The sequence below is a fragment of the Xyrauchen texanus genome, chromosome 35, assembly GCF_025860055.1.
Source record: "Xyrauchen texanus isolate HMW12.3.18 chromosome 35, RBS_HiC_50CHRs, whole genome shotgun sequence".
Lineage (NCBI taxonomy): Eukaryota > Metazoa > Chordata > Actinopteri > Cypriniformes > Catostomidae > Xyrauchen > Xyrauchen texanus.
Window position 1 is genome coordinate 5,460,779 of NC_068310.1, and position 60,948 is coordinate 5,521,726.

At 41.7% G+C, this 60,948-nt stretch overlaps 1 protein-coding gene across 1 annotated transcript; it reads left to right on the forward strand.

The window, feature by feature from the left end:
- Positions 1-29,253: 29,253 nt before the first annotated feature.
- Positions 29,254-60,072, forward strand: slc34a2b (solute carrier family 34 member 2b). Its single transcript, XM_052105430.1, is given in 14 exon segments — positions 29,254-29,326; positions 45,318-45,375; positions 45,491-45,619; positions 45,711-45,719; positions 45,722-45,838; positions 50,296-50,439; positions 50,770-50,881; positions 53,009-53,204; positions 53,818-53,913; positions 54,733-54,853; positions 56,022-56,189; positions 58,367-58,483; positions 58,813-58,937; positions 59,142-60,072. Coding segments are annotated over 13 exon segments (1,929 nt in total). The 5' UTR covers positions 29,254-29,326; positions 45,318-45,320; the 3' UTR covers positions 59,682-60,072.
- Positions 60,073-60,948: the final 876 nt, after the last annotated feature.

A 60,948-nucleotide genomic window follows, 5' to 3' on the forward strand; every position in this document is an offset into this window, starting at 1 on the left:
GTGATTAATTTAATCGTGGTAGCCATCCGTTTATTTATTAAAGTTGCTTTTACACACCATGCAAAATAATAGACATAATAGGCATTCATGAAACAATGAATAGGCACTCATGGAATTAGTCCACAATAAAAAAACTGATAATTTATGTGCACAAAGATGTTTTAAATTAAAAATAAATACACAATACTAGGAGAAAGCATCTGTGTGCTTTTTTGGAACACTAACACATTACACAATTTCAATAAAATTATTGTTTAGCTTACATTTTAAAAATGCAGACAAAATTCCCTGTATTAAATTAAATAAATTACCAAAGGAATAAAGCATTCTATACTTTTTTCAAGACTATAAACTATCAGAACTATTTGTCCAATGTTTAGTTCAGTTCACTAGCTTTTGAACATGTTAAAACATTTAAATATTTAAAATCTAAACCTCTTACCTCGGATCGCAATTGCTTCTTCAGAAAATGTAAAATCCACTATGACATTAAATTAATTTTAGATGAAAATGAAGTTCAGTTGGTCATTAAAAGGTGCTGGACAAATATGCAGGACATAATGCGGTTGTGATGATGATGCTTTAGTTTAGATGATTGTTCAAAATGGCCTATTGAATATCAGAAATGTATCATATGTAAACCCTGATATCAGTTTTTCTTTTATAGTTGTGCACACAGTATTTACACATACACATTTCCCCCACAACTTGGTGCAGGTTGCCAGTTTGAACAGGGCCACAAGGATTTGCTTTTGGGTCGGAACCGGTCGGTGACAACCTGCGATATGCGCAACATCAGGACCAATATAACGGTCCTATCAGAAGGGCAACAGCTCCCTTTTAATTGCAATTCCTCGTCTTCTGATTGCTTTTATTTGTGAAATTAAAATGACAGTAAGCTGGCAAATTTCAATGAATTGTCTCATTACTCTCCCCATTTTATCAAAACTTAGGAAAAAAATTAGGGACACCTGGGAGACGAAAGGTACTTTTAGCACATTTCTGTTTTGAAACAGAAAGGGCAGGTTTCTTTTGCGATAAACCAAAACTTATGCGACAAAGGGTTTTTTTAGCCATGACATCATCACGCACACCATTTTTTATCAATAAAAGGTAATTTGAATGGAAACAGGCAGAAGATGACAAATTTTTGCAAACATTGTTTTACGCATTTTCACCTTATTGATAAGAAAATAGCACAAAAAGTGGATGGAAACTAGGCTAATGTCTTAGTCAAGTCAAGTCTTTTGTTTGTTCACTTTTGTATCTTTTTAGTCATTAAACTGCACTTGGGATCTCACAACATCATCATCTTCGCCCTCTCTTGTCTCCTACTCTGCCTATAGCAGAATTACAGTTTTGGTTGCCATTACATTCCTCAGTAATATCTGTAATTTGAAATACATACATACCTACAGAACAAACTTCATCAGTGCTAGCAACATGATTACACAGGAATGGTGCGTTCAGACCAGAGGCATCGAGAACTTCAAATCGACCGGAAGTAATTAATTTTATTTGGAAGCCAGTGTCTCTCGACAGCGAGAAGCTCCGCGTCTTTGGCCGTTGTGGGCATCAGAGGAATTTTGAAGTGCGGGCAACATTATGATAATCAGCTTTGATGCGGTTTGGCGGCAACCTATTGGAATATAGAAGTGCTCCGCTCTAGCGAAGTCTAGAGAATACAACAGTGTAAACTTTGGTTCCCACCAAACATTAGTTCCGAAGACAAAATGGAGGAGAAACAAATTATTGCCGTAGCGGGTTTTCCCGTAATATACGATTTTTATATTTTTTTGCTTACAGGGATATAAATAAAATAAAAAAACTATGTGTGGACGGATGTGAGTTGATGAAGTGGATATTATGATTTATATAGTAGTATATATATATAATATATTGCATGCTAATTTTAGTGTGCTCAAAACACTGATTTGACCCATTGCACTAAACAACCAGGACCACAGTTACTCTTACAAATTTATTTTATTTTATTTATTTTGGTAACAAACAACCAGATTTTTAATTACTTTCTGCCATCGATTGATTTCTTACTTTCACATTTAAAAGATTTCATGAGGATATATATGCTACTTGTGATAGGTCCGCAAAAAGATACCAGTCGACATGTCTGGAAGTTTTGCGGCCCCTTTAAATATAGTTCACAAAACCAAGCTTTTTCTGCTCTTGGGTTCAACAATCGGGGAGTTAGCTCATTGGTAGTACACCTTACACTTGAGCACTACATACCCGGGTTCAATCCCCAACTACAGCAGCCCCGTTACAGCAAAACTGAACCATGGAAGCGAGCCCAGCGGAAGAGTCTTCAAATACACCTTGAACTGATCCTGTCAGCTCTCTCAGACCAAGCCGCTACCGTTCAGAGGCATGACCAGGCTTTGGCAGAGATCCTTCACCTTTTGAGTCGCCAGTCCCAAGCCACTTCACCCCGAGACCCTCCTCCTGATGTTTCACCAAGACCTATGCCTTCTTTACCATCAGAGCCCAGACTACCAGCACCTGAACAATTCGATTGCAGCCCCGAGAGGTTTAGATGTTTCATCACTCAGTGTACCCTGGCCTTCCAGCTCCAGCCCAGCAGCTTTCCCGCCGAGAGTAGTACGGTGGCCTACATCATAACCCTTCTCACAGGCAAGGCTTTGGACTGGGCCTCAGCATTATGGGACCAGAGATCTCCACTTACTACCAATAGTCAAGACTTCATTTCTGAGATGAGGAGAGTTTTCCTTCACCCAGCTAGTGAGGGAGATGTGGATTGTTGCCTGCTTCACCTCTCTCAAGGCACCCGTAGTGTTGCTGAGTTTACCATCGAGTTCCGCACCCTTGCCACGGAAAGTGGCTGGAACCATCGAGCCCTGAGAGCCACCTTTCACCTTTCCTTGTCTCCTGAGCTCAAGGACGAGCTGGTTATCCGAGATCCCGCACCTGATCTTGAATCCTTCATTGACTTGGCCATTCGGGTTGACCATCGAGAATGCCAACAGGAGCGACAGCAGGAGGTCAGATTGCTGGAGTCTGCGAACCCTATTAAACTGCCTTCTTCCCCTAGCAACCCCGAGGAACCCATGCAGCTGGGTAGAACCAGGATTTCCCTAGCAGAGCGCAACCGATGGAAAAATGCTGACTCTATTGTGGCAGGTCAGGACATTTTCGCTCTGCATGTCCCGAGTTGTCGGGAAAAGCCAACTCTCATCCAGGAGGAGGGGAGCCAGGATGAGAATAGGAACTATCCCCTGCTCTGCGACCACTGGTTTGACTTCCACACCACCCTTACACGGCAGTCAGCATCACCAGGTCTGTGCCTTTGTAGACTCAGGGGCCGCCAGGAGCTTTATGGATCTTGAGTTGGCCAGGAGCCTCTCTATTCAGTCTGTCACCCTACCTAGACCTCTTAAGATTAAGGCAGTGGATGGCAGCCCTCTGGGTTCTGGACAGGTTAGTCAATGCACCCTCCCTCTCCAGCTAAAGGTGGGGCAACACCAAGAACAGATACAGTTCCTATTGATCCACTCTCCTAAGCTTCCTCTAATTCTCAGCTTCCCATGGCTGACCGCCCATAACCCTCACATTGACTGGTCCTGAGGGGTTGTTAGAACATGTGGAACAAACTGCCGTGTCTCTGATTCCGCCTTCTGCTGTGTCCCAGATCCACTAGGAGCATTCCCAGAACCCTCGCCAGATATCTCCAGGCAGAATTGTACCTCTGCTCCCGAGTCCCTGTCCACAGATTTCTTGGCTCCACTCAAGATAGAGCCGGAGAAACCCAAGTCTGTAATCCATCTTCCCGAGTTATCCCGAGTACCCCCGGAGTATGCAGACCTCCAAGAAGTCTTCAGTAAAGACAGAGCTGCCTCGCTGCCCCCTCATAGACCTAATGACTGCTCTATTGAGCTGCTTCCCAGTACCTGCCCACCTCGTGGAAGACTCTATTCCCTCTCTGGTCCAGAAAGATTAGCCATGGAGAAGTACCTCAAGAAATCTCTGGACAGTGGGTTCATCCACCCTTCCACCTCACCTGCAGGAGCCGTTTTTTTCTTTGTTGAGAAGAAGGATGGCAGCCTCTGACCCTGCATAGACTACCGAGGTCTTAACCGCATCACCATCAAGAACCGGTACCCCCTCCCCCTCATGTCCACGGCTTTCAAGATCCTTCAGGGGGCCACCATCTTTACTAAACTGGACTTATACTGGTGAGTATCCATGAAGGAAATGAGTGGAAGACAGCTTTCAACACCCCGACAGGCCACTATGAATCCCAGGTGATGCCATTTGGCCTGGTGAATGCCCCAACCGTCTTCCGAGTATGGTTATCTACCCGAGATCTTCCTCTGCGGGTGGAGTCCCGAAAGCTAGCGCCACGTTACATTGGCCCATTCAAGGTCCTCAAGAAGATCAACCCAGTCTCCTATCGTCTCAGTCTGCCAAGGTCCATGAAGGTTCACCCTACTTTTCATGTTTCTTGATTAAAACTTGTTGTTTGCTCCACTCTGTCTCCAATTAGGAAGCCTGCTCCAGTACCTCATATTATTGATGGCCAACCAGTGTACACCGTCTGTAGACTGCTGGATTCTCGCCGGGTTCGGGGGAGGACCCAATATTTGGTGGACTGGGAGGGCTATGGCCTGGAGGAGTGGACCTGGGTTCCCGCTCGAGACATCCTCGATCCGTCGCTCATCGCAGAGTTTCACCAATCCCACAGGAATTGACTGGAGAATGTCAGGAGCCGTTCCTAGGGGATTGACTCCTGTAAGGGTTCTCCTCTTTGGGGTGCTTTTACCCTCCAGACCTGCAGAGGGCAACAACGCCCCTAACCTGGTTTAACCATCTGTTCATTAACCCTCATTCCCTGCACCTGTACATTGTCCTATATAAACCTGCTTGTTTCTCAACCATGTGTTCAGTTTTGAGCCTTTGTACCATGTTCCTCCTGTGACCAGTTCTCAAGTTAAGTCTCATCCTTGATGTACCTTTTGACCCTTGTCTCCCTTTTGTTTCTCAGTTTTGTGGAAGCTCGGCTCTCCCAGTTTATTTGTACTTTTGACCCTTGTGTCTCTTTTGTTTCTCAGTTTTGTGGAAGCTCGGCTTTCCTGTTTATTTTGTACTTTACCTTTTCTACAAGATTAATATTTTTAGAAGAAACGGGAGTTAGCTCAGTGGTAGAAAAACTTACACTTGAGCACTACAGACCCTGGTTTGATCCACGACTATGGCAGCCCCGTTACAATATATGCATCAAACAATCATGTCTTAAGCATGCGCTCTTTATATGTACAGTAATGTTTAACCATGGATTTAACAAATATAAAATATTTGTCCTGCATAAAGTGAGATATTGTCCAATATATATATATATATATTAGATGAAATCATGTTTAATGATCCAAACACAAATACAAATGATTTAATTCACAAATGACACTGCTTTTTTTCTAATGTACAATCATTTATAGATTTTTTTTCTCTGCCCTTGAAAGCAGCAAGCCATGTCAAAGATGTTATCTGCAACCACTAATCTAGAGTATTTTTTTTTGTTTCACTTATCGTAAAGGTGTGGATTTGGCTTTGGGAAACTGACCAGCAGTTCCCCTTCTGTCACTCACTCAATGTTGTGTCGAATGTAGTGACACAAGGGGTCTTTCTTGAGAGCCTTGCATACCTCTGAACTTGAGAAAAGGCCAAAGAGTAATTAGCAGACAGAATTTGGATGTTCCGCCCCCGGACATAAGTGGGCGTGTGTCTGTCAGTCAGACTTTTTCTTCAGAGCCGAGTGGTTGTGCAGCAGCAAGCGGAAGTTCACTACTGTTCCACTCACCTCTGTTGGCAAAGCACTGCTGTTGGATCTACGGCGCATTACCAGTGGATTTCTCCCTCTCTGCAGGCTGTGCAGTCCACGCCCCTGGGCGCTTCGACAGCACTTCTGTCTGAAAGAGTGTTCTCTCCTAAAAGAGTATTTTCCCTCTAAAAGAGTTTTATTTTCACTCACAAAAGAGCAATACACAGGAGGCATTGAATGTCCTTTTCAGGACACGTCTTTTTAAAGATGCCGTTCCGCCTCTGTGTAGTTAATGACGGTCATAGACGCTGCCTCATATGCCTGGGTAGTGATCACACTGAGGCAGCGTTTGTGGATGGTTCATGTACTCACAGCGAGAACATGACAATGGCAGCGTTGCGGTTGCGGCTTTCATTTCTCAACGTGAATGCCACTTCAGCCCCCCCACCCCCACCCCCGCATCTCTACTTCTTCCCACGGGATTGCCGATGACCCGGCTGGTGATGGAGGCGATTTGATGTTGGCAGCTTGCTCGGTTTCGCCAGATTAATCGAATAACCCGCCCCCGGCACGCTCACTTGCTTCCGCGTTCTCCCTTGAGCCCCTGCATTGGAGAGCATTCAGGCGTCTGACGCAGAGGACTCGACTGGGCTGCCTCATTCTAGCTCACGCGCGAGAGTTACTATGGGCTCACAGGGACCAGATGCTCAGGCACCTCAGCCATCTAGGGCCTCAGGTCAACTGGGAAAAGAGCAAGCTTGCCCCAGTTCAGAGCATCTCTTTTCTCAGCATGGAGTTAGACTCAGTCTTAATGACAGCACGCCTCACGAACGAGTGCGTGCAGTTGGTGCTCAAGTATCTCGCAAAACAGTTCCAGAGGCTCCTGGGACATATGGCATGCTCGGCCGTGGTCGTGCTGCTTGGGTTGATGCCCAAGCGGCACGGACTCGATTCCCAAGATGGGCATGGCACCACGGCTCATACCGTGTGTTCTCTCACGGCTCATACTCTTGCAGTTTGTTGAGGTGAGGTGTGCTATTCCTTTTTAAATGAACTTTTTAAAGTGCCCGAATCGTGTCACCTGGCAGATGATAAAATCCCATCGCACAACATTTTCTTGGAAAATGTCCATGCTCGAACAATCGTATAGATGTAGGTAAATTTGCACAAGCTCGCTAATAACTCAACAAGTCTGTGTTTTCATGTTGTCTCATCTTAACTGACTTAAAGTCTAGGGTACTAATGATACCTCCATTCCCTGATGGAGGGAACGAGGCGTTGTGTCGAAGAAGCGACACTAGGGGTCTTTCTTGAGAGCCTTGTGCATCTCTGAACTTGAGAAAAGGCCAATGAGAAATTGGCAGACAGAATTTGCATGTCCCGCCTCCGGACATATGGGTGTAAAGGGTGGAAAATGCATCTGTCCATCCAGGTTTTTGCCCTGAGGAGCTGGGAATGAGGTTCGGCCTTAACAGTGGCTCGGTTCATCAGGGAACGGAGGTTACAATATTTACCTAGATGTTCCCTGTCTGTCACTCACTTCGACGTTGTGTCAAAGAAGCGACACTAGGGTTCCATATTTAATCACACCATGTACGTGTATTATTCTTTTGATTTGATTTGATTTGATTTATTTTTAAAAAGGGGAAAGGCCTACAGTTTATTAAAATAAGTGTTTAATACTTACCTTTTTTGCCTCCTGTCATCCCTCAGCAATTACCCTCTACCTCCATAGCTGAGCTTAGTGGTCTTCTGAATTGCTATTGGTCCAAAGTGAGAAACTAAATTATAAGTAACACAACCCATTACATTAACCTGATTCTATCAGACCAGGTTGGGAGAAACATACTTTTGCTCCTAGATTGGTGTAGTTACCGCAACTACCAGCAGGGGCTAACTGTTGAAGCTAACCAGCCAAACCACAACCCCTTGGAACATACCGCTGACCTTAAGTATTATACTTTCTACCTGAAATATTGCAGTTTTACCTCAAATCTTGCAGTTTGTTGAGGTGAGGTGTGCTATTGCTTTTTAAATTAACTTTTTAAAGTGCCCGAACCGTGTCACCTGGCAGATGATAAAATCCCATAGTTATTGAAGGAGGAACCTGAGCAATATCAAGAGACCAGAATATCATAGAGACTTGTCCTCTTTTGAAAGCAAGCATCCAACAGCATAGCAACACATAAAACAATAGACAAATAAAAATAAAATAAAAAATTATAACCACTCTGAACACCTTAACAACAATTTTTAATGTGCATTCTCAGCACATTACTATCAACACTTTTTCTTCAGAAACTTTAAAAAATCCAGTTATCTTTATTATCACTTAACCAAGGCCAGTGGAAATTGTTTCCACAACATACAGTACATAGCCAAGTACATTGCATGTACAACATCACCACTGACTAAAGGTTCTATCTCTTTGGAGTAACCTGAGGTTAAGTGTCATATTTGAATGAATCAGCCCTTGCTAGATTGAAACCTACACATTTTTAGTTTCAAGCATAGATCTTTAATCACTATGCTAGCTACGCCACCCCAACAAATTATCTGGTGATATTTTAAGCCAAGTGAAATCTTACCCAAAGTGAGGAGCATTTAAATATGAGAACACTCAAGACTACATGTAAAACATCAACTAATATGACATTAAAATGTGTTTGACTTGGCTTCATTCTATGAGTAGAATACACACAAGATCAGTAAAAGCTGTATGAACTACTCAATGATGAGTAAATGTAATTGATATGCAATAGATAATGTGTAATTTGTAATGTTTACCTTGTGCATTCCTTGCACTAATGCGTTAACATAATATACATGGCCATAATGTGCGCATATATTTACAGTACTGCTGCCTCCTTAAGATGAATCACATATGTTGTATTCTTCTTTTTGTACGTTGCTTTGGATAAAAGTGTCAAATAAATGTTAATGTGCCAATTACACTCTGTGATTGTAATTTATGATGACACTATTGTTACTATTGCAAAGATGGGTGTATAAAAGTGTGTTGATTGGTAGAATACAGACAAAACAATTATGAGGCATATCTTACTTGGGGCAGATGTGAGTATGGCTTTTGCTGAAGTTGGCACATGTGTGAAGCAGCATACAGTATAATGCAACAGTGAATGGGCACTTGAGATTATTTGAGTAAATTTTAATCATTTTGTAGACTAATTAAACAATCGCACAACATGTTCTTGGAAAATGTCCATGCTCGAACAATCGTATAGATGTAGGTAAATTTGCACAAGCTCTCTAATAACTCAACAAGTCAGTGTTTTCATGTTGACTCATCTTAACTGACTTAACGTCTAGGTTACTAATGAAACCTCCATTCCCTGATGGAGGGAACGAGGCGTTGTGTCGAAGAAGCGACACTAGGGGTCTTTCTTGAGAGCCTTGCGCATCTCTGAACTTGAGAAAAGGCCAATGAGAAATTGGCAGACAGAATTTGCATGTCCCGCCTCCGGACATATGGGTGTAAAGGGTGGGAAATGCATCTGTCCATCCAGGTTTTTGCCCTGAGGAGCTGGGAATGAGGTTCAGCCTTAACAGTGGCTCGGTTCAGCATCGTGGCCGGGAGTTCACAACGTCTCGTTCCCTTCATTAGGGAACGGAGGTTACAATATTTACCTAGATGTTCCCTGTCTGTCACTCACTTCGACGTTGTGGGTTCCATATTTAATCACACCATGTACGTGTACATGCGCTGCTTAAGCAGGTGCGGGCAGGCAGTTGCGTGCCAATGCGACAGGCTGCATCAGACTGCACGTACCCTTCCCCAACGCCCCATAAAATCATCATAACCTTCTCGATTGCGGCACCCAAAGGGGGAACAAGGCGATGTGCCAAGCATGGGAGCAAGTCGCACCAGCCGCACATTTCCTCTGTCTATGTTTCTCGCATAGAGTTAAAGTGGCTTGGGCCATCTTAACGCTATCACACGCATCGGGGAAAGCATCCTTTTTTTTTAGGGGGAAAAGACCCCGCAGAGATCACACATGCCCAGGCTAGGGGAGGTAAAGAGTGGCAAAATACATCACATGGGTTTTCAGGCCACATGTGGAAAATGGCGCGGTGCTAGATCCTACCTGCAGAGAGGAAGGAGTTGCTACAACATGGCGAACGGGGGGCAGCGGGGATTTCCCAAGAGAGATGCGGGTCCACTCGTAAGGGGAACATACCACGGAAAATACACACAGGGGGATTAATCCACACAGAGACCGACCTGTGGTGCACCTATTCCAGTTCAGAGCAGTTTCAGTACCCGTACTGGGTCTGGTCGGGGAATTCCTCCGCTGAATTCACGGACCAAAGGGCTAGGGAGGAGTCATCGAGGGAGCCGAACTAGTGGGGTCTCCTGGGATAAGAGCGCACGTGATCACCTCAGTGGAGGGGAAAGGTGCTAGATGCAAGTGGTACACCCGGTCAGTTGTTTTCGCATTACAAAGTTCTACTGGCTCAGACCTGAGAGAATACGGGATGAAACCAACTCAACCCTGAGATTGTAAAATCTCGTAAAGGTATTGGGTGTTGCCAAACATGCTGCTCTGCATATGTCTGCTAGGGACGTGCCATTGGCCAGTGCCCATGAGGATGCCACACTTCTCGTAAGTGTGCTCGAACTGGCAAGGGGGCGGGCATTGCCTGGGTGTGATAGGCCAATGCTATGGCGTCAACAACCCTGTCTACCAAAGCAGACAAAGAGCTGCTCAGAACATCTAAAGCTCTGCGTGTGGTCCAAATATGTACGCAGGGCACGTAATGGACACTGCAACGAAAGGGCTGGGTCTGCCTCCTCCCGGGGCAGCGCTTGCAGGTTGACTACTTGGTCCCTGAAGGGGGTCATAGGAACCTTGGGCACGTAGCTCTGTTGCGGTCTTAGGACGACGTTAGTGTCTGCCGGACTGAACTCCAGGCAGGTGTTTCTGACAGAGAACGCTTGCAGGTCCCCAACCCTCTTGATGGAAGAGAGCGCGTTCAGGAGGGCCATCTTCAGGGAGAGGGCCTTGAGCTCGACTGATTCTAGAGAGGGCCACTGAGAGATCCCAGGAGGGGAACAGGCTTGGCCGGGGAGGGTTCAACCTCTGGGTGCCTCTAAGGTACCTGAATTTGCACTGAATTTTAATTGAGGAAGCAAAAAGGATGAAGCAAAATTTTATATTAAAGGAAGTAGAATTAAAATGGAATACAATTCTAATAAATTGATATGACTGCATTGTTTATTTTTTAATAATACATCTGATTTTTATTTAGTATAACATAAAACATGTTATCATATTATAATATACATAATAACAATTGGGGTATTTCCAGAAACATCTCACTGTAAAAAAAACAATTCTTAGATCAAGTAAACAATACTGAAAAAAAAAAAACGTTATTATTGTAGTTTTTTTTGGTGCAACTAATACATCTCAATGCAGCTTTTGTATTACAACATTTAAGTCGAACCAACAAGCACAGCAGCGAGGTGGATTAATGGATTTTATTTTAGTTCAAATTGGCCTACTGTAACAGATATACAGACTCGAAGGTAGTGTTAAACCCGGAGGTGTAGTTTATTGAGGGATTAAGGGGAGTAGCTGACCGCAGTGCAATGGAGAGGAGATCACGGGAACTTGATGATGGAGCGATGGAGTGCGGAGCTTGAACATGCCAGAGCATTGGAGAGGAGAACTACATAGAACATTGCTGGAACAAAGGAGCTCTGGACGAAGACTATGAAACGTCTAGGAGTGGAAGCAGGTAAGTGAGTCTGTGATCAAGGTGGGAGATCAGACAAAGAGTGACGGGAGAGTGGAGCTTATATGTTGTGAAGCTGATTGATGTGGGAACAGGTTTCAGGTGCGGGTGATTAGTATTCGTGAGAGAGAGAACGTGGAGTGTAAGTGCTGGGAGTGTCAGGAGGAACTGTGACACCTACACAATATGTTTATGCGGTTCAGTCCCATTTACACTCTTCCCAGTTGGTACTGGGGCTTAAATAATATGGTTGCATGTTTTGGCCATTTGTGTATTTTTATTTACATAGTTGTTGATGATTTTGTTGTCACGGTATGTAACTTTGTTTTGCAAGATCAGGATGAGTTTGTCTCTCTGTTGTGGAAGTCATGCCATTTTAAAATGAATATACAGTGCATCATGAAGTGTTCATGTGATGAGTATATGTGATATTACTGGTTAAAGACAGCAAGCACATTGCTCTCCATGAAATGTATGTTTATAGAAAAGTACATGAGATGCGCAGAATGTTAAACAGTTTAATAATCCTGTAAATAAAGTAAGCAATTGTCACAGGACTTAGTTGACAGCGTTTAAGAAATATTTTAAAAGTTACTTCATTCAAATATGCAATTTCTAAATATGTAAAAGAAAATTTTTATATGTACAGATATTAGATAAGAGTCATGACAAGTTGACATTTAAGTAGATTCATTCAATATGAATTTTATATGTACAGATATTAGATAAGAGTCATGACAAGTTGACATTTAAGTAGATTCATTCAACTTAAAAAGCAATGCAACATTTCATTATGTTCTACAAACACATAACTTTTTATAGTATTTAAAATCATTTATAAATACTATTTAAAATGCTACCTATAGAAATGTATATTTAATTTATTTCACTATATTTAAAACATTTTCATTTCATGTTCCATGTTGGAAGAACACTTCATTTCCATGAATGCCTAAATTTGCATAAATACATTAAACTATTTTTATGAAGTTATGTGGTGGACCATTTCTGCAACAGTATGGCAAAAAGATTACATTTTGTAGTGTGACTGAATTACTTTTAATTGCATTTCAGTAAATTCCACTTCCTAGCATTTTTATATAAATTCCAATACAACTTCCTGTGGTGTGTGGCCAATTCAATTCAAACTCCAAAATATTTTCAAAGGGAGTTCATTCTGAAATTCAGGATTTTGCACAACCCTGGCATGTACAATTGATTTTTACTGAATTTCTCACTGCGTGCCTAAACCTTGTAGATCTCTGTGCCAAAGAAAGAAATGGTTTCAACCCAATCTGAACAACAGGATGAGCTTGTTTCCAAGAATTTGTAAAAAAAAAAAAAAAGACCTGATTATGAGACTGTAGTGAGCAACAGACATATTGCACACATAGTCATTAAAGGATTACTGTGTGAAGCGGTTTATGTGTTTTGTTTTACAGGTCAAGGGCTTGTTATAGGAGCCCTTTATTTTACACAATTTTCCATTTGATATCAGTTTAGTGTCACTGGGAGTAAAGGCTATCTGCAACGTCATGGATACATTGTCCTCTAAATAGAGAAAAGATGCTTGTTTACATATTTTATTTTATTATTACACAAGTGAAAAGGAGGTTGTGTGTGCACATCCAAAACAATTAAGGGCAAGTGCACAATCAACAAAGGTAACAGTTCATAGTGAAAAAGGAGACTGCACACCGCTACATGCTCCCATAGAATATATTACAGTTAAACAGACACCATTTCGACCACTAAGGTCTTCATTCATAAGAACATCAAGTGTTGAAGGATTGTATCTGAACAATAAATACTCACAGCTGACAATGGGCATTGGCACACAACAAGCCAACAATTATCCAATGAATGGTCAACAGATTAGCAAATAATTGTCCAATTGTAGACACCCTAAAATCTGTCAATTAATCCATCATTAAAATCACAAGAGACCTACAGTGTACATGATACAAAAACAAAAAAGAGTTTACTATTGCAACAATGGATATTACCCCATTTTCTGGCACTTTGCCGGCAATTGCTGGAACGACAAATTCCATTTCACCGTTCGCCTTACTTTTGGATGCTAAAGTATCCCCAAAATATTTGACATGTTAGCCGAAGGGATCTGCAGGATTCTGTCAAACAATTACTCCGTGTCAAACCTCATCCACCATCCACCATGTAATTGTCTTCCGGTAGGATTATTACAATAACCTCCAACATCCTATCCTATGCACCAAGTGCAAACTCCTGTCCTTATGTGGCCATTTAAGTGCAAACTCCTGTCCTTCCTTGGCCATTTAAATATTGCCATGCAAATAATCCCATAAGGCTGCCTTTTTATTTGACATCTCCTCTTATTAGCCTCATCCATCAATTCATTAAACAACTCCTTAACTATAGACCAATCATGACGAGCAGACTTACAGTTATGGTTACGTTTTCTCAGTCACTGGAACGGTCTTTTATGACGATTGCATTTCCTCCCCCGACGACATACAACTGTGCACTAATGCAGCCCTGTCCGTCGGATTCAGAGGATTCTACCAGGGCTGCTGGTTCACGTCAACCTGGCCCCTCGAGCTTGTTAATTTACCACCTCACTTAACACCATCCGGCCTGTTCCAAATTTATTACATTGTGGTATTGGCCTACCTATTGTGGTCGGAATAGACCACTAAATGTATTTTAGGCTACATCTATATTAATCCAGATACATTTGGAAACTGTGTTTTCGCAAATGCTCTTTGTCCATTCTGACTAATTTTAAATGTTTTCCAAAAGTTATCACCTTTTTTAAGGTGCATAATCCTAATCTCAATTTGCAATCAATTCATAGTCAAAGTTCCCCAAACATGTTCCAGGCTCAAAAAATCTGATTTCTGACTCTTTCTTTTTGCTTCCTCTTCTAGAGATTCAGAACCTTGGCTGAAACCTTGGAGGTGAACCTAACATCAACCCCAGTTCCTTCCTGTTCAGAACTGAAATTCCTTTAATACACCCTCTCAAACATCTCCATCACTCATCACTGGACTTCATTCTCAAACCTTCCAAACATACTGGAGAGCTTGGAAATGTTTTTTTTTTTTAATTTCCAGGAAACTTATAAGCTGCCTTTCCCAAATGTCTCTCTACTCTCACATCTCAATCACTTTAAAGGTTTTTACTCCAGGACAATTAAAGGGTACCTGAGCGCATCTATTTTTTCTCCAAATTAATTTTTTGGCTACAATTATCCACCCTCAGAGCTCACGCCTAGTCAAGGGTATCCAAAAAACCCAACCTGTTGATAACAGACAGCCTCTAACTATCAATCTGTTGCTTAATGACCCTCCGTCTGGGCTATATCTCAGAAAACACAACCAAAACTCTTGATGTTCATACTAGAGGTCTTCAAGGGTCCAAATAATTGGACCCGTTCCGAAAGTCTTTTTCACCCGACCTGATTTGCATAAATAAAAAACCTCAAAATTGAGATCCTTTCCAAACGGACCCAACAACAAACAGACCCGTGCCTGAAAAGTACCGTGAATTTGTTTTTAAAAACGGACCCGTGCCCGTTCGGGTCAAAAGACCTGTTCAGTGCCAAAAGAATAAACGGAACCTTAAAATTGTGCCGCAAGAGGCAACGGCAACAATAGCCTATGACAAGGAATAGCGCAGCAAAGTAGTCTAGTTACTGTGTGTAAAGGGGTTCAATGGGAAGGAGGAGGCGAGAACCGGCTTGGCAATATAATATAATTTTAATGAATAACTTAAACAAACACACACATGACGGACATGTCCATAAACTCTCTCTCTCTCTCGTCGCACCACAGTCTGCCATCGGCCTTTATCCCTCTCGGAGGCATAATTAGCCTGATAAGTGACCGTGTGTCCCTGCCACACTGTGTTAAATGTTCTTTCAAATAACATAGCCTATAAAACTGTTTTCGATGTGTAGTATATTTATTCAATTGCAAAACAATGTGTCCAATTTAGCCTATTGCTAAGCGATATTTGGCGTTAATTACATCAGAATGCTTCCATTGCATACTTCTAAACAAATATAACTCTCCTGGTCACAAAAGCAACATTTTTGGGGAATAATAGCCATTTTCTATGCTTTTGAGGCAATTAGGAAATAACACTTACTACCCAGAAAAACAAATTATGTGTTATTTATAATATTTATTTAGTACTCAGAAAAGTGTATGACAATAACAGAGACATCAATAGATGTAGATAGAGAGAGATGCGTGTGTGAATATAACGACAGGTAGCCTATTTTGTATTTAGTTTTGTTATTCTTGTTGGAAGAAGTTATATTTCCTTCATTTTATTAAAGATAAATATCATACTCTTAGATTACAGGACTAAGACATCCTATATATTCTTCTTTACCTCAAGTTCAACTGTCCAAGTCGAGACGATACAAAGAGGAATACACCACACCAAACTTTCACAATATTTCTAAACTTTATTAAGGTGACATAATGAGTAATAATCAGAATCAAATTGCATATTGAGGTAAAAAAAAAGTATAAAACAAAAGGATATTGCAAGAAAGATTGACAATTGTACATCAACTGTGTAAACAGTTGGCTTGGCTTAAATAGCCCCCAGAAAATATGAATAATTGTGCTTAAAATATGTAAGCTACTGTAACAATATAATGAAACAATATGAAAATAAAATACAGTTTGAAATTTGCACTGCAGGTTTTACAAGAACAGTGAAAACAGTTTGCCTTTAGAATATGCCATGATAAAACAAAGTACAAATCGAAAATATACTTCACATTTAATGAGAACCGTGTAAACACTTGCCCTGTGTAAACTTAAATAGCCCTACACATATTGTGTAGGTTAAGAATAATGAAAAAATGTAATTAAATTGTTTGAAAAACTGCAATGCAAGTTTGACAAAAACAGTTCAATTGTTTACCCTATAAATAATGTTAGGCCTGTGCAATCATACATTTTGAACAAAAAATGATTTCCCTTAAAACAGTCAGAGAGGAGTACGGATGAGGTGTACCCATCCTTGTGAGGTCGAAGTGTTGTTCATTCTCATCTAATGAGAGGTGACACAATATAAAATCCCCGTTAGTCAACGTTAAAAAAACATTACAAATTATGATCAAACAAGAGAACGTATATTTTAATAGATAATACAATTATTTAGGCCTAAACTTGAATTACATACCTTATCTTATTCGAGGTTGCTGTTTAGGCAAAGCAACGTGTTGACAGTCGCTGTCCCAAGAGAGGTACGCATGTTTTCCAGCGCTCGTCCAGAGATGCTAAAAGCCGACTCACAGCTTACACTTGAAGCTGAAATACACAGAATGTTCTGTGCCAACCTGGCCATCGTTGGGAAGTTTTTTTCATTGTGCTTCCAGAATGATAAAATGTCTCTGTCCTCTGGCATTATCAGCAGTCCTCTCCCACTGGCTAAAAGAAGGCTCTGGGTCTCCTCCTGTTTCTTCTGTGCCTTGAGCTGTGCCTTCAGCTCCTGGGATGACAGGCTGTCTGGGAAAGCTGGCCACCTCATCTCAAGCTAATTGATAGATCTCCATTCTCTCCTCTCTGGTGAACATTCTGAGCTGTTTAAACTTTGGTGACAGTATCACTCCCAGTTTTATTAACTGGGAGTGATGCTGAAGGCGTTTGCACCTGTACTTGAGGATTTCCAGTGGTCTATGGTCAGTGGGGGTGATCTCACAGTGTGTAATGAGCGTGGATTTCCACAGTGCCAAAATATTCATGGTAGGATAATTTGAACCACTCAGCTCGTCACTGGCTTGTTTAAAAGGTAACAAACACTTTACCAAAAAATGATCTTCAGTGATGCTGCTAATCTTTTGAATTTCTCCCTAGCTAAAATAATTAGTTGGACATCCTAGAAAGAGTGCAATACTGACTCCACCATGGCAAGTTTAGTGTTCCACCTTGTTTCACACTCCTGTTTCAGGGATCACGGGAGCTGCAGCTGCAACCATTCAACCTTGGGTCAAGTCTTGAGCCTTGAGCCCTCTGCCAGGATCATAGAGCCAAACAGGTTTACACTATCCTCACGTCAGTATTACATTAATATGCAAATTACTGAAATACTCTATATTAGCACTTTATTTTGAAAATTGTACTTACATTTCTTTCAACCAAGCGGCAATATGCTTCCAATGATGGGTTTCGTTTTTAAATTTTTTTTGTGGAATGAATGTAGAATTAACTTAAACAAAATATTTAGACTCTGAGGTGTAGAAGAAGGACAAAAAGGTGAAGAGCCCCCAATATCTGATGAAGACGAGGGGATATTAAGATGTTCATATCCGGGTGAAGGTATGGACTCCACATTACTAGAAACAAATTTCTTAAGATGTAGTGTTTTAAAAAACGTTTGAATGTCCACATAAGCATTAAAGTCATTTCAGTAAGTTGTAGTGACAAAAGATAAACCTTTTTCAAGAGCTTAAGCAGAAAAAAATAGATTTGCAACGTTAGAAATGTTTACAACATTTGGAGACTTCAACTGTGATGAACATTGTGACGCTGATGATTTCTTCTTAGCCCATCTGCATTTCTTCACCATTCTCATAACCTGGGCCTGAGAGTGAAGCGAGTACTGCTCCGAGCTCGAGCCTCTTCTAAAAAGATGAAGTAGACCCTCTGCTGTAATGTTCAGAGTCAAATCATTGTAAGATTTCGAAGGGCCTGATTGGTTCACTTTTGATGGATTTTTCAGCCACCATGAGTTGTTTTAAGCATCTCTAAGTACAAACTCTGTGTAAACGATAATCATCCCATATACATAATCTCCCATACAATTTAATACATTTAAACTGACAAAGTTTCGACCACTTAGGGATCAAACAGGTTAAGATACCCAGGAGAGGAAGTGGTATTAACAAACTCCTCTTACAGAGAGAAGCGTTTTCATATACATGTATAGGATAGGTAAAAACAGGACAAACATCCAACAGAAGCTCTACACACAGAATAAATGAATCTTGAAAACACAAAGGAAAACACTCACTAAAGCATGTAGGGCAGAATTAGGACAATTTTCTTTTGTTTATTAACATTTTAAAAAGAATTTGGATGCATTTAAAATCAAGTCCCACAGAATTACTACATTTTAAAGCACTACAAACCGGGAACTGAACATTGAAAAGTGCCCTCAGACAGCTGGTTCTGAAACACACTAACCCAGTTAAAACTACTAACCCAAACCAAGTACAGGCTTAGTGAGCACAGTCTAGCCATCGAGAAAGGCAGACACAGAAAAACATGGTTATGCAGAGAAGAAAGATTCTGTGCTCACTGTTGTAACCCGCACACACACACACAAGATGAGACAGTCACAATGTCGGAGGAAAAACTGCTTTAATAAAAATAAAGCAGGCAAAAGTACATAACAGGGTAAATCCAGAGGGAGAATCGTCGAGGGAAGCGTAGGGTCAAAAGCCGGGAATCAAAGTATAAACAAGGGGCAAATCCAATGAGAATGGTCGAGGAAGCGAGGGTCAAAGCCGGGGTAATCAGAATAGAGTAGCGGGAAGGACTAAACAGGGGAGCTAGGGGAACAAGAGAGCTGGCAAGCTATGGGGTAACGAATCAAAGGGGGGTCAAAACTAGAGGAGACTAGCGGGGGGCAAAGAGACGGGAATCTAAATACAATAACCAACACCCGTGCAGCTAAAGGGTGGTGATATATATAGGGGCGAGTGCAGGTGTAAACCATGACAGGTGATGAGACGAGTGCAGGTGAAACTAATGTGCAGGAGGATTGGAAGCGCGTGAGAAACTAGAGGAAGGGAGATAACCTACGAGCATGTGAGCGAGTAGGAGCAAAGTGGGCGTGAGGGCTCGAGCGAGCAAAAAGAGCGTGAAAAGCTCGAGGGGCGGAGTGAGGGAGTGTGCGTGTGTGTGCTAGACGATGCGGGGAGAAGCAGAGGAGCGGGGTTCAGTGACAACTGTATGACAGGTGATGTCGAGAGAGAGGTGCACTTTCTCCTTCACTGCCCAGAATGTAAAGAAACAAGGGACATTTATATGGATACATTTACAAACAGCATAAACAACTTTACAACCATGACAGAACAAGAAAAATCTAAACAATTCTTGGATAGGGATGCACAGCAGTACTGGGTGCAAGATACGTTTTAATGTGCCACAGCCTGAGAGAGAGTGGGTGAATGTTTTATGTGTATTACCCCAGTATGTCAACCAGTTATTCACCACAGAGATCCTCTGTACATGTATGTGTGTGGATATACTGTATGTGTATACAATACGTAGACGTGTTATTGATCATCAGTTTTATGTCAACACTGTGGTCTTCTGCCATTCAGGAATGTAACATTATGTTATGTTGTTTAACTTCTGTTAAAGTATTGATAAATATGTTTTATTTATTTATTTATTTTTACACAACCTCTGCTTTGGCAGTATTGTGTTATTTACAGTCATGCCAATAAAGCCATTTTGAATTGTATTGATACACTTGACACCCGCTCACCACTTATGGCTCAATCTAGATTTTTGACTTGAAAACATTTTGTGAAATGTGTTTTTTTTTTTTTATCTAATTTTGATCTGTCTCATAAATGACATTTATATTGGGGCTAGCTGTCACATGTGTTCATTTTGCATGTTGGCTTTTACATTTTTGTTGTTTCAAGAATTGTTTCGAGACTTATAATTGTTTAACTGTTTAAATTTAGCTGAAAAGCCTCTAATAGGCAGGCAGATTTGATTGTGACAACTTACCATGAATATTGTGTCAACATGCCAAGGTCTACGTTTGTTCAATGAACTTTATCTTTTTTCCTTGGCAATAATGGTGGAAATATGCCCACCTATTCAGGTGTGCCTATTCGGATGTTGACTTTAGAAAATAAACCTATCCTGAGAAATATTCACAGAGCAAAAAGTGAAACAACTAGCCCTGTTCTCTCCAGTAAGAAGTGTACTATACATTAGAAACATTCATAAGGACTTACAGGACGAGCTTATAAGTGATTTATAAACAGTATAGCTAATAATTAAACTTTTTGGTTGGATTTCAATTCGACATCATTATAAAACGGAGTAGTTATAGCTACTGGTCATGTTTCATTTAGAGTTGCAAAAAGATCTTAGATGGGTGGGGAACAATTAAAGTTGTTATAATGTTTCAGCCCTTTGCATTGTTGTAGATCTTGACTGTAAATACTATAGATGACTAACCGCACAAACTCAGTGAACCCTGTAGGTATGCCAAATAAACTTTAATCTGAATAATTTTATGGAGGTGAAAACAACAAACAATCATGATTACGTTTAAACTTTAAATAGTCAGAATAGTGTAATGTAAGACTTTTATATCACGCTCTTATCTGATCTCATAAAGATAAAATGTGTGTGTGTGTGTGTGTGTGTGTGTGAGAGAGAGAGAGAGAGAGAGAGAGAGAGAGTCTGTGTGCACACTTTATAATAAACATACAAATGTCACAACAAAAACAATGTTGTTTGAGTGTTTTTGTAATAATTAGTTATAAACTCTTCGTGACATTCTCTTATTGAAGGGATTGAATGCCCCATCAGTTTGCTTGACAAATCTTTGATATATTTTGTTACAAATAAACATGCATTCTGTCTTTAGGTTAAACCAGTTAAAATAGGTATAATATATTAGCATGTTTAAGGTTGTGTCATTGTTTAGGCATGATAATCATGCCTAAAGACCATTGTAATGTCTATTGTTTTTTACTAACCACATTTTAAATATATGACAGAGTCATATTTTTTATTGCCTGTTTATGATGACCAACTGATTATCTTATATTGAAAAGTAATCATTGCAGATAATAAAGAGAAAATAAATACATTTATTTAATTTGAATTTAAGTTATTTTTTACCTATATTGTCTGATAATTGTATTACATTAAATTCCATAAAAATCAGTGCACCTAATTGTACATATATTGATTGTTTTTGAGAACATTGGTTTTACTTAGTTTTTCTTTTTCAAATGAATGCTTACCCTATAAATGATGTAAACTAACAAATAACCACACTTATTACATCCTGGTTTTCTCCTTTTTTTTGTTTTATTTTTTTATATTAATAAAGAGAATTTCCCCAAATGGAAGTCTGTTTTCTGTACATTAAGGAAAACGTGAAAGACACTTACTTACTCAAAAAGCCTATTTTTAAGATCTACATATTTTAATTTCATAACAAATTTCCATCAAATAGATTTTTGCAATCTTTAATCAAATTAAATTAATAAAACATAAAACTTATTAGAATGGTAATAACTAAAATATCTATGTGGGTTTTTTTTATTTTTATTTAATTTAGTTAAAGATTACTTGACAAAAAGTGATGAAAATTTGCTATGAAATTAAAAAGCATAATTCTTGAAAATAGTTTGAGTAGTTAAAATAGTTTTTTTTTCAAAGTCTAATAAACTTATATACACACTTACTAAAATATGAAATAAAATATTCTTCCAAATTTTTTACTTTTTTATTTTACTATATGCACATTTTTGTTAATTTGTTTGTTTGTTTGTCATCTCTTGTTTGTTTATTTGAGCATTGTTTTGTGCTGCATAATTTTGAATCCACATTAAGATGTGTTTACTGGAAACTCAGTACTCTAGACAATAAATAATAAAAAGCCCCCACTGTTGGTTGATTAATTTCTGGATCAGAATAAACAAATCCCTTTGATGCAATGCACAGGTGTTGGTTTAAACAAAGATCACAAAGTGATATTGAAAAGGGCATGGGTAAAAGTGCATGAAAATACCAGATCCTCATCTTTGATGACATATTACTGCATATTCATACAGTACAGGATGGAAGGGAACTTCAGGTCAGTTCATATGGTAAAACGTATCGGTTACCTAACGTAACCTCGGTTCTCTCTAGATGAGGGAACGAGTATTGCGTAAGCTAGCTTACGCTACGGGAAAGATTCATCTTTTCTGAGACATTGAAGCCAAAAAATTATCCTTAATTTTTGTATCCATTGTCAACGCAGTGCGGCAGCTGCAGACCTTGAGCGGGCTATCTAGCGAGCTCATAGGTTGCTCTGCGGCAACTGCTGCAGCCTATAGACGAGCTTGGGCTGAACTCGCGATCCAATGAGAGGCGTCCCGCGCTCACTGCATCAAAGCCCGCCAAAATGGGCGTGACTAGAGTGCATATAAGCGTAGTTCGTAGGCTGGAACCCTGGTTTTCATTGACTGAAGCTGAAAAGTCGCCGGGGCGCGTTCACGGCCGGCTACGCAATACTGCTCCCTCATCTAGAGAGAACCGAGGTTACGTTAGGTAACCGATACGCTCTCTTACGAGAGGTTCTCTCAGATTATGTAAGCTAGCTTACGCTCACGGAACCCATTGTCAACGCCGCGCGCCAAGCATCCACTGTATGAGCCCCAGGGAATTAAGGGGGACCCGGGGAGCCCTTATGAGTGGGGAAATAATATTTGGCCGGCAAGAATGCGGGTCATTGATTGTGTAATAGATAAGCACATAGTGGGAAGGGAACGACAGAGCGGCGGTGCCGGTCTGTGTGGAATGTGACCCATCAGTGCAGCTCACCAGGGAGCTGTAGCGTATTAAACCGCTAGTAGTTTTGCCTGCAGAGCGGGCACTTTCATATTGTAAAATCTGACAAAGGTGGAGGGGAAGTCCATCCCGCTGCCACACATATGTCGTGAATGGAAATCCCGCTGGACCATGCCCACGAGGATGCCATGCCTCTAGTGGAGTGAGCCCTAATGCCCAACGGGCATGGCAGGTCTTTTGACGCCGTATGTAGCAGCAATAGCGCCCACTATCCATCTAGATAGTGTCTGTTTCGAGGCGGCGAGACCTTTGGTGCGCCCTCGAACGAAACAAAAAGCTGCTCAGAGCATCTGAAAGCGGCGGAGCGCGCAGTATACAATCTCAGTGCTCTGACCGGCAAAGGAGATTGCGTCGCGTTGCTATCGGATGCTGGCAGCGCCGATAGGGAAATGACCTGTGCTCTGAAAAGGAGTACCGATCACCTTGGGAACATAGCCGTGTCTAGGCTTTAAAATGACCTTGGAGTCACTTGGTCCAAACTCAAGACACGCAGCGCTGACAGACAGCGCGTGAAGGTCTCCCACACGCTTGACTGATGACAGGGCAGTCAGAAAACGGTTTTGAGTGAAAGATATTTCAAATCCACGGATTGAAGTGGTTCGAAGGGGGCTTTCATAGTTTCGAGAACTATAGAAAGATCCCAGATAGGAACCGATGGGGGCGCTGGGGTTCATCCTTCTAGCTCCCCTGAGGAAGCCGGATGACCAGCTCGCTTTTACCCCATGACTGGCCATGCAGGGGTTCAGCGAACGCCGCAACGGCCGCCACATACACTTTGAGCGTGGATGGGGATCTGCCCTTATCCAGCAGCTCTTGTAGGAATACGAGCAGCTGACGCACACCCCACATGTCCGCGGGTCCAGGTCTCTGTCGGTGCACCAATTTGAGAACACAGACCATTTTGACGCATAGAGTCTTCTCGTGGAAGGGCTCTAGCGTGTATGATGGTGTTTATTACTCCTTCTGGCAGAGCGACGGTAGTCGCTGATCACCCACGCATGCAGCCCAGCGTTCTGGGTGGGGATGCCAGATTGTGCCACGAGCTTGAGAGAGGAGATCTGCTCTCACTGGGATGGGCCACGGCGCTGTCAGTGACAGCTGCGTAAGCTCCGGAACCATGTCTGATTCTCCCAACGCGGGCTATGAGGAGCACCGAAGTTACGCTGCTTCCTGATCCTCTGCATTACCTGTGGCAATAGCGAGACGGAGGGAAGGCGTAAAGCAGGCGCCTGGGCCAGTCCTGGGCCAGCTGCCCTCGCTCGAGAAAAATATTGGGCAGTGAGAGTTCTCTTTGGACGCAAAGAGGTCTATCTCTGCTCTGCCGAATAGGTGCCATAACGCCTGGACTGTTTGAGCGAGCAGGGACCATTCCCCTGGGGAATATTGTCTCTGGACAGTCTGTCCGGGCCGCCGCTCAGGTGGCCTGGCACGCGCGTCGCCTCAGCGAGCGCAGGTGGCACTGGGACCAACTCAGTATGTGTTTCGCCAGATGGAAGAGGTTCCTGGATCTGACACCGCCCTGACGGTTTAAGTAGGATACCACAGATCTGTTGTCCGAACGGACCAGGACGTGGTGACCCTGAATGACCGGGAGAAAGCGCACGCAGCGCACTCGACCGCTATCATTTCCAGACAATTTATGTGAAGGAGCTTTTCCTGAACTGACCATAGGCCGAAAATCGGAGAGCTCTCGCGAGACCGCGCTCCAACCCGTGTTGGACGCTGCCTGTCGAGATGACTTTTCGGCGAGATACAGCTCCCATTGTCACTCCCCGCTGATACCATTCGGCCACTGCCCAGGGCTGCAGAGCTGATATACAGGTCTGAGTCACCTTGATGGGCTGGCGGCCTGTGGCCCAAGCCCGGCGAGACGCCGGGTGTTTAGCCAATGCTGAAGCGGCGATGTGCAGTAAACCCAGCTGAAGTACTGCTGCGGCTGAGGCCATGTAACCTAGCACTCTCTGGAATTTCTTCAGAGGCGTGAGGCTGTTCATCTGAAAAGATGCGCTAGTCGCTGAACACGGCGCGTGCTGTGTAGATAAGCTGAGCCGTCATTGCCACGGAGTCTAGTTCTATTCCAAGGAAGGAAATTGTCTGACTGGGCTGTAGTGAGCTCTTGGTCCAATTGACTGCAAGACCCAAACTGTTCAGATGGCTGAGGAGAACTGCTCTGTGAGACAGAATCTCCATATGTGACTGTGCCATAATCAGCCAGTCGTCCAAATAGTTCAAAATTCGCAAACCCTGACTCCACAGGGTGCGAAGCGCCGCGATCCATGCACTTCGTGAAAGTACGGGGTGCTAAGGACAGGCCGAACGGGAGGACGGTGTATTGATAAACCTGGCCGCCGAAGGCTAATCTCAAGAATGGCCTGTGACGGGATTTATCTGAATCTGAAAGTATGCATCTTTCAGATCGAGAGAAATAAACCAGTCCCTCTGGCGCATATGCGCGAGGAGTTTCCTGATTGTAAGCATTTTGAACGGTCTTTTGCAAGCACCTTGTTCAAAACCCTGAGATCTAATATTGGTCTGAGGCCGCCGTCTTTCTTGGGAACAAGAAAATAGCGGCTGTAAAGCCCCGACTCGCTCAGAGAGGGTGGCACTTTCTATGGCCCTTTTGCACAGAAGGCTTGTTATTTCTGAACGAAGCATGCACGCTAAGCTTCCGTGTTCACAGTGGTTTCGAGCCGCTCTGAAGCTGAGGAGGGCGGCGATCGAACTGTAGCAAATAGCCCTGTTGTATTGTGCTTAACACCCACTTGGATATCCCTGGAATAGCTTCCCACGCTTTGAAGCGTAACGCTAGAGAGTGAATGGCCAATTCGCTCTGATTGCCGCACTCAGAGCTGAACAAAATGTGTGAGCTGTTTAGTGTGTTCATGCATGATTGCTCGCAGACAGCATGAACAGGCTGTTTTGTGAGTGACTTCCGATTGGAATGAATGGGGAAAGAGTCACATCTGTTACGTGATGCGCAAGCATAGTCATGGGCACGGGACTTACACACAGAGGAATGTTTGCTGGCCGTGTAACAGAGCGGGCAGAGAATGGGCGCTGCACGTATTCGTGGGCGCATTTATTGACTCTAGCGCCGAGCGGTTCAGTAATCGCTTTATGTGAGCGTGCTCTGGTGGGGACACGGGACATGCAGTGCTTGTGTGCAGAAGTGAACACTGGATTGTGGGCACATTTTCTACACATAGGGCTGGTCGTGTGACAGAGCGGCCAGAGAATGGGCGCACGACGCATTTGTGGGCGTCTTCATTGACTCTGACGCCGAGCGGTTCGTGAATCGCTTTATGAGAGCGTGCTCTGATAGGGGCACGGGATGTGTTATGCTTGTGTGTAGGGGCTGAACACTGGGTTGTGGGCACATTTTCTACACATAAGACATGTTTGCTCTTTACAAGATTTATTTGGGTCGCCGTGAAAACGGCGTTTGAGTGCAGGCAAGCGGGCAGTGTCACCGGCTTGTTGGCTGCTAAATTCACCACTGTAGTAGCCTGAGAGAAGGGGACTGACAGGGGCAAAGCTTTGACGGTGGTCCGCCGCGGCGGACTGAGCCGTCGTTTGATCAACAAAGTTAGGAAGACTTCGGTTGCTCTGGTTTCAGCGCTACCTTAAATCGAGGCCCGCTGGGGCGGCGGTCTGCGGCGGCTGTCTGAGCGCTGATCGAGGGCGGCCGCCCTGTCGACGCTGAGAAGTCTGAGATTGTTGAGCTGGGCGCTGTGAAAAGGCTCGTGCAGGAGGCTGATCACGTGAGCGGCCTGCAGAGGAGCTAGCGCGACGAGGCAGAAAGAGATTCATGGCTTGTGTGGCTTTTGGACCTCTGAAAACCGGTCAATGATACCACTTACCGCGGAGCCGAAGAGACCGGATGGAGAGAGCGGTGCGTTGAGGAACGTAGAGCTCTGCTTCTCCCACGTCGGCTAGCGTTAACCACAGATGTCTCTCGGTCACAGTCAGCGCGCCATGCACTTCCCTATAGCATGGGCTGCAGCTTTGGTAGCCGGAGGGCGAGGTCCGTGAGCACTCAGTATGTCTGCAACCGCCTCTGGATGTCTACTTTCCTCATCCCACTCCCGCAGAAGGTCCGCTTGGAGGATCTGTAGGACGGCCATAGAGTGCAGAGCAGATGCAGCTTGGCCGGCGGCGGAATAGGCGCCGCCAACACAGGCGGAAGTTGTTCTGCAGGCCTTAGACGGGAGCACTGGTTTAGACCGCCATCTCGCGGACGGCGGGCAAAAGGTGTGCTGCTACCGCATCCTCGACCGGAGGGATGGAAGAGTAGCCCTTCTCAGTGGCGCCGCCCACCGAGCAAGAGAGGTGGAGACGTGGGATCGGACTCTGGTCGAGAAAGCGCTGCTCCATGATTTGGAAAGCTCGGCGTGGAGTTCCGCAGGAAGGGAGCGCCCGGTAGCGGGTGCTGCGCGGCGGCGGCTCTGTAGAAAGCAGCCGTCAAGTCTGTTGGGTGCCTGCTCAAGGGCGGTGACCACTCGAGCCCGAGGCGGTCGACGGCCTGTGTGAGGAGGCGTGTTAGTTCCCCTTCGACTCGGGCGCGGGTCCTGCTGGATTCCTGGGCCAAGGAGGAGGCGTGTGAGCCTGACCACTCCTCGCTATCCGAGCCATGATGGAACAGCCCTTATCCTCTGCTTCTTCGTCCGAGATGGCAGCAGAGCAGCCGCCGGGCGGCAACTGCGCGTCCCGGTGGGCGGGGAGGGTGAAGGCGATGCTCGAGGGATGGGCTCCGGCGAGGCAATCGCTTCTACCACTGTTTCCGCAGCCTTTGAGAGCGGCGCTTTTTCTGCGCGGCTGAACGGAAGGCGCGCGGCGGCTTCGGTCCTGAGCGCTCGAGTCGAGCCAGCAGGGTCGACATCGGCAGCTCCTCGCAGAGATCACATCCGCCTGGGCGAGGGCGAGCTCTGCATGCCCCAGTCCCAGGCAGAGAGCGCAGATGATGTGGCGGTCTCCGGTGCTGAGAAGAGCGCGCATGAGGCGCAAGTGGAGCGAGGCATCTTAAAAAGACGCTCGATACTCTTTTGTGAAGTTCTTAAGAACTAGCTTGCTTTTAAAAAGGATACGTCACCGCATGGCGTAGCTCGCAGGACGGCTGAAGGTGGCGAAGACGGCCGGCTTCTTCGAGCGCTGTCCACGCTTGCTTGATGCCCCTCGAACGGCGACGCCGCTTCCAGTTCAGTGATGCGAAGAGCTTCGCTGAAGAGATGAAAATCAGGGTTCCAGCCTACTGAACTACGCTTATATGCACTCTAGTCACGCCCATTTTGGCGGGCTTTGATGCAGTGAGTGCGCGGACGCCTCTCATTGGATGCGAAGTTCGCCCAAGCTCGTCTATAGGCTGCAGCAGTTGCCGCAGAGCAACCTATGAGCTCGCTAGATAGCCCGCTCAAGGTCTGCAGCTGCCGCGACTGCGTTGACAATGGATACAAAAATTAAGGATAATTTTTTGGCTTCAATGTCTCAGAAAAGATGAATCTTTCCCGTAGCGTAAGCTAGCTTACGTAATACTGAGAGAACCTCTCGTAAGAGAACTCACTGTAAATCATTGAACATCATTTTAGCCTGCCTTGACTTTGTCTCATTCCTAAAGATTGAGTAGTATTATAGTTTAAAATGTAGTCTTACATTTAAGCTCATTAAGCAAATTTAAGCCTTACCTTCTATAATAATAATAATTATAATAAAAGCACATTATGGAATAGCTGTTTTGTGCTATTTTTTCTTCTCTCCAGTAAATAGCAGTCTCTGATAATGCAAGAACTTGCTGTACAAATAGAATAGAATGTGTTAAATACTCTATTAGAGCTATAAGAGGGAATTCATGGTGTGGATACCAGTTTGCAAAAAACTTTTTTGAAAAATGTTGAATTCTTTGCCACATTTATTGGTGCATAAAACAGACAATTAAAGGTAATATCTGTTTGTTTGAGCTGATAGTTGTCCTCCTTTTGTCCCACATCCCCTCAAAAGTGAGGTGAACTATAGTACCACCCGCTCGGACTTTAGAGCAGTGACACGCACAAAGCTCTCCTGCTACAGGTTTATATTAGACACCTGTCCCTCCTCTACAGGTAGAGATACACTGGACTCAGAACTACACTCACAAGACAGTGGGGGAATCATAATCCAAGAAACTCTACTTACTTTGGTAAAGCATACTTGACATTACTTTATCTATAAATATTTTAACTTGAATTATTTAGGATCTCTCCATAAAAAGATGCAAAGATTTCGGGATCTTGAGCTGTTTTTACTCTTTTCTTCCAGTAGCTCAATTTCTTTCTCTCTTTCTTTCTTTCATACACTGTAAAAGGTGAAGAGAGTTAATTCTACCTGATGTATTCTTTAAAATGACTTTCACAGCTGTAACAAATATAATGTAGTCGTTCTGGTCATATTAAATATTTTTTCAAACTTAATTTGGATAAAAATCACATTTTAGGCTCTAAAAGCAGTTTTAAGATGTGTTCATTGTTGATTACTAAAAAATCACGAGTGTCTGGGTGTGTGCAGGTTTATATCTATGATTAAACTATTGCATTATATTGTGGTGAAAATAGCAGAATATTTCCGTATAAAGGGTCTGCTGACAGATCGCTGGTCAGTACTTTATTTTACACTCGAGTAGGCCTATTTGTGAGTATACCAGCATGAATGAATTATTACAATCACTTAAATAATAAAGCAAGAAATAAAGATAGAACGATAAAAAAAAACTAAGATAGAAAGAAAGATGGAAAGACAGAAGGAAAGATAGAAAGTTTGGCAGTTTATATTTTAAACTGCCAAACGTTCCATTTTCGAACTTTTTTTATTAGTAGTAGTATTAAAGTGTTATTTTAAAGTGTTAGTTTTGAATTTAAAATGGCTACAGTGTAAAATGTTGTTTTGTGTGTTGGTGTGACTGAAGGTAATGGCCCCACTGTCTGAGAACGGAATTCTTCCCGCCACACGGCCGCCTGAACTCGGTAAGTGTCCCATAATCCACGTCCACGCTGAGGCGCACTTCTCTTTCCCCTTCCCCTCCCCTCCTCGTCCTTTATTTCTTTCTTTCTCTCAGATATGCCTTTGCTCACACAGGCGCCAAAGATGCAGCAGAATTGCAGCCTTACTTCAGCATCTCTCCGGCTGAAGAAGAGCAAGCAGAACCGCAGGAGGTGGACCCGTGGAATTTGCCCGAGCTCCGGGACACTGGGGTGAAATGGTCAGGTAAGAGAAACACGGAATGGACGGGAGGACACGAGCTGAACACAGCTGAAACACCTGCCTCAGATTGTTTGTCTCTGATGTTCTCTGGCAGAATTGGACACGAGGGGGAAAGTTTTTCTGGCTGTGACGTCCATCGTGCGGCTGGTTATTCTGCTGGGACTGCTCTACTTGTTTGTCTGCTCATTGGACGTCCTGAGCTCCGCGTTCCAACTCGTTGGAGGTATTAAAACTTTCAGGCCCGTTTCTTTTCTTTAGTCTCTCTTGTTCTTTTAACTTTTAATAGATAATTATCCAATGAATGGTCAACAGATTAGCAAATAATTGTCCAATTGTAGACACCCAAAAATCTGTCAATTAATCCATCATTAAAATCACAAGAGACCTACAGTGTACATGATACAAAAACAAAAAAGAGTTTACTATTGCAACAATGGATATTACCCCATTTTCTGGCACTTTGCCGGCAATTGCTGGAACGACAAATTCCATTTCACCGTTCGCCTTACTTTTGGATGCTAAAGTATCCCCAAAATATTTGACATGTTATCCGAAGAGATCTGCAGGATTCTGTCAAACAATTACTCCGTGTCAAACCTCATCCACCATCCACCATGTAATTGTCTTTCGGTAGGATTATTACAATAACCTCCAACATCCTATCCTATGCACCAAGTGCAAACTCCTGTCCTTATGTGGCCATTAAAGTGCAAACTCCTGTCCTTCCTTGGCCATTTAAATATTGCCATGCAAATAATCCCATAAGGCTGCCTTTTTATTTGACATCTCCTCTTATTAGCCTCATCCATCAATTCATTAAACGACTCCTTAACTATAGACCAATCATGACGAGCAGACTTACAGTTATGGTTACGTTTTCCCCATTTTTGGGGAATAATAGCCATTTTCTATGCTTTTGAGGCAATTAGGAAATAACACTTACTACCCAGAAAAACAAATTATGTGTTATTTATAATATTTATTTAGTACTCAGAAAAGTGTATGACAATAACAGAGACATCAATAGATGTAGATAGAGAGAGATGCGTGTGTGAATATAACGACAGGTAGCCTATTTTGTATTTAGTTTTGTTATTCTTGTTGGAAGAAGTTATATTTCCTTCATTTTATTAAAGATAAATATCATACTCTTAGATTACAGGACTAAGACATCCTATATATTCTTCTTTACCTCAAGTTCAACTGTCCAAGTCGAGACGATACAAAGAGGAATACACCACACCAAACTTTCACAATATTTCTAAACTTTATTAAGGTGACATAATGAGTAATAATCAGAATCAAATTGCATATTGAGGTAAAAAAAGTATAAAACAAAAGGATATTGCAAGAAAGATTGACAATTGTACATCAACTGTGTAAACAGTTGGCTTGGCTTAAATAGCCCCCAGAAAATATGAATAATTGTGCTTAAAATATGTAAGCTACTGTAACAATATAATGAAACAATATGAAAATAAAATACAGTTTGAAATTTGCACTGCAGGTTTTACAAGAACGGTGAAAACAGTTTGCCTTTAGAATATGCCATGATAAAACAAAGTACAAATCGAAAATATACTTCACATTTAATGAGAACCGTGTAAACACTTGCCCTGTGTAAACTTAAATAGCCCTACACATATTGTGTAGGTTAAGAATAATGAAAAAATGTAATTAAATTGTTTGAAAAACTGCAATGCAAGTTTGACAAAAACAGTTCAATTGTTTACCCTATAAATAATGTTAGGCCTGTGCAATCATACATTTTGAACAAAAAATGATTTCCCTTAAAACAGTCAGAGAGGAGTACGGATGAGGTGTACCCATCCTTGTGAGGTCGAAGTGTTGTTCATTCTCATCTAATGAGAGGTGACACAATATAAAATCCCCGTTAGTCAACGTTAAAAAACATTACAAATTATGATCAAACAAGAGAAAGTATATTTTAATAGATAATACAATTATTTAGGCCTAAACTTGAATTACATACCTTATCTTATTCGAGGTTGCTGTTTAGGCAAAGCAACGTGTTGACAGTCGCTGTCCCAAGAGAGGTACGCATGTTTTCCAGCACTCGTCCAGAGATGCTAAAAGCCGACTCACAGCTTACACTTGAAGCTGATGTAAGGTATGGCGGAGGATCAGTGGCCTTAACAGATTCACGAACAAACAAGAACTTACTGTTAAAAACTCCCCTAATTACTGAAATAGCGCCAACCAGTCTCCACAAGCACAATAAATGTATTGACAAAGAGACAATGAACTATTGACAGAGAACCGCATGTGACATCCGCATGCTCACCACGTGCTTATCGTGTGGAAAGGAAGGGGGGACTTTTGAACGTAAAAATGTGTGTCTTTCTTATAAAGCCTAAAAGGGCTTAGTTTTAATGAAATATGTTGTAATCCCTGTGTGCTATGTATTTTGGTGTAGATCAAAATTAGTAGAATTGTTTAGTAGTGTAGGAGAACTCATTATATCTAATAAGAGGCTTTATATTTAATAGCCTCAGTGTATATTCCCTTTCTAAGTATACTAAACACATGTTTCTTGGTATCAAATTAAACCTTACGATTTGTCCGAGCTGAATTCGAATATAAGATCTCTGTAGAATGATATTACGCGATGTTTTACTATCTTTTGAGTCATTCAGCCCAAAATCTCTTACTGTCATAAACATGCAAATGAGCTTTGACAAAGGAACTCTCTCATGCCCAGAGTAAGGGAGACTTTTACGACCTCCAAAGGAATGTTCAGAGAAGTGCTGACCCTCACTTCATTCTCTTACTGAGAAAGAGAAATGAACCCTGTTAATCCTATATATATTCTATATATCCATGTGATAAATATTGACATGTATCTAATGTGCCATCTCACATTTTCCCTTAAATGTGCTTGATCTATGTTTTCTTGCAAACTAATGGGTTAATGTTTCAGACTTTGCATACTATGATTAACCAAAATCATATGTGTGGCATATTTGGTCTCTATAACTTGGTATTTTGAAGATTGAAATGACTGTGTACATGATATGTCGATAACAACAACATATTAGTATTACAAGTATATTTCCTATTTTCTTTCTTGCACATGCAATGGGCAATTTTACAACAAAGAGCAATAAACCAAATTCCAGCCTAGAACTCAAACCCTTCTTATTGGTCGAGCCAATGAGAGGTGGGACCTGTTTCCTGAGGGTATAAAATTGCTGCGCCCACTTCTTAGCCCCCTCTTAGCCCTCTCTTAGCCCTCTCTTATCTCTTATCTTCACTCTCTTAGCCTCTCTTGCTTCCTGCCTCTCTTGCCCTCTGAGCCTTGTGCTGTCTCACTCTCTCGCTGAATGATGCCAAACTAGCAGGCCCCAAGGACTCCCAAGCATGTGCCAGGCTCCGGCCTTGTCTCTGACTCTCACTGGTTCTCTCTCATCAAGACAACATCATCAAAGATCAACTGGAGCCTCAACAAATTGCATCAGGACAGTTTAATTCAAATGGGACATGCAAGTATCAAACTTAGTCTCATTATTTGATACGTTAAGTATCCTTAACCCCTTTCTAAAAGAGCGTGTCAGAACTAATATGATGGTTTGCTCAGGCTGTTGATCTGCTGAACTTCAAACAATGCTATAACTTCTTGCCTTCCTGTATTCTGCTTCAGCCCTCTTTCCCTTGGTAAACTGTATGAATGTATGTATATGTATGTTAGAGTAGTTTAAATGTTTAGTCTAGTTAATAAAGTCTTGTTCATGTCACATGTAAAGTTGTCTGTGTCTCAAGCTCATATCTAAAGTCACTAATCATAGATTTTGACTACTTGCTCTTAATACTTAGTAAGAAAGACATTTCCCTTGCCCGGAAATGTACATTTCTATTAATTAATTAATTAATAACCAAAATTGAGTGTTCACGGGATGAACCGAGTATTTGGTTGTAATGTTAATGTAGCTACATCAAGTTAACCCGATTAACTGATCCAAATATTCATAATTGATTATAACAAGTTATGATTGATTATTAATATTTCATAGAGCTGATTCGCTACCTAATGGTGGAAGAATATAGAGCTGATTCGCTACACTGAAATACACAGAATGTTCTGTGCCAACCTGGCCATCGTTGGGAAGTTTTTTTCATTGTGCTTCCAGAATGATAAAATGTCTCTGTCCTCTGGCATTATCAGCAGTCCTCTCCCACTGACTAAAAGAAGGCTCTGGGTCTCCTCCTGTTTCTTCTGTGCCTTGAGCTGTGCCTTCAGCTCCTGGGATGACAGGCTGTCTGGGAAAGCTGGCCACCTTATCTCAAGCTAATTGATAGATCTCCATTCTCTCCTCTCTGGTGAACATTCTGAGCTGTTTAAACTTTGGTGACAGTATCACTCCCAGTTTTATTAACTGGGAGTGATGCTGAAGGCGTTTGCACCTGTACTTGAGGATTTCCAGTGGTCTATGGTCAGTGGGGGTGATCTCACAGTGTGTAATGAGCGTGGATTTCCACAGTGCCAAAATATTCATGGTAGGATAATTTGAACCACTCAGCTCGTCACTGGCTTGTTTAAAAGGTAACAAACACTTTACCAAAAAATGATCTTCAGTGATGCTGCTAATCTTTTGAATTTCTCCCTAGCTAAAATAATTAGTTGGACATCCTAGAAAGAGTGCAATACTGACTCCACCATGGCAAGTTTAGTGTTCCACCTTGTTTCACACTCCTGTTTCAGGGATCACGGGAGCTGCAGCTGCAACCATTCAACCTTGGGTCAAGTCTTGAGCCTTGAGCCCTCTGCCAGGATCATAGAGCCAAACAGGTTTACACTATCCTCACGTCAGTATTACATTAATATGCAAATTACTGAAATACTCTATATTAGCACTTTATTTTGAAAATTGTACTTACATTTCTTTCAACCAAGCGGCAATATGCTTCCAATGATGGGTTTCGTTTTTAAATTTTTTTTGTGGAATGAATGTAGAATTAACTTAAACAAAATATTTAGACTCTGAGGTGTAGAAGAAGGACAAAAAGGTGAAGAGCCCCCAATATCTGATGAAGACGAGGGGATATTAAGATGTTCATATCCGGGTGAAGGTATGGACTCCACATTACTAGAAACAAATTTCTTAAGATGTAGTGTTTTAAAAAACGTTTGAATGTCCACATAAGCATTAAAGTCATTTCAGTAAGTTGTAGTGACAAAAGATAAACCTTTTTCAAGAGCTTAAGCAGAAAAAAATAGATTTGCAACGTTAGAAATGTTTACAACATTTGGAGACTTCAACTGTGATGAACATTGTGACGCTGATGATTTCTTCTTAGCCCATCTGCATTTCTTCACCATTCTCATAACCTGGGCCTGAGAGTGAAGCGAGTACTGCTCCGAGCTCGAGCCTCTTCTAAAAAAGATGAAGTAGACCCTGTGCTGTAATGTTCAGAGTCAAATCATTGTAAGATTTCGAAGGGCCTGATTGGTTCACTTTTGATGGATTTTTTCAGCCACCATGAGTTGTTTTAAGCATCTCTAAGTACAAACTCTGTGTAAACGATAATCATCCCATATACATAATCTCCCATACAATTTAATACATTTAAACTGACAAACTTTCGACCACTTAGGGATCAAACAGGTTAAGATACCCAGGAGAGGAAGTGGTATTAACAAACTCCTCTTACAGAGAGAAGCGTTTTTCATATACGTATAGGATAGGTAAAAACAGGACAAACATCCAACAGAAGCTCTACACACAGAATAAATGAATCTTGAAAACACAAAGGAAAACACTCACTAAAGCATGTAGGGCAGAATTAGGACAATTTTCTTTTGTTTATTAACATTTTAAAAAAGAATTTGGATGCATTTAAAATCAAGTCCCACAGAATTACTACATTTTAAAGCACTACAAACCCGGGAACTGAACATTGAAAAGTGCCCTCAGACAGCTGGTTCTGAAACACACTAACCCAGTTAAAACTACTAACCCAAACCAAGTACAGGCTTAGTGAGCACAGTCTAGCCATCGAGAAAGGCAGACACAGAAAAACATGGTTATGCAGAGAAGAAAGATTCTGTGCTCACTGTTGTAACCCGCACACACACACACAAGATGAGACAGTCACAATGTCGGAGGAAAAACTGCTTTAATAAAAATAAAGCAGGCAAAAGTACATAACAGGGTAAATCCAGAGGGAGAATCGTCGAGGGAAGCGTAGGGTCAAAAGCCGGGGAATCAAAGTATAAACAAGGGGCAAATCCAATGAGAATGGTCGAGGGAAGCGAGGGTCAAAGCCGGGGTAATCAGAATAGAGTAGCGGGAAGGACTAAACAGGGGAGCTAGGGGAACAAGAGAGCTGGCAAGCTAAGGGGTAACAAATCAAAGGGGGGTCAAAACTAGACGAGACTAGCGGGGGGCAAAGACACGGGAATCTAAATACAATAACCAACACCCGTGCAGCGAAAGGGTGGTGATATATATAGGGGCGAGTGCAGGTGTAAACCATGACAGGTGATGAGACGAGTGCAGGTGAAACTAATGTGCAGGAGGATTGGAAGCGCGTGAGAAACTCGAGGAAGGGAGATAACCTACGAGCATGTGAGCGAGTAGGAGCAAAGTGGGCGTGAGGGCAAAAAGAGCTCGAGGGGGCGGAGTGAGGGAGTGTGCGTGTGTGTGCTAGACGATGCGGGGAGAAGCAGAGGAGCGGGGTTCGTGACAGTACTCCCCCCTCTGAATAGGACGGCTCCTGACGGCCGCAGGAGGCGGTGCAGGATGATCGGGGGACAGACAAAGGGAAGTGAGACAGTCCATGGGCAGTTCAAGGTAAGGTCAGGGGGAACATAGTGGACAGGCGGGTGGTCGGGAGATCTAGGGGGCAGCCATAGGGCAGAGACTGGGTCAGGGGGTCTGGAAGGCGACTGGAGGACAGGGACTGGGTCCGGGGGTCTGGAAGGTGACCACCGGACAGGAACAGGGTAAGGAGGCCAGGGAAGAGGCCACAGGACAGGGAGAGTGTCGGGGGCCACCGGAAAGGGTCAGGGGGCCAGGGAAGAGCCGTGAAAGGCGGAGCCGTGGAGGACTTGGGAGACGGAGCCTTGGAAGACGGAGCCTTGGAAGACGGAGCCGTGAGAGACTCGGCAGGCGGGGTACTGAGAGGCTGAGGAGGCGGCGCCATGGGGAGCCCAAGAGACAGGGCAGAGGGAGGTGGTGCCGCAGGAGGCTCTAGAGGCGGAGGCCTGGAAGGCTCTGGAGGTGGAGCCGAAGGAGGCTTTAGGGGCGAAGGCCTGGAAGGCTCAGGAGGCGGAGCCAATGACGGTGGCGCCATGGGCGGCTCCAGCGAGGTAGGCCTGGAAGGTTCTGGAGGTGGAGCCGAAGGAGGCTTTAGGGGCGAAGGCCTGGAAGGCTCAGGAGGTGGAGCTGATGACGGTGGCGCCGTGGGAGGCTCTAGCGAGGTAGGCCTGGAAGGCTCTGGAGGTGGAGCCAAGGGAGGTGGCGCAGTGGGGGGTCCCCGAGGCGATGACCTGGCAGGCTCTGTAGTCTCGGGGGGTAGAGCCGTAGCAGGCTCGAGGGGCGGAGCTCTAGAAAGCTCTGGAGTCTTTGGGATCAGAGCCGTGAGAGGCTCGGGAGGTGGAGCCGTGGGAGGCTCTGGAGGGGGAGCCGTAGGAGGCCCGAGAGGCGGAGCCGTAGAAAGCTCTGGAGTCTTTGGGAGCAGAGCCGTGAGAGGCTCGGGAGGTGGAGCCGTGGGAGGCTCTGGAGGGGGAGCCGTAGGAGGCCCGGGAGGCGGAGCCGTAGGAGGCTCGGGAGGCAGAGCCGTAGGGAGCTCTGGAGTCTCTGGGAGTAGAGCCGTGAGAGGCTCGGGGAAAAAGGTCGTGGAAGACTCGAGAGGCTCTAGAGGTGGGGCCCTGGAAGGTTCGAGAGGCTCGAGGGGGGGAGCCATGAAAGACTCGAGAGACGAAGCCCTGAGAGGCTTGGAAGGGGGTGGAGCCCTGAAAGACTCGAGAGGAGAAGCCCTGAGAGACTCGAGAGGGGAAGCCCTGAGAGGCTTGAGAGGGGGAGGAGCCCTGAGAGACTCGAGAGGCGAAGCCGTGAGAGGCTTGAGGGGTGGAGCCATGAAAGACTCGAGGGACGGAGCCCTGAGAGGCTCGAGGGGAGGAGGAGCCCTGAGAGGCTCGAGGGGAGGAGGAGCCCTGAAAGGCTCGAGGGGAGGAGGAGCCCTGAGAGGCTTGAGAGGGGGAGGAGCCCTGAGAGACTCGAGAGGCAAAGCCATGAGAGGCTTGAGGGGTGGAGCCATGAAAGACTCGTGAGGAGAAGCCCTGGGAGGCTTGAGGGGAGGAGGAGCCCTGAAAGACTCGAGAGGGGAAGCCCTGAGAGGCTTGAGAGGGGGAGGAGCCCTGAGAGACTCGAGAGGCGAAGCCGTGAGAGGCTTGAGGGGTGAAGCCATGAAAGACTCGTGAGGAGAAGCCCTAGGAGGCTTGAGAGGGGGAGGAGCCCTGAGAGACTCGAGAGGCGAAGCCGTGAGAGGCTTGAGGGGTGGAGCCATGAAAGACTCGAGGGGTGGAGCCCTGAGAGGCTCGAAGGGGAGGAGGAGCCCTGAAAGGCTCGAGAGGCGAAGCCGTGAGAGGCTTGAGGGATGGAGCCATGAAAGACTCTAGAGGAGAAGCCCTGAGAGGCTTGGAAGGAGGGGAAGGAGCCCTGAGAGACTCGAGAGGCAAAGCCGTGAGAGGCTAAGCTGTGAGAGGTGTGAGGGGTGGAGCCATGAAAGACTCGTGAGGAGAAGCCCTGGGAGGCTTGAGGGGTGGAGCCATGAAAGACTCGAGGGACGGAGCCCTGAGAGGCTCGAGGGGAGGAGGAGCCCGCAAGGGCTCTGAGGGGTGAGCAGAGGCTGGCAGGTCCGTGGAAGACTCTGGGGGCGGAGCAGAACCCGGCAGAGCCGTGGAAGACTCTGGGGGCGGAGCAGAACCCGGCAGAGCCGTGGAAGACTCTGAGGGAACCTCTGCGGTCTTGAGCACAAGACGAGACTGGGGAGAAGGGGCCCTCTTCCTTCTCTGACGTCTTCGGCCAACAGGGGATGTGGCCATGGGGGCGGTCGAGGCTACAGGCGCTGGCTGGCTGACCGTGGCCGACATGGGCGCTGGCTCGTTGGCCGTGGCAGGCATGGGCGCTGGCTCGTTGGCCGTGGCGGGCATGGGCGCTGGCTCGTGGGCCGTGGGCGCTGGCTCGTTGGCCGTGGCAGGCATGGGGACTGGGGCCGTGTCAGGCTTCGGGACTAGGGCCGTGTAAGGCTTCGGGACTAGGGCCGTGACAGGCTTTCGTGACTAGGGCCGTGACAGGCTTCGAGACGGGGGCCGTGGTAGGCCTCGAGACGGGGGCCGTGGTGTGGAGCGCTGGTTCAGTATCTGCCTCCCCCACAGTAAACGAGGAACCAACGCACAGCAGGGCGAGGTCAATAAACTGAGCCAGGTTGAGAGAGCAGCGACCACCAGGCATGTATGATGAGGCTGGCTCATTCAGTCCATATTGAAAAATGTCTTTCAGAACCACCTCATCAAAATTCACCTGGTTGGCCAGGGCACAAAAATCAATAACATAAACCTCCAAGGGTTGACTCCCCTGACGCAACCCCAAGAGTCGGGCCGCTGGCTCCTTAATGTCGAGGGCGGGGTTATGAGTTACACAACCGCTGCCTCGCATGAAAACCCCTTGGTCAGCGTCCGAAGAGCCATAAAACCTCTCCGGGGGTGGAGAGTGCATGGCGCTCTATACTGGAGGCATAAACGGACTCAGGGGCAGACACAGGTGAAATAGGGTGAAACAAATCAGAAATAGCGCATACCTGCTGCCCCTGGGCCGTGAGCGCGTGGTTATCTCTCCACACTGTAGCTCCTTGCGCCGAATGTGACGTGCTTCTCCGCTCTAGTGAGCTGCGCAAATCCTTAGCGCGGGGCATTGTGACTGTCAACGGTGAGGTTGGTTATTCTGTAACCCGCACACACACACACAAGACGAGACAGTCACAATGTCGGAGGAAAAACTGCTTTAATAAAAATAAAGCAGGCAAAAGTACATAACAGGGTAAATCCAGAGGGAGAATCATCGAGGGAAGCGTAGGGTCAAAAGCCGGGGAATCAAAGTATAAACAAGGGGCAAATCCAATGAGAATGGTCGAGGGAAGCGAGGGTCAAAGCCGGGGTAATCAGAATAGAGTAGTGGGAAGGACTAAACAGGGGAGCTAGGGGAACAAGAGAGCTGGCAAGCTATGGGGTAACGAATCAAAGGGGGGTCAAAACTAGAGGAGACTAGCGGGGGGCAAAGAGACGGGAATCTAAATACAATAACCAACACCCGTGCAGCGAAAGGGTGGTGATATATATAGGGGCGAGTGCAGGTGTAAACCATGACAGGTGATGAGACGAGTGCAGGTGAAACTAATGTGCAGGAGGATTGGAAGCGCGTGAGAAACTCGAGGAAGGGAGATAACCTACGAGCATGTGAGCGAGTAGGAGCAAAGTGGGCGTGAGGGCTCGAGCGAGCAAAAAGAGCGTGAAAAGCTCGAGGGGGCGGAGTGAGGGAGTGTGCGTGTGTGTGCTAGACGATGCGGGGAGAAGCAGAGGAGCGGGGTTCGTGACAACTGTATGACAGGTGATGTCGAGAGAGAGGTGCACTTTCTCCTTCACTGCCCAGAATGTAAAGAAACAAGGGACATTTATATGGATACATTTACAAACAGCATAAACAACTTTACAACCATGACAGAACAAGAAAAAATCTAAACAATTCTTGGATAGGGATGCACAGCAGTACTGGGTGCAAGATACGTTTTAATGTGCCACAGCCTGAGAGAGAGTGGGTGAATGTTTTATGTGTATTACCCCAGTATGTCAACCAGTTATTCACCACAGAGATCCTCTGTACATGTATGTGTGTGAATATACTGTATGTGTATACAATACGTAGACGTGTTATTGATCATCAGTTTTATGTCAACACTGTGGTCTTCTGCCATTCAGGAATGTAACATTATGTTATGTTGTTTAACTTCTGTTAAAGTATTGATAAATATGTTTTATTTATTTATTTATTTTTACACAACCTCTGCTTTGGCAGTATTGTGTTATTTACAGTCATGCCAATAAAGCCATTTTGAATTGTATTGATACACTTGACACCCGCTCACCACTTATGGCTCAATCTAGATTTTTGACTTGAAAACATTTTGTGAAATGTGTTTTCTTTTTTTTTTTTTATCTAATTTTGATCTGTCTCATAAATGACATTTATATTGGGGCTAGCTGTCACATGTGTTCATTTTGCATGTTGGCTTTTACATTTTTGTTGTTTCAAGAATTGTTTCGAGACTTATAATTGTTTAACTGTTTAAATTTAGCTGAAAAGCCTCTAATAGGCAGGCAGATTTGATTGTGACAACTTACCATGAATATTGTGTCAACATGCCAAGGTCTACGTTTGTTCAATGAACTTTATCTTTTTCCTTGGCAATAATGGTGGAAATATGCCCACCTATTCAGGTGTGCCTATTCGGATGTTGACTTTAGAAAATAAACCTATCCTGAGAAATATTCACAGAGCAAAAAGTGAAACAACTAGCCCTGTTCTCTCCAGTAAGAAGTGTACTATACATTAGAAACATTCATAAGGACTTACAGGACGAGCTTATAAGTGATTTATAAACAGTATAGCTAATAATTAAACTTTTTGGTTGGATTTCAATTCGACATCATTATAAAACGGAGTAGTTATAGCTACTGGTCATGTTTCATTTAGAGTTGCAAAAAGATCTTAGATGGGTGGGGAACAATTAAAGTTGTTATAATGTTTCAGCCCTTTGCATTGTTGTAGATCTTGACTGTAAATACTATAGATGACTAACCGCACAAACTCAGTGAACCCTGTAGGTATGCCAAATAAACTTTAATCTGAATAATTTTATGGAGGTGAAAACAACAAACAATCATGATTACGTTTAAACTTTAAATAGTCAGAATAGTGTAATGTAAGACTTTTATATCACGCTCTTATCTGATCTCATAAAGATAAAATGTGTGTGTGTGTGTGTGTGTGTGAGAGAGAGAGAGAGAGAGAGAGAGAGAGAGAGAGAGAGAGTCTGTGTGCACACTTTATAATAAACATACAAATGTCACAACAAAAACAATGTTGTTTGAGTGTTTTTTGTAATAATTAGTTATAAACTCTTCGTGACATTCTCTTATTGAAGGGATTGAATGCCCCATCAGTTTGCTTGACAAATCTTTGATATATTTTGTTACAAATAAACATGCATTCTGTCTTTAGGTTAAACCAGTTAAAATAGGTATAATATATTAGCATGTTTAAGGTTGTGTCATTGTTTAGGCATGATAATCATGCCTAAAGACCATTGTAATGTCTATTGTTTTTTTACTAACCACATTTTAAATATATGACAGAGTCATATTTTTTATTGCCTGTTTATGATGACCAACTGATTATCTTATATTGAAAAGTAATCATTGCAGATAATAAAGAGAAAATAAATATATTTCATTTATTTAATTTGAATTTAAGTTATTTTTTACCTATATTGTCTGATAATTGTATTACATTAAATTCCATAAAAATCAGTGCACCTAATTGTACATATATTGATTGTTTTTGAGAACATTGGTTTTACTTAGTTTTTCTTTTTTCAAATGAATGCTTACCCTATAAATGATGTAAACTAACAAATAACCACACTTATTACATCCTGGTTTTCTCCTTTTTTTTGTTTTATTTTTTTATTTTAATAAAGAGAATTTCCCCAAATGGAAGTCTGTTTTCTGTACATTAAGGAAAACGTGAAAGACACTTACTTACTCAAAAAGCCTATTTTTAAGATCTACATATTTCAATTTCATAACTAATTTCCATCAAATAGATTTTTGCAATCTTTAATCAAATTAAATTAATAAAACATAAAACTTATTAGAATGGTAATAACTAAAATATCTATGTGGGGGTTTTTTTTATTTTTATTTAATTTAGTTAAAAATTACTTGACAAAAAGTGATGAAAATTTGCTATGAAATTAAAAAGCATAATTCTTGAAAATAGTTTGAGTAGTTAAAATAGTTTTTTTTTTCAAAGTCTAATAAACTTATATACACACTTACTAAAATATGAAATAAAATATTCTTCCAAATTTTTTACTTTTTTATTTTACTATATGCACATTTTTGTTAATTTGTTTGTTTGTTTGTCTTCTCTTGTTTGTTTATTTGAGCATTGTTTTGTGCTGCATAATTTTGAATCCACATTAAGATGTGTTTACTGGAAACTCAGTACTCTAGACAATAAATAATAAAAAGCCCCCACTGTTGGTTGATTAATTTCTGGATCAGAATAAACAAATCCCTTTGATGCAATGCACAGGTGTTGGTTTAAACAAAGATCACAAAGTGATATTGAAAAGGGCATGGGTAAAAGTGCATGAAAATACCAGATCCTCATCTTTGATGACATATTACTGCATATTCATACAGTACAGGATGGAAGGGAACTTCAGGTCAGTTCATATGGTAAAACTCACTGTAAATCATTGAACATCATTTTAGCCTGCCTTGACTTTGTCTCATTCCTAAAGATTGAGTAGTATTATAGTTTAAAATGTAGTCTTACATTTAAGCTCATTAAGCAAATTTAAGCCTTACCTTCTATAATAATAATAATTATAATAAAAGCACATTATGGAATAGCTGTTCTGTGCTATTTTTTTCTTCTCTCCAGTAAATAGCAGTCTCTGATAATGCAAGAACTTGCTGTACAAATAGAATAGAATGTGTTAAATACTCTATTAGAGCTATAAGAGGGAATTCATGGTGTGGATACCAGTTTGCAAAAACTTTTTTGAAAAATGTTGAATTCTTTGCCACATTTATTGGTGCATAAAACAGACAATTAAAGGTAATATCTGTTTGTTTGAGCTGATAGTTGTCCTCCTTTTGTCCCACATCCCCTCAAAAGTGAGGTGAACTATAGTACCACCCGCTCGGACTTTAGAGCAGTGACACGCACAAAGCTCTCCTGCTACAGGTTTATATTAGACACCTGTCCCTCCTCTACAGGTAGAGATACACTGGACTCAGAACTACACTCACAAGACAGTGGGGAATCATAATCCAAGAAACTCTACTTACTTTGGTAAAGCATACTTGACATTACTTTATCTATAAATATTTTAACTTGAATTATTTAGGATCTCTCCATAAAAAGATGCAAAGATTTCGGGATCTTGAGCTGTTTTTACTCTTTTCTTCCAGTAGCTCAATTTCTTTCTCTCTTTCTTTCTTTCATACACTGTAAAAGGTGAAGAGAGTTAATTCTACCTGATGTATTCTTTAAAATGACTTTCACAGCTGTAACAAATATAATGTAGTCGTTCTGGTCATATTAAATATTTTTTCAAACTTAATTTGGATAAAAATCACATTTTAGGCTCTAAAAGCAGTTTTAAGATGTGTTCATTGTTGATTACTAAAAAATCACGAGTGTCTGGGTGTGTGCAGGTTTATATCTATGATTAAACTATTGCATTATATTGTGGTGGAAATAGCAGAATATTTCCGTATAAAGGGTCTGCTGACAGATCGCTGGTCAGTACTTTATTTTACACTCGAGTAGGCCTATTTGTGAGTATACCAGCATGAATGAATTATTACAATCACTTAAATAATAAAGCAAGAAATAAAGATAGAACGATAAAAAAAAACTAAGATAGAAAGAAAGATAGAAAGAAAGATGGAAAGACAGAAGGAAATATAGAAAGACATTTTTTTTTAAACTGCCAAACGTTCCATTTTCGAACTTTTTTTATTAGTAGTAGTATTAAAGTGTTATTTTAAAGTGTTAGTTTTGAATTTAAAATGGCTACAGTGTAAAATGTTGTTTTGTGTGTTGGTGTGACTGAAGGTAATGGCCCCACTGTCTGAGAACGGAATTCTTCCCGCCACACGACCGCCTGAACTCGGTAAGTGTCCCATAATCCACGTCCACGCTGAGGCGCACTTCTCTTTTCCCCTTCCCCCTCGCCCTCCTCGTACTTTATTTCTTTCTTTCTCTCAGATATGCCATTGCTCACACAGGCGCCAAAGATGCAGCAGAATTGCAGCCTTACTTCAGCATCTCTCCGGCTGAAGAAGAGCAAGCAGAACCGCAGGAGGTTGACCCGTGGAATTTGCCCGAGCTCCGGGACACTGGGGTGAAATGGTCAGGTAAGAGAAACACGGAATGGACGGGAGGACACGAGCTGAACACAGCTGAAACACCTGCCTCAGATTGTTTGTCTCTGATGTTCTCCGGCAGAATTGGACACGAGGGGAAAGTTTTTCTGGCTGTGACGTCCATCGTGCGGCTGGGTATTCTGCTGGGACTGCTCTACTTGTTTGTCTGCTCACTGGACGTCCTGAGCTCCGCGTTCCAACTCGTTGGAGGTATTAAAACTGTCAGGCCCGTTTCTTTTCTTTAGTCTCTCTTGTTCTTTTAACTTTTTTGTTGTTGTTGTTGTTGTTTATTTTATTTTTGAATTATAATTGTAGAATTACACTGTAGAGCTCTAGTTGAATATAGGATACTAAACTATAAAACAACAGAGCATCAGCTAGAGCCTTTACCATACTTTACTAAATCAAATCCCCCTGTGAAAGTCTTGAGTGGATGCTCACCAAATAAAGAGTGTGGACATATCAAACAACACACACACACACACACACACACACACACACACACACACACACACACACAGGTTTGGTTTCCATGTTTTATGGGGACTTTCTATAGACATAATGGTTTTTATACTGTACAAACTTTATATTCTATCCCCTAAACCTAAACCCTCACTGAAAACTTTCTGCATTTTTACATTTTCAAAAAACATAATTTAGTATGATTTATAAGCTGTTTTCCTCATGGGGACCGACAAACTGTCCCCACAAGGTCAAAAATTTCGGGTTTTACTATCCTTATGGGGACATTTGGTCCCCACAAAGTGATAAATACACGCTCACACATACACACACACACACACACACACACACACACACACACACACACACACACACACACACATGTTGTGTTTCCATGTTTTATGGGGACTTTCCATAGACATAATGGTTTTTATACTGTACAAACTTTATATTCTATCCCCTAAACCTAACCCTACCCCTAAACCTAACCCTCACAGAAAACTTTCTGCATTTTTACATTTTCAATAAACATAATTTAGTATGATTTATAAGCTGTTTTCCTCATGGGGACCGACAAAATGTCCCCACAAGGTCAAAAATTTCGGGTTTTACTATCCTTATGGGGACATTTGGTCCCCACAAAGTGATAAATACACGCTCACACATACACACACACACACACACACACAAACAGTAGTTATGCATGAAACAGTATGAAACAATATTTACATGTAGCCCACAATACTAATTGTACTAATTTACAGATAAAATATAATGTACAGTGCACGAGGACTAATAAATCTGAATATATAAAATATACTGAATGTATAGAATATTGAGATATGTAGTGTGCATAAAACAACACGTAATATCAACCGTGATAGGGTGATCATGTGCAGGATGAGCAATTAGTATACAGCAGTGCAAATGGAGTGCCAAGGGACACAGATTAGTGATCATAGTGCAGTCTACAATGCTGGAGTGTATGCCTGTACATGATCAGTCTGAGACCAGTCAGTGTAACTGATACTGTAACTTATAAAGTGCAATGCACAGGAAGATGGGATGGGATTATGCAGTGGGGATATTATTAGTTAGAGATCAACAGTCTGATTGCATGCAGATAGAAGCTGTCCCGCAGCCTGCTGGTGTGGGACCTGATGTTGTGATACCATCTGCCTGAAGGTAGCAGCTAGACCACTCCATGGCTCAGGTGGCTGGAGTCTCTGATGGTCCACAAAGATTTCCTCATACACTGCCTAGTGTAAGGGAAGATGGGGAAGAGGCCCCCTTAAAAACAATGTGCATTTACTTTTAAATAGTGACATATTTAAATGTAAGTTATATTTAGAGATTAAGCTATAAGCTATTTTTGATATGTACATTTAATTCATGGAATTAGTTAACAATAAACCCATACATCAGAAACACCATGCTACTGGTGTTCTAAATCAGACACAGAAAAAAAGTAGTGCGACTACATACTTATTCAAAACTGAATTTAAATGCACAATCCAGAAATAATATTACCCACAGAATGTAGAGGGGTTGACATTCCAGTGAAAATAAAACATTTTAAGATTTAATTTGTATTCATTGTTGTTTTCATAATAATGTGAAGAAAACAAACAGCATTTCAAATGTGGTAGTGACAGTAAAAGTAGCACTTACTGTATAATAATGGGAAAACCATTCAAAACACTCTGGAAATGGAAACTGCAAATTTTGACCTCTGAGACATCGGTATGGTATCCATCAAGGCTGCATGATTGACTGAATTAATGAGATTGCAATCTGTCGTTACACGTAACGCTTCAAAGCAAACAAACATCGCTTTTCTTTCAACGTTTGAGTCAGAGATGTGAGCATGGGTGGGCCTCTAGTGGATATAGGTGGCACCTCACCTCACCACAGCAACTCAACACAAACACAGCACATTCATCGTCTTGCATTGCTTTGTTGGACAGTGAAAGATGCATTTATTAGGTCTGAAATTCCTTCTCTCACACTTTATATAGCGATGCTGATAAAAGGGGTTAGTAAATGTTTTCAGATTGTTCACTGTGCTTGCACTGTAATGTTGCTATGGTTACAAACAGCACATTAATATCGAAAAGTGTTTAAAACCGACCGGAACTAACTATGCATTCAACGGTTTAAACCGCATGCATTCCAGCCAATCAGAATCGAGTGTTCAAACAGACCATGGTCTATACTACACTATGCTTTTTAACTGGTAGAAGGAATCAATAACATTTACACATTCCGTATTTAATTTTAAGTTTTCTTTTCCTCATCTAGGGCATATACTGTATATTTATGGATGCGTCATATACGAATGAATGGCACGTCCTAAAGATTAAAGGGATAGTTCACCCAAAAATTTTAATTCAGTAATTATTTACTTACACTGGTGTTGTTCTAAACCAGTATGAATTTCTTTCTTCTTTTTGATACACAAAGGGAGAAATAATAACAATAAAAAATAAAAATTCTGCTCAGTGATGTCATACAATGGCAGTGGAGGGTGACTACCTCTTCAAGATTCATAAAGGACACAAACATTTCTGAAGTCTTAATAAATTTTTCAGTGTGACTTATGCCTTGTTTTGAAAGCATACAAGGTTTTTTGTAGCAAGGAGGAGGGCAGGGCCAGACCGTAATGATGCATGCCTGGTCCCTAATCAGGCTAATCAAACTGATGAGAGGGATAAAGGCCACCAGAGGTGGCAGTTTGGGAGAGACAGAGCTACAGGCAGATGCCCTGTATGTGTTTATGTTTGTGTGTTTTTGTTTAATTAAATATTACTTTGATGCTGCGTCTGGTTCTCGCCTCCTCCTTTCCCTTTTACCCTGTTATAGTTTGGTAAGAAACAAACTGAAATCTGATTTATTATTAGTGAAAATCTTGACTGACCGTTGCTCTCCTGTGACATTTAAGTTCATGAGGTGGCATTAACCTTTGCTAAATTATTTTATTCAGTGTTTATCTATTTAAAATGTTTTCTTTAGAATTATAGAACTACACTTTTGTATTATACCATGGTCTATTGAAATACTTGATTCTGACTGCTGGAATGCTTGTGTTTCAAACGTTTACTGCACAGATAGTTCCAATCAGTTTACTCACCTTTTTACATTAATGTGCCTAGTGCCTACTCTGTGAGAATTATATGCCTCTGTTCAAACTACCTCCGGATGATTTGAATTATATAATATGATAAACATCATCTAATATTGCAGAGCTGCTCAGCACATCCGCTAGAGGGTGCCGCTCGATCAAGCATGACTTAATGGACACCTTAATGGACACCATACCAATGGTTAAAGTCTGCAGGTTTTAAAGCGTTTTGGATGGTTTGTACTGTAAGTGCCACTTTCACAAGAGATGTCACGTCCACAATGCCAGTTTTTCCTCATTAATGTGAAAATGACTGAATAGAAATTAAATATGACACGTTCTTCGGAGTGCCAACCCTTCTAAATTATGTGGCTAGTATTATTTCTGGCTGAGTTTTTTGGCATCCAAAATTTTTATTTAATCCAGCATTTTTATTTAATTATTCAAAATAATTGTGATATTTTGTAATTTTTCAGTGTCTGATTTGGAACGGGCAGAACTTTCTGCTGTAAATAATCAATGGTGGCAAGTGACCTTGGTATAAGAGGAATAATCCATGGCTAGGTGTATGTTAAACAATTTTAATGCACTTTGCAGAGGCAAACATGTTGTGCATTAAAATTGTTTAATGCACACCTACATATGGATTATCCCTTACTTATACTATAAAAATTATTCTGCATAACTTTCAAAGCATCAACTATACTGTTCTCTGCAATTCTATTGAACTTTCAGAGCAACTATTCTATACTATTTTTACAGCTTTATACAGCTATGCTACAAAACTATACTATACTACAGTAGTTTATTAAACTATACTTAGAATTTGTACTATTAACTATCAAAACAATCAACTATACTATACAATGCTGTAAAACAGTCAAGAATATGTAAAACCGACCAAATAAAGATGGAAAAGGTTTAAGGTGGATAAACAAATACCTGAAAAAAGCAAAAGCCAGCCTGTCTTAACTGCACACTAGTTTTTCAGGGTTAAAATGTAATAAATATTTCTTATATGTGAACAAAAATAAATATGCCAGACTCTGTGAGCATAGTTTGGGTGTTTTGTCATTGTGCCTAGGAAAGGCAGCTGGTGATATCTTCCAGGATAATGCAGTACTTTCCAACCCAGTGGCTGGACTGGTCATTGGAGTTCTGGTCACTGTCCTTGTTCAGAGCTCCAGCACATCCTCCTCCATTGTGGTCAGCATGGTGTCCTCTGGACGTGAGTCTCTCTCTCTCGGCTTATACAGATATCTCCCCCTAATGAAAAGCACTGTCACGGTTAATAATGTAACATGGTTGTACAGTAGCAAAAATTGCAAAAAAAGATTTTTAACCATACTGTAAATGGTGCAGTTCTTACCTTAAGTAGTTAATTTTACCTGATTTGACCCTTAAATAATATCAGTTTCTAGAACAAAACCAATTAATTTAGCATATTTTAATGTTACATGGCAAAACATGTTTTGCAATGCAATATGAGCTAAAAATAAATAGCTATATATGGAAAGTAGGTGTAATAATGATATATATTTTTCATTTTGGTTTGTAGTGTTGGAGGTGAAGTCTGCAGTGCCAATCATAATGGGTGCCAATATCGGCACTTCTGTGACAAACACCATTGTTGCTGTGATGCAGGCAGGAGACCGCAATGAGTTCCGCAGGTAAACTGAACTTAAGCAAATCATTTTAATCAATACACTAAACACAGGTTAAAGGAGCACTCAGTTATTCTTCCCTCTTTAAAAATGTAGCACTTCCTAAGAAATTAATTGTAATTTTGACACATATGTATATAATCATGAGTATTCACATGAGATGAAGACTCCAGTAATATCAGTAACCTTATAAAAGCTGTTTTATTCTACATGGAGAGGGTCCCCTCATGGGGCGGCCATGTTAGCCTCACATGACCAGCCGAGTACAAATTGCTTAAAGGGATAGTTCACCCAAAAATGAAAATTCTCTCATCATTTACTCACCCTTATGTCATTTCAGATGTATATGACTTTCTTCTGCAGAACACAAATTAAGATTTTTAGAAGAATATCTCATCTCTAGGTCAATAAAATGCAAATGAATGGGTGCCAAATTGTTGAAACTCCAAAATCCATATAAAGAGAGCATAAAATTAATCCATTGGACTCCAGTGTTTAAATCCATGTTTTTGGACATGATATGATAGGTGTGGGGGAGAAACAGATCAATATTTAAGTCATTTTTTTGCCCAATAGGGGGCAATATGCAAGAAGAACGTAAATCACCAAAAACAGCAGGATAAAGTGCTTTAATTTTTATCTGTTTCACACTTATACCTATCATATCATCTCAGAAGACATGGATTTATCCACTAGAGTCGTCTGGAGTACTTTTATGTTGCCCTTATGTGGATTTTGGAGTTTCAACATTTTCACCCAATAATTTGCATTTTATAGACCTAGAGCTGAAATATTCTTCTAAAAATCTTAATTTGTGTTCAGCAGAAGAAAGTAAGTCACACTTCTGGGATGGATTTTTACTCTACCCCCTAACCCAGGGGTGCCCAACCAGTCGATCGCAAAGGCAATGCTGGTAGATCGCACAAAATTTTTATATATTTCGTTAAATTTTAATACAAATAAATATAATGTTTTTCCATATTTTAGATTCTGTCTGACTTGCACTTGACGAGTACATTTTGAACAGGCAAGATTTTTGTTTATTCAGTTGCCATGACAATTAGGTTTGCACCTTCCAAGGGCTTCTGAGAATAGAGCGCGAAATTGCGATGCTAGCAGTTTTTGAGGCTAGCTACCAGCAGCTAATGCCCGGATTATACAAAACTCTCTGATTCAATTCAGTGCAAGTCATCAGAATAAGGTAAATGCCCTGGCTATTGTAATCTATTGTGCTGTAGGTGTTTTGGGTTTAGAGTTAAAATTGAATGATATCAACATTGAACATTATTATATATTTTTTTAATTAATTAGAAGATGAATTCCATGTAGGCAAAAATGCAGTGGTCCCAACAAGCATTTTTTTTTTTTTTTAAACAAAACTGTTTTTTTAGTTGGTAGATCGTATTGAGTTGGTCATTTAAAAGTTGATCATCATGTAAAAAAGTGTGTGCACTCCTGCCCTAACCCAAACCCCAACCCTTAACCTAACATCAGTGGTGTAATAATATAATTTTAAAGCGAAAAAACAATTTTCGAATTGGCCATACTATTGTTTATTTGAATGCAATTATTTCCTGGTTTCCATTGGACTAGAACTTGTGTATCAGTGATTGCTTGTGCAACAAGCCATTAGCCACAGGGAAAGTTAGACCAATTAAATCTGATGCAAAAACTATCAGTTATTCAGCAGAATGGGGTTTATTTCAGAAGCAGGTTTTCGATTTTCCATGAGATCATGTTGGTTCTCTGTCAAAAAAAAAAAGTGCAAAATGTAAAAGTTGTAGTTAATTGCTGCCTTCAAGTTCTAAATAAAATCTAATTTGTGCTAAGTTCCAAATCAAGTTGAAACTGAAAACATATTAAATCATGGAAGTTTAATTTATAACTTAAAAACCTAAAGTGTAATTATGAAGTCAAATTCATTCAAACAAAGATGCGATTATAACTTGATGTAATATGTAAAACAAATTTTGTTTTAAAGACTGGCACATTTGCCTTTTCAAACACATTCTAAACACAATCATGTTTTACAGCTTTTTCAAATTATTTTGTACTGTTCCAAAAGTACATCTATTTTTTGTTTTCACACTTTACTTATAGCAACAATTGGATTTGTTATTTACTCTAACTCAGGGCATTTGCTGGTGCCACGGTCCATGACTTCTTTAACTGGCTGTCTGTGCTGGTGTTGTTGCCTCTTGAGGTGGCCTCAGGGTTCCTCTACAGGCTCACAGATCTCATCATCGATTCCTTTAACATTCAAACTGGCGCAGATGCTCCAGATCTGCTGAAGGTCATCACTGTACCCCTCACAAAGAACATTATTCAGGTGAGCTTAGAGTCACTACTCGTGAGTTATATACATGTGAGGCTGTTGGTCAGTTTGTCTTATCCACCAGTGATCTTAGCCAGGCTCTAGGGGAGGGTGCTATGACCAAAATCTTAGTGTAGGTATCACAACACATTTATTTTTGCAGAAAACTCAACCCAAATTTTTTTAATAAATTGCATATAATAGTAGTAAGAAATTCTTTTGATATTTCTAGTGAATTAAATTTGACAGATAGTGAATTTAGCTGATACAGATAACTAAGGGGTGGAAATGTCAGATAACTTATTAATCGGCCGATAGTTTTTAACATAGATTTATAGAATACAGTATATTTATCGGTGAAACCCATATTTCGTCTACCCCTAATTTATTGTTCAACAATCAATTTGCCATCAGTACAATACTGTTGCTTCACATTATGTAACACTTGAGTTAAAAAGAAAAGACTCAAAACTTCTGACTGGAAAATTTGTGTTAAGCTGATATACACAACTGTGAAGGTGTGACCACACATCTATTGAAATGTATAGTTACACATGTTACATGACCTCAATTTTACATGTCATTTGATTATAATATTGTTATTAAAACTGTTTTTAACCTTTCTCAGCTCGACAGCTCTGTTATCAGTGGCATTGCGACTGGTGACCCCGCCGCCCGCAACAAAAGTTTGATTAAGATCTGGTGCAAATCAGAAAAAGTGACGGTGAGAAATGTGAAAATGATTTAATGAGTCTGGAAGTCCAAGTAATAATTCCCATCAGTCACCTGATGAGGCTGTTAAAACATGAGAACATAGGATTTATCATACTGATGGGAATTTCAAATGAGCAGTGTAGGGTCAATATAGATACATATAGATATGTAAGTATTTTATTTAAATTCCTGCTATATCTTAATAGATAACAGCTGCAACTGTTCTAACAGCAAAACCTAGTGAGCTGCCCTGCTGTCTAATGCATATATATGTATTTTAAGGCAGCATACAAACTGAAATTGAACCTCATAAGTGACTGATTTAGATTGATCTTGATAAGCAGCAACTCTGTGTATCATACAAATAGCGCTTCTGATAATAAACATATATTACTCACATATACTGGGTGAAATCATCCATTATTATTTCAATAACTTTTTAATTATTCTAGAAATTACTTCTCCGCAAAGGATACTTAGCGGAGAAGTATGCCATTGAACTAGGCTAAAATTTGTTATCTTGATAGGCTTCATTTTGGAAGAGCCTTAACATCAGGAATGCACCTATGATGTCTTAAAATGTCTAAATGCAGCTTACCAGGTTTTGGAACACAATCTATATGACCTGCTTCTTGTTTTATTGACATATCAAATCATAATATAATATAGTCTATAGACAGCATAATTTATTCTATATCAAATCAGACTAGCATGACCAAGCTGGGAAACCAACTAAGACCAGCAAGCCAGCTTAAGCTGGTTTAAGATGGATTTTTCAGCAAGGTTGTGTGAGGTTTGGGTCTGAGGATGTATTTTTCACCCATTTCAGAACCTTGTGAATATCACAGTCCCTGGAATTGCAAACTGCACCCCTGATGCTCTCTGCTGGGTGGAGGGCAATGTGACCTGGACTGAGCAGAACCAGACAGAAACTATCAACTTGCAAAAATGTGAGTGCTTTGTTTGACTTGGCTCTTGCGGGAAACATGCACATTACCTGGATCAACAGAAGCTGAAGTCTCTCTTCCTTAGTTCACTTATTTCAGCTCTGAGTCATCGACTGTGATTCCCTTCAACTGCCAAGAGGACAATGGCTTCTCTTGAGTGCTGGGAGAGATATTAGCTTCACTGTTCCCCTTACACCTCCTCCATCCACTCTAACTTTTCAATGGGGCTTTTCTTCATGGCAGACTTGGGCACCTGGTGCCATTGCACCTGAACAATGAGTCCCAGCCAATCTGGGAGGAGGGCTTTAGCCCTGGGTTCTAATTTGGTAGATTAAAATCAACATGGACATCAACTCTTGAGTGCCGTGTACAATGTTGAAATTCCAGTCTTGGTTCAGTGGATTTGTCAGAGTATTTGATCATTCAACTATGAAAAGGGATTCTGATACTGTGGTCTTCAAATAGCACCACTTGAGATCCTGGACTGGAAGGTTACAGAAAATGTTTTGATTAACTAAATATATAAAATGATGAACCACATCCTGCAGCCTCATTTAAATATAATGGAATCTAAATTGAATAGAATAGAAAATAGAATATAAATATATCATAGCTAAAACCTGCCCGTTTATAACTGCAGTGCTCCTGTTTTCATTTGGGGGGAATCCTCCAATGCTGACCACAGAGGATTTAGAAAAAACTATCATACATTTATTTGGCATACATTTTTGCAGTAAACGATAGTGTAAAACAGCCGATTAACCAGTAACACCGATATTTCATCTGCCTCTGGTCAAAACTAGCATGAACTTCAATTTTACAATACCCATGCTGAAAAAAAAACATTTTAAACAAGTCTTAAGATGGTTTAAGCAGGTTTAAAGTGATCTAGCCAGTCTTCCAGCCTGGCCAAGCTGGTGTTTAGCAGGATTCCCAGTCTGATCAGCTGAGTAAATGCCCAAACCCTCTCTCAAACTACACCAACCTGACCAGTGGGAACTAGCCTGGTGGCCAGCTAGGACCAGCAAACCACATTAGGCTGGATTAAGTTGTTGCAGCAGTGACACTTGCCTCTAAAGTACCCAAAACTAGCTAATCCCATATATTTTCTGAAGCTTGTTTTGTAAAACACTAAGGTGTGACATTGAGTTATCCTCTTCTTTCTTCTCAGGCACTCATATATTTGTGAACGCAAATCTACCTGACTTAGCGGTGGGTTTGATTTTGTTGGCTCTGTCATTGCTGGCCCTCTGTACCTGTCTCATTCTGATCGTCAAGTTGCTGAACTCCATGCTAAAGGGTCAGGTGGCGGTCGTCATCAAAAAGGTGCTCAACACAGGTGAGTCAACAGCAGAGACGTGTTAATAATCATCAGGTGATAAGATCTGCTGCTAACGGCTAACATAAACCTATAATGTGTGCTCAGTATATGAAAACAAGGTGTGTCAGCACTGAATTCTTTTTTTAAATCGTCTTTTTCAAGGAAATGAAGACAAAGACAAGCGCAGCAAATATTTGATCTCTCACTAAAAACATGTATGTAGCAATCCCGACCCAACCGAGAAATCCATTGTATCACATTCCTGTAGGAGTCATGCTTCCTGACTAACTGGAAGCATGTTAGCATGTATCCAGTCATATGATAGTCAGCGCAGGCGATCCAGTCCTGCTGTCGAGTTGAACAGGAACATTATATGAGGCTGAGTGTGTCTGAGGGCCACAGGTGTGTGTGTGTGTTTGTGCACATTCTGTTGGTTTCACAGTATGCTCAGGTACATACTAACAGATGGCAAAAATGTGCTAATGGGTTGCTGGGAACTTTCACGCAAGCATCATTTGATACAGTTATAGTTTATAAGAGTGATGTAGTGGAAAGGCAAAATGCATTTTTTTTTTTTTAAGTGAGTTAACTTATGACTGAATTCAGGCCTCTTAGGCTATGATATGTCCTGTTACAAAAGGGTTTGGCCATTGAAATTAGGAAATTGCCCATTGCTTTGGGTATGTAAAACACATTTGGTTGGACAATCAAAAAACAAATCAAACAAAAGAGTTGGCGTAAAAACTAAAGGCGTTTTGCCTATTTTAATAGAGGTCGACCAATTGTGGATACAATAACTAAGATGGTGGGAAATTACTGATTAATTGGCCGATCATTTTTAAAATGTATTTATAGTCTTAATCGACTTAAAAAAAAAAATCCTTACTACATCGGGCACAGACAAAGAGTCCTAAATGAATAAAATCCCAGATGTATTTTATTGTTTTACCATAATCCCAAAAATAACTAATACATACTTCTAAGTATAAACAAGTCTGAAACACACTGGGTACTATTATTTTAAAAGACAGAATGATGAAAAAAAATATATCCCCATATATTTTTGCCAATAACGATAGTTCCAAAAAGCAACTATTGCTACCGATTAATCGGTAAAACCAATATATTGGTCTACCTCTACTTATAAGAGTAGAGTGGTTCTCTGCTGTGATTTTGTTTACACTGTAAAACGTGGTAACCTGCAATTGTTCACAACATTTGTAAGAACACATAAAAACAAACTTTGGAAGGTGCGGAGTCAAAAAAATAGTAAAATTGTAAAAATGTTTTTTCAGGTATCCTTAATAAATTAGCTTTATTTGGTAGATAATAGAGGTCGACCGATATTGGATTGTGCCGATAACGATTACTAAGTTGGTAAAAAAAGGAAGATAATCGATGGTTTATAAAATCGATTCATAGAATGTAAAATATATATATATATATATATATATTCCTTGATGGACACAGACATGGAGGCAAAAAGAGTAAAAAATTAAAAAACATCCCAGATACTTTTTATTGTGCAACCAATATCCCAATATTAATCAGAAAAAACTACTGAACTATGCACCAATTAATCGGTAAAACCAATATATCGGTCTACCTCCTCTAGTAGATAACATTTAAATTAAGTGGTTTAAGTCAAGCCAAAAATTTTATTTAAGCTAAATTAAACCATTAACTTAGTTTAAACCAACCGAAGTTATTTTTATGGGTTAGGTCAAGTACAAAAAAAGAACAGGTTACCACTTTTTTTAGAATAAGGACCCCAATTTTATATTGCACATCAAATAGCAACCCAACACAGAAGTGTGATTGAACAAGATAACACATGGAACACACACTGGGATAAATTTTGGATAAATATTCACTGTATTACCAAGTGACAGATACATTTGTGCCAAAGTGCTGTGACATCAACAATTAAACATATGGGAAGCATTTTCTCCTCCCTTTTATATCTTCTTACTATTCATGATTGTTTTATCGTTCACATTAAACATTGACCCTATCAGAACATTATCGGGTCATGATCCACCAGTTGAGATCCACTGGTGTATTTGATTTTTTAAATGTATAATTGTTTATGTGCCTTTATTACTGTTGTTTATGTATTACTGTATTTTACTGTAATGTTTAAGTGCATTGGTTTTTGTTAATGATCTTTCTGAAATGGCTGCATTTGTGGGCAGATTTCCCCTTCCCCTTTGCCTGGGTGACGGGTTACCTGGCCATGCTTGTTGGAGCTGGAATGACCTTCATTGTTCAGAGCAGCTCTGTCTTCACCTCGGCCATCACCCCACTAGTTGGTCAGTACAGAAACTATCAGCTTCTGATGGTAGTGGGATTTACATGGTTTCTAGCTAGTTGAAACTGGTCCAAGATGGTTTAGAAGATGTTTAGTTGATCTCCTGGTCTACCAGCCAGTATGCTGAAACCAATCTGGGGGGTTAGTTAATCATGTTGAACATATTCTAGAACATTGGTCATTGATTGGTTGACTAGCTGGAACACTTTAGGCGTGGCTTATTAGACATCTTTTCCAGTTTCTTTAATCACCATTTAGCAGGCTTAATGGGATTTAATAAACACTCAATACTGGACTTAGCACTGTTGTTTGTGGTGTCTTTCTGTTCAGGTATTGGTGTTATTAGCATTGAGAGGGCTTATCCACTTACACTGGGCTCCAACATTGGTACAACAACAACTGCCCTTCTCGCTGCTTTGGCCAGTCCAGGAGAAACGCTGGCTAACTCATTACAGGTTTGTTACTGAGCTATTGCAATCTTAAATGAATAGTTGGAAGGAATTGTAAGGAATTTAACAATTCAGGTTCTGGTTCCTTCCTAATACGATTTGAAGAAATGTAATTCTTATTAAATTGTTGCCAAATGATGAGATCATTTCGGAATTTACCAGAGCAAATTCTTGCAAAAGGTGTGTTTAAATTTGGATCTGTTTTTCCAGATTTCTCTCTGTCATTTCTTCTTCAACATCTGTGGTATTTTACTGTGGTACCCCATCCCCTTCACCCGCATCCCTATCCGATTGGCCAAAGCTCTGGGTAACCTCACAGCCAAATACCGCTGGTTTGCGGCATTTTACCTCTTCCTGTGCTTCTTCCTCCTGCCACTTTTGGTTCTGGGCTTGTCCATCGCAGGCTGGCAGGTGTTGGTGGGGGTCGGGGTGCCTGCGGTGGTCTTCCTGGTCTTTGTGATGGCAGTGAACATCATGCAGAAGCGGTGCCCGAGATTCTTGCCCTCATTCCTCCGCAGCTGGAACTTCCTGCCCAAACCGCTGCACTCCCTCAAACCTTGGGACAGACAGGTTACTTCAGCAATGACCTTCTGCAGAACACACTGCTGTTGCTGCTGCAAGTGTTGCAAGAAGGAAGAAGATGATGAAGAGAAGGAGACAAATAAGAAGCTTAGGAGTTTAGAGATGTTCGACAATCCAGCACTCACTATAGAAGATGAGAAGGACCAGGCGAAAGCGACACATTTATAATGAGTAATGAACTGTTTTCATTAAAGTAATACATTATGTCAAGTCAAGTACATTTTATTTGTTTAGCGCCTTTCACAACACACATCGTTTCAAAGCAGCTTTACAGAAGATCAGCATTAACAGACGATAAAACTGTAATGTCTATAAAGTTGATGAATCATCATTGTGTAATTAGATAAAATCTTATTCTTAATCGTGTTTAAAAATAATTTAATAATAGTTGTATAAATAACTCCAGTGAGCAAGCTGTAGGCGACTGTGGCAAGGAACACAAAACTCCATAAGATGTAGATTAATGGAGAAAAATAACCTTGGGAGAAACCAGACTCACTATGTGTTTCTAATAACATGCTACAAGTGATCACATACAGAAAGGCATTTTGCGGGTTTAAGCAGGATTTCTAGAGTATCACAGTAAAATGAGAATTAGTATTTAGGAAATAGATAGACTGGATTATTTAATTACAATATAATATAATCTTAATGATTTCATGAGCATGTAATGTACCAAATGATACCTGAAAATGATAAATACCAAAATGATCAAAACCTGTTTGTAACGTAGTTCAATGGAAAGGAGGAGGCGAGAACCAGCTTGACAATATACATAATAGTTTAATTATGAACTTAAACAAACGACACAAACACACACATGACGGACATGTCCGTAAACTATCTCTCTCTCCCGCACAATCATCCACAGTCTGCCTTTATCCCTCTCGGAGGCTTGATTAGCCTGATAAGGGACCGGGTGTGTAGAATCACGACCAGGCCCCGCCCTCCGCCCTACCACATTCCTCCCTCGTTCTCTCAGGCTGGGGAGCCCCCGGCATGACGTACATCTCCCCCTTCTTTCCCTGGGGGAGGGCATGCCCGAAGCCCCGTCTGCTGGCAGGTCATCCCCGTCCACCTGGATGAGGGAGGGGACATGGGGAGGGAAACAGAAATAATAAAAATGGGGGGGGGTACAACAGTGTAGTACCCCCCAAAAAAACACTGTAAAATTTAAACGAGAGGAAAAAGGCCAATGCGGAGCGGCAGTGAGAGAAAGCGCGGAGAGAGAAATGGAAAAAAAACACTTACTCGCCAGTTCTCCGATACGCCGTAGCTTGTTCCACGGCCAGTCCTCCACCCTCTAACGAACGACAGCCACGCCTCTTCGGGTGGATCGGAGGCAGTCCTCCACCCCCTGGCGGACGGAACGCCCCACCGCGTTCTTGGGGAACAGAAGGGGTCTCCCCCGCCCCTGGCAGCGGTTCTCCCACTC